General features: G+C 44.9%; 1 pseudogene; it reads right to left on the reverse strand.

The window, feature by feature from the left end:
* Window positions 1-11,181: 11,181 nt before the first annotated feature.
* On the reverse strand, window positions 11,182-60,385 carry LOC141051044 (uncharacterized; annotated as a pseudogene).
* Window positions 60,386-60,948: the final 563 nt, after the last annotated feature.

A 60,948-nucleotide genomic window follows, 5' to 3' on the forward strand; every position in this document is an offset into this window, starting at 1 on the left:
ATTGAGCGGATGACATTCATCCACTCAATGCCGACTTTTATTTCCCATTGACTTGCATTGGGGTCGGGTTTCGGACGAAACTCCGACTTTTTTTGCCCTAGTCGGACCAGTTTCATCTGAAACAAATTTTGTTTCATGAAACCCGATCCGACTAAAGTCGCTCAACTCTAGTGCTGACGCTACACACCGGTAAATGCTTTTCTCATTGGGCACTGCTCTATATTATAAATCATATCAAGAAAAATAGCACAGAAGAATCAATAATAAAAAATGAAAGCTTTATTGAATCAAACATATAAAAACGTATATGGGTACAAGTAGTAGGATGATGACAGTGGTAAGCCAAATAGTGGAACCACAACTTAAACAGGTAACAAACAGGCAGAGTAAACAGGTTATGACTGATGTTACCTGAGGGTTGCGGTGACGACGCTGGTGTTACTACATGTTTAGTTAGTCAGCAGGTGGAGACCACCCCCTCCTTCCTATAAAAGGTCTCCAGGTGCTGCAGCTCATTGTTGGTGATATTATTCCTCTTTGGAGACCAACCCAGCTGGAGTCAGGAGCAGGCTGTGTTGCAGTGGAGCTCCAGCTATTCCCCTTCTTCTGGTGCCTTACTCTGCTGCTCGGAGCATTAGCAGCAGATAAAGCTAAGTTTTGCTTTTCAGTTTATTTAACCCTCAGGTGTCTGTATTATCTTTCCATTGTTTTTTGTTGCAGTTCATTTAATTCCCTGTCTCACCTCCTGGGGAGGGGGTTGGGTGTTTAGCTCAGGGCTAAACAGGGGATAGGGACAGGTCGGGGACTTGTGCCTCACTACCATCAAGTGTACCCCCAAGTTAAGGAAAGTCAGGGCACCCTGTTGTGAGTTCATTCTCTGGTCCACCAGTAGTGCGTTCTCCTTCCAGACTCCCTCTGGTGGTAACAGGAGGTAGTGAGGCTGATTTAATACCACCTGATAATGAAGATGACGATTGGACCTCAGAAATCAGACTGGATTTAAGACAGCCGACGCCCTAAGTCAGTGCTGGTGATTGCTTCTGGCTTCTGAGGTCTTGGTTTTCAGCTGTTCCAGCCTTCTCAAAGCTAAGTGTTTTTGCTAATGTTCACACTTGATTTTGTTGGTCTATTCAGTTTTTTGTGTGTTCAGCCAGTCCCGGCTGGGGCTGTGCTGAATTTCCACTCTTATTTATCTGTATTTGCCAATTTGCTTTTTAGTCCCTTATTAGATTGGCCTCTTTTTTGCTCTGTCTCAGAATATTTCAGAGTGCTGATATAGTGGGAGAAGTCTAGTGACTTCAGGGTTAATTTTGTTATCAGAAGTGTTGGACATTATTTTTGTAGGGTTTTTGGCAGATTGCAGACAGTGTCTTTCCTTTCCTATCCTTTATAGTTAGTTTGGGCCCCATCGTTTGCTCAGCCTATTTTCCTGCCTGTGTTTGTGTTTTCATCTTGTTTCACCGTCAATACATGTGTGGGGGCTGTCTATTCCTTTGGGGTCTGCTCTGGGGCAGTTAGTTTTCCCCTTTTCTTGCTTTAGGCTTATGTAGTCCTCCGGCGGTAACGAGGCGTCTAGATCATCGTAGGAACGCTCCACTGCTACTGCTAGTTGTGTGGATAGGATCAGGGATCTGCAATCTGCATAGTTACCAACCTCTCTGGTTTTCTGGGACTTGGCTTTTTGTTGTCCTCCTCGGTGACCCATTCATCACAGAATCACCAGCCATACCGCAGATTCTAGGGTACTCAAAAGCAGGAGAAAATTGTTTAAAAAAAAAAAAAGAAAAAAGGAAAAGTGTCAGAATTTTTTTTTTTTATATATATATATTTTCCTCTTTTTTTTTCTGGGGCCGTAGGAGGATTTTTTTTCCAATGGAGATTAAGCAATTGTCTGATCGTGTGGAGCAACTTGCTGCTGAAGTGCAGGGAATTTCCACTTACCTCATTCAGTCACATGCTGCTGGACCTAAGATCCCCACTCCTGATGTGTTTTCTGGGGATCGGTCTAAATTTTTGAATTTTAAGAATAATTGTAAATTATTTCTTGCCTTGAAGCCTAATTCATTGGGGAGCTCTGTGCAGCAGGTTAAAATTGTCATCTCCTTGCTGCGCGGCGATCCCCAGGATTGGGCTTTTTCTCTGACACCTGAAAATCCTATTTTGACTAATGTGGATGCATTTTTTCAAGCCTTGGGGTTGTTGTATGATGAACCTAATGCTGTTGATCAAGCTGAGAGAACCCTGTTAGCATTAAACCAGGGTCAGGATTCTGCAGCGTTATACTGTCAAAAATTCCAAAAGTGGGCGGTCCTTACTACATGGAATGATAGTGCATTGGCAGCTCTATTTCGGAAGGGTTTGTCAGAGACCGTAAAGGATGTTATGGTGGGATTTCCTGTTCCCTCTGGTCTGGATAATTCTATGTCATTAGCCATTCAAGTTGATTGGCGTTTACATGAACATAAAACTACTCGGGAGGCGCTGCCACCTTTTGAACAAATGTCTGAACCTATGCAATATGATGGGGTTTTGTCTAGGGCGCAACGTCTGGAGTTTAGAAGGCGTAATAAGCTAGAGACCATCATCCTTGTGATGAATTTTAATATTCATCATGAAAGATGAAGACTATGAAACCACTTGATTATTAACAATATACTGTGGAAGTATTCTATCATTTGGACATTTAATTTTGGGTTTTTGTATGCCTACATCTATTATGAATGAGTTTGGCAGTAATGTTTGTTCCTTTTCAGATTTCACAATTTTTATACAATGTTTGAACAAGCATCTATCCTGGGAGACCTTTAAAAGAAAAGGTAATAGTGATCGGACGCCTTATTTAGGAAACTGCACCCATAAGAAATGGATAAGGGAATAAATATCAGACACCTGATGAAGGCTTTAGAGCAAAAATAATAATAATAATAATAATAATCTGCTGACTAGCTACATATTTTGGTTGATAGCCCTCTGACCTCCTTATTGGAATTCCTTTCTAAAAATGGAAGTGCCATCTGCATCTTCACCAAAATGTCTTTAATTCCGGGGTCACACTTACGAGTGAAATGTGAGAAACTCGCGCGAGTCTCTTGCCTCAATACCCGACACTGTCGCCATCACTCGGGACCAGAGTGGACGGCTGCATGTATTTCTATGCAGCTGAATGCTCTGCTCCAAACCACCACCGGCAGTGCCGGGTATTGAGGCGAGAGACTCTCGCGAGTTTCTCGCATTGCACTCGCAAGTGTGACCCTGGCCTAACGTCTTAGAGTCAAGTCAGTGAGTGGTTCATCAATCTTGGAAATATTTTTAATAAAGTTACGATATTTTACAAACCCAAGATAATGCTGTAAGGCTTTTATAGACTTATTTTCCACCCACTCCAGAGGATGCTGATTCCTTACAGTAATTGAGTTAAGTTTGCAATAGTCAATACAAGGTCTGAGACCACCATCTTTTTTATCAATAAAAAAGAAACCAGTGACTACTGGTGACATGGAAGGTCTGATGAACCCTTTTTGCAGACTGTCTACTAAACTTTCACTGCCTGACATTAGTTAAATATGTATCATGTTTATTGAACAATCATAATCCCTGCGTGGGAGTAGTTTTTCAGATTCAGGCACAGAAAATACATTAGCTAAATCTATGAATACATGAGGTAAACCATTGGGTATGGCTTTAGACAGATTCACAGAACAGGACATATATTTCTGCTGACACTCAGTGCTCGAGTGCACAATATCACCCTGGTGCCAGTTAATTACTGGCTTATTTTTACGTAACCAAGGCATGCTCAAGACCACAGCCGTGAAAAAGTTCTCAAGGACAAAAAAAATTACATAGATTCAAAATTTAAAGAATCAACAACAGGGACACCTCCTTAGTGACATACTTCACCCCACCCTGGGTCAGAGGTGTATCAATAGCAGTGATTTTCATAGTAACACCAAATTTTAGCAAGGGTAAATGAAGATCCTTTGCCAACTTGGCATCAGCAAAATTTGCTGCCGAACCGCAATCAATAAAGGCCTGAAGCCTCACAGATTTTTCTAATTAAGCAAACAGGTAACACTAATTTTGCAGAGTCATCAGGAAATACCTGTGCACCTAGGTGGGCATCCTCAGGCCCACCCAGATTCTGATTTTTTTGGGTGTCAGTTGTCTTGGGAAGGAAGACATCTGATGATCAGACTCTCCACAGTGGTTACTAAACACTGGCTTGTGAGTGACCCCAATCTGCATGAGTTCCTCAGTGAGGGTAATAAGTGAACAAGTCTTAGGACAAGGTACAGAGTCAGCATTGTGCTCCTGTCTGTGTTCACACAAATGCCTATCAAGACTGATGGCCAGGGACATGGCAGTATAGTCAGTAGAAAGAGATATAACCAACCTGTCCTTAACTTGGTCAGAGAGTCCAGAAAGAAACCAACCAGGAAGAGCCTGGTCATTTCACTGTGAGTCTGTGGCCCAACACCGAAACGCTGTACAATTGTCAAAGTTTCATCACTGACTGTGGCCTAGGGATGCTGTCAGTGACAGCTCAGCCACCCTATGGGATCTTTGATGAGCTGGACTGTTTGTTTTCAAATGACAATCCATGTTATCTAATTGATCCTGGGGCATGATTTGTTAGCATTTTGATTGACAGCCCCGCTGTTCAATCTGGTATAGCCTGCAGGCATTCCACAGGTGCCTCCCGTCCTCTAATGATTTGCAAGGTATTAAGCTGGCTTACTGTGAGCTTCAGATTGTCAGTTGTAACTTTGCTCAGCCCTAAGGCCTCAAAAAATAAGTCTACAGTGAATATTTCTAGGGTGTCAGGGGATAAAGAGAAGACCCAAACCTGGGGTTTTGCTACAGCAGGAATATGATGAGTTCCACAGTTGGTGGAGCCTGAAATACAAGCTATGGCTTGTCTTAGAAGAAAAAAAAAATTATAATCTCTGACAATGTGTCATGAACGTTTACAAGAAAATCAAGCAAGGTGCTGCAAGGGCTTGGGCTCGAGTGGATTGTATTTGCTGATTCTGTTTGGCAAGACCTTGGACACTGCCAGGTCTTGCATTTGATGCTCCAGCGTTATGATGAGTCACCGAAGGAGGAAAAAACAAAATACTAGCAAGTCCATAAAAACCAGAGAGGTTGGCAGCTATCGGATTGCAGACCCCTGAACCTATCCACAACAACTAGCAGTAGCTGTGGGGGGTTCCTACGGTGCCCTAGACCCCTCGATCACAGCCGGAGAACTACATAGCCTAAAGACAGAAAGGGGAAAAACTAAACTGCCCCAGAGCAGACCCCAAAGCAATAGGCAGCCCCCAACATATAATGACGGTGAAGCAAGATGAAAACACTAACACAGATAGAATGATAGGTTGAGCAAATGATGGGGCCCAAGCTAACTAAAATAGGACAGGATAGGAAAGCTGCTGTCTGCCATCCGCAAAAACCCTATCCAAAATGTGCCAACTGACTGATAGGAAAAACAGGCCCTGAAGTCGCTAGGCTTCAAAAGACTAAATCAGCACTCAGGTATATTCTGAAGACAGAGCAAAAGATCAACAGATCAGAGACAAAAATGGAATTCAGCTCACCCCCGGCCGGGGATGGCAGAACTCCCAAAAAAACAAGGCAAAACAAAAACAAAACTGAAGTGTACAAAGCAGAGCAGAAAAACTTAGCTTTGAGACGCAGGAATCAGACTGGTCTCCAAGAATCCAGCAGGATCACCAGCAAGGCAGAAGGGCATTGGCTGCCTTATATCCAGTCCTCAATTCCAGCCACCCAGTCATCATCTAGCTGCCCAGGTGTTTGGTAATCAGCCTCACTACCTTCCTTCACCAGAGGAGGGAGTCCATCAGACCTCAACAGTGAAGGGAAAAATGAACTCACAACAGTACCTCCCCCTTGAGGAGGGGTCACCGAACCCTCATCCATGCCACCAGGGCGATCCGGGTGAGCCCGATGAAAGGCACGCACCAATCTTTCGGCATGAATATCAGAGGCAGAGACCCAGGAATTATCCTCCTGACCATAACCCTTCCACTTAACCAAATACTGGAGTCTCCGTCTAGCCAGACGGGAATCCAGTATCTTCTCTACCTCATATTCCATGTTACCTTCAACCAATACAGGGTCAGGAGGTGCCACCAAAGGAACTACTGGTTCAACAAACCTCTTCAACAAGGACTTATGAAACATTATGAATTTTAAATGTGACAGGAAGAGCCAATCGAAAAGAGACCGTATTAATAATCTCCAAAATCTTGTAAGGTCCAATAAATCTAGGCTTAAACTTAGGAGAAGCCACCTTCATAGTGATATTTTTTGATGACAGCCAAACCATATCACCCACCTTAAACTGGGGACCAACGGTCCTACGCCGGTTGGAAAACCGCTGGGCCTTTTCCTGGGAGAAAGACAACTTATCCACTACTTGGTCCCAGATCTGGTGCATTCTCTCCACCACAGTGTCAACACCTGGGCAGGCAGAAGGCTCCACCTGCCCTGAAGAAAATCGAGGGTGAAACCCAAAGTTACAAAAAAAAGGTGACATCAAAGTGGCAGAACTAGCTCTATTATTTAAAGCAAATTCGGCCAAGGGCAAAAATGAAACCCAATCATCCTGATCGGCAGAAATAAAACATCTCAAATACGACTCCAAAGTCTGGTTTGTTCTCTCCGTCTGCCCATTGGTCTGAGGGTGAAACGCAGAGAAGGACAACTGAATTCCCAGCTTGGAACAGAAAGTCCTCCAAAATCTAGACACAAACTGAACTCCTCTGTCAGATACAATGTTCTCAGGAATCCCGTGCAAGCGAACCACCTGTTGTAAAAACAAGGGCACCAACTCAGAGGAAGATGGCAACTTAGGGAGTGGTACAAGATGGACCATCTTAGAGAATCTATCACAAATCACCCAAATAACAGTCATTCTCTGAGAGACAGGCATATCAGAGATAAAATCCATTGAAATATGGGTCCATGGCCTCCTGGGCACCGGCAAAGGCATCAACAAGCCACTAGAGCGAGAACAAGGTTTAGACCGGGAGCAAGTCCCACAGGACTGCACAAAAATCCTGACATCATGAGACAAGGCGGGCCACCAAAAACACCGACTCACCAGATCTCTAGTACCAAAAATACCTGGATGACAAGCCAATGCAGAGCAATGAACTTCAGACATCACTCTCTTCCTCCACTGGTCAGGAACATACAACTTTCCACTGGGAAACACGCTCAGGTTTGTCCTCCTGAAACTCTTCCAGAGCACGTCTCAAATCGGGCGAGATGGCAGAAAGAACTACCCCCTCGCCTAAGATGGTAGCAGGCTTAGTCACAACAGGAGAATCAGCAAGGAAACTCCTAGAGAGGGTGTCTGCCTTGACATTCTTAGTGCCCGGAAGAAAAGAGATCACAAAATCAAAACGTGTGAAAAACAAGGCCCACCTAGCCTGTCTAGGATTCAAGCGCTTGGCCGACTCCAGGTAAATCAAATTCTTGTGGTCAGTAAGGACCACGACTTGGTGTTTGGCTCCCTCCAACCAATGTCTCCACTCCTCAAATGCCCATTTCATGGCCAACAGTTCCCGATTCCCCACATCATAGTTACATTCAGATGGGGAGAACTTTCGGGAAAAGAAAGCACAAGGATTCATTTTAAATGTCACAGGATCTTTTTGGGACAACACCGCTCCTGCACCAATCTCAGTAGCGTCCACCTCCACCTGAAACGGGAGTGAGACATCAGGTTGCCGCAAAACCGGAGCAGAAGTGAATCTTCGCTTCAGCTCCTGAAAGGAAGAAACAGCCTCCGGAGACCAATTCAGCACATCAGCACCCTTCCTAGTCAAATCAGTCAATGGCTTGGCAATACCAGAAAAATTAGCTATAAATTTCCGATAAAAATTAGCAAAGCCCAAAAACTTCTGGAGGGCCTTCAAAGAAGTGGGCTGAACCCAATCATAAATGGCCTGTACCTTGGCCGGGTCCATTTCAATAGTTGACGGAGACAAATAAATCCCAAAAATGAAATACTCTGTAACCCAAAAAGGCATTTCGATCCCTTGACATACAGGGAATTCTCCCTCAAAATCCGGAACACAGTCCGAACATGTTCCACATGAGAGTCCCAATTCTTGGAGAAGATCAAAATATCATCCAGATAGATAATCAAAACTTTATCCACAAAGTCTCGGATTATATCGTTCATGAAGCACTGGAAGACAGAAGGGGCATTAGTGAGCCCAAAAGGCATCACCAGGTACTCAAAATGTCCCTCCGGAGTATTAAACGCCGTCTTCCATTCATCCCCATGCTTAATGCGAATAAGATTATACGCCCCCCTGAGGTCAAGCTTGGTAAACCAGCAAGCACCTTTAACTCTGGAGAATAGATCAGAAATCAGGGGTAACGGATACTGATATTTAACAGTAATTTTGTTGAGGGCACGATAGTCAATACAAGGCCTTAATGAACCATCCTTTTTAGCCACGAAAAAAAAAATCCAGCACCTAAGGGTGAAGAGGATGGTCTAATATGACCCTTCTCCAACGACTCCTTAATATAGGATCGCATAGCCTCGTGCTTGTGTACAGATAAATTGAAAAGCCGACCCTTGGGGAATTTACACCCCGGGTTCAGCTCAATTGCACAGGCATAACTCCTATGAGGAGACAAAGACGCAGACTCATTCTCACTAAATACATCATAAAAGTCAGCCAAATAGTCAGGAACATCATGCGACTGGGGAGAGGTGGAGAAAACAGGAGCATCACTAAGGGCACACCGACAACCCCAACTCACTACAGACAAAGATTTCCAATCCAGAACTGGATTATGGATTTGTAACCAGGGAAACCCCAGAACAATGGTATCATGCAAATTATGCAACACCAAAAATCTGCAATTTTCTTGATGGTCTGGGGTGACCCAGTTTACCACCTGGGTCCAAAAACTGAGGTTTATTCTTCGCCAAAGGAGTAGCATCAATACCCCTCAAAGGGATAGGCGTCCGCAGAGGTGTCATAGGAAATCCTTAACATTTAGCAAAATCCAAGTCCATCAGGTTCAGAGCTGCTCCCGAATCCACAAAAGCCTTGGCGGAAAATGTGGACAGGGAGCAGATCAGAGTAATTGCCAGAAGAAACTTAGGTTGAACACCACCCACAGAAAACGTGTGTGCACAACGTTTCTCTTGTTTAGGGCAGACAGAAATAATATGCGAGGCATCTCCACAAAAAAAAACACAGCTTATTACGCCTTCTGAACTCTTGACGTTGCGCCCTAGACAAAACTCTATCACATTGCATAGGTTCAGACATTTGTTCAACAGGTGGCAACATCTCTCGTGTAGTTTTGCGTTCACGTAAACGCCGATCCACCTGAATGGCTAATGACATAGAATCGTCAAGACCAGAGGGAACAGGAAATCCCACCATAGTATCCTTTACAGTTTCTGACAAACCCTTCCGAAAGAGGGCTGCCAAGGCACCATCATTCCAGGTAGTAAGGACCGCCCACTTTTGGAATTTTTGACAGTACAACTCTGCCGAATCCCGACCCTGGCTTAATGCCAACAGGGTCTTTTCAGCCTGATCAATAGCATTAGGTTCATCATACAACCCCAAGGCTTGAAAAAATGTGTTCACATTAGTCAGAATAGGATCATCAGGTTTCAAAGAAAACGCCCAATCCTGGGGATCGCCGCGCAGCAAAGAGATGACAATTTTAACCTGCTGCGCGGAGTTCCCCGACGAGTTAGGCTTCAAGGTAAAAAATAATTTACAATTATTCTTGAAATTCAAGAATTTAGACCGATCCTCAAAAAACACATCAGGAGTAGGAATCTTTGGTTCAGCAGCATGTGAATGAGCAAGATAGGCGGAAATTCCTCGCACTTCAGCAGCGAGCTGCTCCACACGATCAGACAATTGCTTCATCTCCATTGAGAGAAAAATTCCCCCTACGGCCTCAGAGATATAGAGGAAAAAATATGCACAAAAAAAAATTCTGACTTTTTTTTTTTTTTAACAATTCTCTCCTGCTATTGAGTACCCTAGGATCTGCGGTATGGCTGGTGATTCTGTTATGATGAGTCACCGAAGGAGGAAAAAACAAAATACTAGCCAAGTCCATAAAAACCAGAGAGGTTGGCAGCTATCGGATTGCAGATCCCTGAACCTATCCACAACAACTAGCAGTAGCCGTGGGGGGTTCCTACGGTGCCCTAGACCCCTCGATCACAGCCGGAGAACTACATAGCCTAAAGACAGAAAGGGGAAAAACTAAACTGCCCCAGAGCAGACCCCAAAGCAATAGGCAGCCCCCAACATATAATGACGGTGAAGCAAGATGAAAACACTAACACAGATAGAAAGATAGGTTGAGCAAATGATGGGGCCCAAGCTAACTAAAATAGGACAGGATAGGAAAGCTGCTGTCTGCCATCCGCAATAACCCTATCCAAAATGTGCCAACCGACTGATAGGAAAAACAGGCCCTGAAGTCGCTAGGCTTCAAAAGACTAAATCAGCACTCAGGTATATTCTGAAGACAGAGCAAAAGATCAACAGATCAGAGACAAAAATGGAATTCAGCTCACCCCCGGCCGGGGATGGCAGAACTCTCAAAAAAACAAGGCAAAACAAAAACAAAACTGAAGTGTACAAAGCAGAGCAGAAAAACTTAGCTTTGAGACGCAGGAATCAGACTGGTCTCCAAGAATCCAGCAGGATCACCAGCAAGGCAGAAGGGCATTGGCTGCCTTATATCCAGTCCTCAATTCCAGCCACCCAGTCATCATCTAGCTGCCCAGGTGTTTGGTAATCAGCCTCACTACCTTCCTTCACCAGAGGAGGGAGTTCATCAGACCTCAACGGTGAAGGAAAAAATGAACTCACAACACTCCAGCATTTGGAGTGGATCCATTATTTGTTTGGACCAGATATAATGAAACATCTGTCTAAGGCCACAGGCTCAAAAAGCTGACTCGGACATGTGGGGGAAGCCAGGGCCGTAGTCGTGGCTGACAATGGTTGTTCAATCACGACCTGGTCTTCTGCCACACACACAGTGTCCCCTTTGTAGCATACCTTTCTTTCACTTTCTGTCCCATCAGGGTCCTCTCTGATCTGCTGAGGATTTCCTTCTGGCGGTTTCATACAATGAGAGACAGAGTTCAGTTCAAACTTAAAATAAACAATTTTAGTTCCATTTTCAGTACGTCCAGCTCAGTCACAGAAGCAACATAGGGTTCATCACAGACTACATCCTTTTCTTTCCCTGTGCTTTACCTCACTTCTTCCAGAAAGTCCCAGGGTCGTACTGACTCGTCCGGTACCGCAGCATTCCTTCTGGTCAGTCTCACTAACTTCAGGAGTTCCCCTGTCCGTTTTGCCGCAGACATAAGGGCATCTGCCCACGTAGTTGGCAGCCACATATTGGAGCTGTCCTGCATTCCTTTACTGCTGTGACCTTCGGCCCACAGGCCCCGGACGACTGGGCTACTTGCTTAATGTCATGTTGCCAACCACCCTGTCCAAGCACTCCGACGCTATTAACTAAAAGGGGGGAAACTCTCTGAGTTACCCACAGTTGGCCTCCCCTATGTTAACCATTTCCTACCCTGTTCTATGTGTGCTTACATGTCCCCTATCTAGTGGGCTAACTTAAGTACTGCACTTTTCTTACAACATATATATTTATACATTACACTACACAGTAACAGCACTACAAAACATACATGACACTCCACATTATAACACAAACAAGGGGAGTGGGGCACCACTTAGACTTGGTACACTCCTAACAGACAGACTTGACATAAGCCACTGTCTGGAAAACTCCAGAGAAATCCCTATACCCTTTAACATCTATACTGGGATCTGATTTTACAACAGGACTCAGTGGAATGCTACCATGGATGGGCTACTATCCAGAGGTAGGATAGGTCACCAACCAGGGTCAGAGCAGAGACGTCATGACAAGAACAAAATCAGGATCTATAAGAATAGTGAGAAACTAGCCGGAGTCAATACAGGAATGCACTTAACAAAACAGGAGCAGATGCACACCTAGCCAGGGAAACACAAAGCTATCTTTAGCAGCTTCCAACAGCAAACTGGAAGGCTTAGTATGGTGTGGCACAATCTGAGTAGCTGGAGCAGGGAGCTGATAACTCCAGCAAAAAGCACACACACCCATGTTGCCAGACAGATGACACTACGGATCTCAGCCAAACTAACCATAGTGGCTAGAAAGGCCTCACTGTCCAGAGCTTCTGGTTCTGAAATTTATATCACCACCACCGCCAGCAGAGTGAATAAGGCAGCATCTGGCTACAGAAGCTGAAGTCTCAGAAGCAGGTCCTGATAGAGATGTCACAACCACTACTCAAATAAACTGAGAATGATGAGAGGGGCGCCTAACTGAATTCTTGTTCCGGGTGCCAGAAAACCTAGATACACCTTTGTCGGCCGTTTGCTTTCTAATAACAGATGTTTATTAGTAATTGATTACATTTATTAGTCATCATTTAGTGATTTAAATTGTTTTCCATTTCTCTTGTATGACATGTGAATTTACATTGACTGTCACTCATACAATTTGCCTAGTAAATTTAAAAGAAAATGTCTACCTGCCCGTGTGATTTCTCTGAGTAATAAAATAAACATGTAAGAAAATTTTCCCCACATTCTGAAAATGAAAATTACTTTTCCCCTGTGTGACTACTCCAATGTATAACTAGATTCATGTGTTTGTAAAACATTTCCCACATTCTAAACATGAAAATGGCTACTCCCCTGTGTGAATTTTCCGATGTTTAGTAAGATTAGATTTCGTTATAAAACATTTCCCACATTCTGAACATGAGAATGGCTTTTCCCCTGTGTGAATTTTCTGATGCTGAGCAAGAGAGGATTTGTTTGAAAAACTTTTTTCACATTCTGAGCATGAAAATGGTTTCTCCCCTGTGTGAATTCTTTGATGTTTAGTAAGATGAGATTTTGTTAAGCAACATTTCCCACATTCTGAGCATGAAAATGGCTTCTCCCCTGTGTGAATTCTTTGATGTCTAGTAAGATCAGATTTCATTATAAAACATTTCACACATTCTGAACATGAGAATGGCTTTTCCCCTGTGTGAATTTTCTGATGCTGAGCAAGAGAGGATTTCGATATGCAACATTTCCCACATTCTGAGCATGAAAATGGCTTTTCCCCTGTGTGAATTCTCTGATGTGTAGTAAGATCAGATTTCATTATAAAACATTTCACACATTCTGAACATGAGAATGGCTTTTCCCCTTTGTGAATTTTCCGATGCCGAGCAAGAGTGGATTTGTTTGAAAAACTTTTTTTACATTCTGAGCATGAAAATGGCTTCTTGCCTGTGTGACTATTCAGATGTGTAGCAAGATTTCTCTTCTGATTAAAAAATTTACCACATTCTGAGCATGAAAATGGCTTCTCCCCTGTGTGAATTTTCAGATGCTGAGCAAGAGAGGATTTGTCCGAAAAACTTTTTACACATTCTGAACATGAGAATGGCTTTTCCCCTGTGTGAATTTTCAGATGCTGAGCAAGAGAGGATTTGTCCGAAAAACTTTTTACACATTCTGAACATGAGAATGGCTTTTCCCCTGTGTGAATTTTCAGATGCTTAGCAAGAGAGGATCTGTATGAAAAACTTTTTACACATTCGGAACATGAGAATGGCTTTTCCCCTGTGTGAATTTTCTGATGCTGAGCAAGAGAGGATTTGCTTGAAAAACTTTTATCACATTCTGAGCATGAAAATGGCTTCTCACCTGTGTGAATTTTCAGATGTGCAGCAAGATTTGTCTTCTGATTAAAAAATTTACCACATTCTGAGCATGAAAATGGCTTCTCCCCTGTGTGAATTCTCTGATGGTTAGTAAGATCAGATTTTGATCTACAACTTTTCCCACATTCTGAACATGAAAATGGCTTCTTTCTTGTATGTGCTCTTGGATCTTCACCATCCCTTTTGTTATATTTATTTTTATTAAGAAGGACGAGAGGTATGTCTGGTGTAATGGGATGCTCTTCAAAAGTATCAGCTCTGATACCAGGATCACTTGCATTAAAATGTGAAAATATCTGGTAATTCTCTGAGATCACGGTCCAGTTAGCTGCAAAAAAAAATTAAATGTATATTTATTTTTCAACAGAAATGGAATGAATCAATGCTAAAAATTGATCTTGGGTTGCTCCTGAACTGCTTCTTGCCTCATCCAATGCTTATACATCCATTTGCCTCACTACTCTGCATGACCTGGATTATTTTTTAACTTCATAAACTGTAAAATGCCAATCAGCGACTAATTCCTGTTTCCTAGGGAGTCCCTGCATGCCTGTGTACCAGATATTCCTTGGATCCACTGTCTGTTTCGGCCATCATCGGCTTTCCAGTTTGCACAACCTTGCTGGTAAGCATGATCATGGAAAACAGCAAAAACGTGGAGATCTTTGACGCAGGTTGCAGGTTACGGGCTCACGTATTTTGGCCAACATATCAGCTAATACTCCACATTTTTTAATCTGTTTTTTTGCACTTTTTATTCAGGGTGCAGTTGGGCCCATTTGGTCTTGTAAACTGCGGTGTCTGTTCACATGGCATGCATTTTGATAGCGCTGGGCCAGCCCGCCTGAGCTAATAGAAGGGTACTACTAGGCTGGCCTGGATGCTGTGCATGGCCATAGTGTGAACAGCGCCGCATACAAGTGTTTTGTTGTGCATTAACATACCAGGCAACCGCCCCCTCCATTTATTGGTAGGCTGCGAGCGGTTGTTTCATCGGTATTCTTGCACCTGTGTTGCCATCTTAATATGTTAGCGCTATATAAAGATTATTATTATTATTATTATAGGGGTAATTGTACATTTCCATCTATACTTCCGGAGTGAGACACAGACACTCACAGGCTCAGTATGTATTACACCAGAATTAAAAAAGTAGAAAAAGGGAAAGGTATTCGAAGCGTACACCAGTATACAGTGTTGTGGTACTTTTAAATCTTTGTATATATTTCAATCTCAGTAAGCCAGTCCAGCCTCTCCGCTAGTGGAAACTACATGGCTACAAGTACAGACGGAAAGTCGAGTGTCAGCAGAAATTTGGGAATTACTCATCGCGGGAAAACCTCCTGGTAGATGTTGCAGAGGTGATGCAGACCCTCAATTACTGTGTCTGTGGAGACAGCGAAAACGGTTCTTTGTGAAGAAAGGATTGCTTTATCGCAGTAGCGTGGATCACATCACCGTTACTCGTCTCCATCAAATTGTGATTACAAGGAGAGATGTAGTCATGGTCCTCACTGCCTATCATGATGTGTCTGGTCATTTTGGAGTGCAAAAGACAGAAGCCACAGGCTGTAGGCGATTCTATTGGACTGGCAAGAGAGGAGACATTGAAAAATGGTGGAAGGAATGTCACACGTCTGTGACTGTCACAACTGTGAAAGGTGATCATAAAACACCACTGCATCCGCTTGTAAGTTGACGTCCATTACAAATGGTAGCCATTGATCATCTGAAGGTAGAGGCCAGCAGGACAGGCCATAGCTACATCTTGAGCATCATCGATTAATACACCAAATTTCTAGTGGTCGTCCCTGTGAAGGATTTAACTGCCCAGACTACACAGCGGTGGAGCAGGGAGAGGTAAGTATTGCAACTTGCAAGTGCTGTGGCCCTGACCAAGCAGGGGGGGCACACTCGTGGGCGACGGTACTGGCACAGGGCCCCTCATAGTACGCTGGTGTCTGACAGCGAGTGGGCCACCCCACCATCAGAGACACTGTATTGTACTATGAGGGGTCCTGTGCCAGTGCCGTCGGCCATCAGTGGGCCCATCCACCGGTTCAGAGCAACGGCACTTGCCCGGGTGCGCCAGGTGTTGACCCCAGTCCTTGGGGGGGGGCAGCCCAGTTAGGGAGGGTTAAAAAAGGCATATGTTGATGTGTAGGCTGGATATTCAGCAGCTGCAAATGGCAGAATTGGTTAAGTCCAAGGAAGAGGACAAAAGCGAGGCAGTTTACTGACAACCTATGTGTAATCAAGGGAAGGTGGGACAAAATCCTTTGAAACCCATGCATACAGTGGGGAAAAAAAGTATTTAGTCAGTCAGCAATAGTGCAAGTTCCACCACTTAAAAAGATGAGAGGCGTCTGTAATTTACATCATAGGTAGACCTCAACTATGGGAGACAAACTGAGAAAAAAAAATCCAGAAAATCACATTGTCTGTTTTTTTTTTCATTTTATTTGCATATTATGGTGGAAAATAAGTATTTGGTCAGAAACAAAATTTCATCTCAATACTTTGTGATATATCCTTTGTTGGCAATGACAGAGGTCAAACGTTTTCTGTAAGTCTTCACAAGGTTGCCACACACTGTTGTTGGTATGTTGGCCCATTCCTCCATGCAGATCTCCTCTAGAGCAGTGATGTTTTTGGCTTTTCGCTTGGCAACACGGACTTTCAACTCCCTCCAAAGGTTTTCTATAGGGTTGAGATCTGGAGACTGGCTAGGCCACTCCAGGACCTTGAAATGCTTCTTACGAAGCCACTCCTTCGTTGCCCTGGCGGTGTGCTTTGGATCATTGTCATGTTGAAAGACCCAGCCACGTTTCATCTTCAATGCCCTTGCTGATGGAAGGAGGTTTGCACTCAAAATCTCACGATACATGGCCCCATTCATTCTTTCATGTACCCGGATCAGTCGTCCTGGCCCCTTTGCAGAGAAACAGCCCCAAAGCATGATGTTTCCACCACCATGCTTTACAGTAGGTATGATGTTTGATGGATGCAACTCAGTATTCTTTTTCCTCCAAACACGACAAGTTGTGTTTCTACCAAACAGTTCCAGTTTGGTTTCATCAGACCATAGGACATTCTCCCAAAACTCCTCTGGATCATCCAAATGCTCTCTAGCAAACTTCAGAATGGCCCGGACATGTACAGGCTTAAGCAGTGGGACACGTCTGGCACTGCAGGATCTGAGTCCATGGTGGCGTAGTGTGTTACTTATGGTAGGCCTTGTTACATTGGTCCCAGCTCTCTGCAGTTCATTCACTAGGTCCCCCCGCGTGGTTCTGGGATTTTTGCTCACCGTATTTGTGATCATTCTGACCCCACGGGGTGGGATTTTGCGTGGAGCACCAGATCGAGGGAGATTATCAGTGGTCTTGTATGTCTTCCATTTTCTAATTATTGCTCCCACAGTTGATTTCTTCACTCCAAGCTGGTTGGCTATTGCAGATTCAGTCTTCCCAGCCTGGTGCAGGGCTACAATTTTGTTTCTGGTGTCCTTTGACAGCTCTTTGGTCTTCACCATAGTGGAGTTTGGAGTCAGACTGTTTGAGGGTGTGCACAGGTGTCTTTTTATACTGATAACAAGTTTAAACAGGTGCCATTACTACAGGTAATGAGTGGAGGAAAGAGGAGACTCTTAAAGAAGAAGTTACAGGTCTGTGAGAGCCAGAAATCTTGATTGCTTGTTTCTGACCAAATACTTATTTTCCACCATAATATGCAAATAAAATGAAAAAAAACCAGACAATGTGATTTTCTGGATTTTTTTTTCTCAGTTTGTCTCCCATAGTTGAGGTCTACCTATGATGTAAATTACAGACGCCTCTCATCTTTTTAAGTGGTGGAACTTGCACTATTGCTGACTGACTAAATACTTTTTTTCCCCACTGTAGTTCATTTTAACCCGTCATGTGACGTACTATCCCGTCCATGTGCCCTGGGACTTAATTCCCAGGGACGGGATAGTACGTCACAGCGATCAGCGGTGCCCACGTGGTGAGCGCCGCTGATCGCAGCCGGGTGTCAGCTGATTATCACAGCTGACACCCGGCATAATGTGTCGGGCGGTCACGGACCGCCCCGACATGTTAACCCCTTGCACACCGCGGTGTACCGGGGGTTAAAGGGAAGCATCGGCAGGGAGGGGGCTCCCTCCGTGCTTCCCTGAGCCCCCCCACAACAGCGCAATGTGCAGCGCTGCTGCGGGGGGCTCCATCCCTGCAGGTCCCCGAATCCAAGATGGCGACGGGGACCTTCGGGGGCCTGCAGGGAGCTGGCTTCCTCATGCCTGCAAAGCGCAGGCAAGGAGGAAGCCTTGTGCAGTGCCTGTGACAGATCGCTGATCTGTCATAGTGATCTGTGATGTGGCAATGTAATAAAGTTAAAAAAAAAAAAAAAAAAGTGTAAAAATAATTTTAAAAAATCGCTAAATTAAACAAAAAAAAAATTCCCTAAAATTCATTTTTTGGAAAAAAAACCAAACAATAAAAGTAAACATATTTGGTATCGCTGCGTCAGTAACGACCCGCCCTATAAAACTGTCCCATTAGTTAACCCCTTTAGCAAACCCCTTAAAAAATAAAAACCGAAGCAAAAAATAATGATTTATTATCATAGCGTCGAACAAAAAGTACAATAACGCACGATCAAAAAGAGGAATATAAATATGCATGGTACCACTGAAAACGTCATCTTGTCCCGCAAAAAACGAGCCGCCATACAGCGTCATGAGTGAAAAAATAAAAAAGTTATAGCTTGCAGAATAAAGCGATGCAAAAATATTTTTGATATAAAATTATTTTCATTGCATAAAAGCGCCAAAACATAAAAAAAGACCTAAATGAGGTATCGCTGTAACCGTACTGACCCGAAGAATAAAAGGGCTTTATCAATTTTACCGCACGCGGAACGATGTAAACGCACCCCCCAAAAGAAATTTATGAAACGCTGGTTTTTGTTCATTCTGCGTCCCAAAAATCGGAATAAAAAGCGATCAAAAAATGTCACGTGCCCAAACATGATACGAATAAAAGCGTCAACTCGTCCCGCAAAAAATAAGACCTCACATGACTCAGTGGGTCAAAATATGGAAAAATTATAGCTCTCAATATGTGGTGATGCAAAAACTATTTTTACAATAAAAAGCGTCTTTTAGCATGTGACAGCTGCCAAATACAAAAACCGCCATAAATAGTAAATCAAACCCCCCCGTTATCACCCCCTTATTTAGGGAAAAATAATAAAATTAAAAAAATGCATTTATTTCCATTTTCCCATTAGGGTTAGGGCTAGGGGTGTGTTGGGGTTAGGGTTGGAGTTATAATTGGGGGGTTTCCACTGTTTGGGCACATCAGGTGCTCTCCAAATGCAACATGGCGTCTGATCTCAATTCCAGCCAATTCTGCGTTGAAAAAGTCAAATGGTGCTCCTTCCCTTCCAAGCTCTGCCATGCGCCCAAACAGTGTTTTACCCCCACATATAGGGTATCAGTGTAATCAGGACAAATTGCAAAACAACTTTTGGGGTTCAATTTCTCCTGTTACCCTTAGGAAAATAAAAAATTGGGGGCAAAAATATAATTTTTGTGGAAAAAAATGATTTTTTTCCACAAAAATTATATTTTTGCCCCCAATTTTTTATTGCCCGGTCGTTATAAACTTCTGTGAAGCACTTGGGGGTTCAAAGTGCTCACCACACATCTAGATAAGTTCCATGGGGGGTCTAGTTTCCAAAATGGGGTCACTTGTGGGGAGTTTCAATAGTTTAGGTACATCAGAGGCTCTCCAAACGCACATGACACGCGCAGAACATTCCATAAAAGTCTGCATTCCAAAACGTCACTACTTCCCTTCCGAGCCCCGACGTGTGCCCATACAGTAGTTTTCTCCCACATATGAGGTATCAGCGTACTCAGGACAAATTGGACAACAACTTTTGGGGTCCAATTTCTCCTGTTACCCTTGGGAAAATAAAAAAATTGGGGACTAAATGATCATGTTTGTGGAAAAAATACGATTTTTTTATTTTCATGCCCGGGCATTATAAACTTCAGTGAAGCACTTGGGGGTTCAAAGTGCTCACCACACATCTAGATAAGTTCCTTGGGGGGTCTAGTTTCCAAAATGGTGTCATTTGTGGGGGGTTTCCACTGTTTTGGTACATGAGGGGTTTTCCAATCGCGACATGGTGTCCGATCTTAATTCCAGCCAAAAAAGTAAAATGGCGCTGCTTCCCTTCTGAGCTCTGCCATGCGCCCAAATAGTTGTTTACACCTACATATGGGGTATCAGCGTACTCAGGACAAATTGCACAATAACTTTTAGGGTCCTGTTACCCTTGGGAAAATAAAAATTGGGGGGTGAAAAGATCATTTTTTGTGGAAAAATGATTTTTTTAATTATACCGCTGTAGATTATAAACTTCTGTGAAGCCCTTGTTGGTTCAAAGTTCTCACCACATATCTAGATAAGTTCCTGGGGGGTCTAGTTTCCAAAATGGGGTCACTTGTGGGGGGTTTCCACTGCTTAGGCACATCAGGGGATCTCCAAACGTGACATGGCGTCCGATCTGAATTCTAGCCAATTTTGCATTGAAAAAGTCAAACAGCACTCCTTCCCTTCTGAGCTCTGCCATGCGCCGAAACAGTGGTTCCCCCCCACATATCAGGTAACAACGTACTCAGGACAAACTGCACAATAACTTTTGCAGTCCAACTTCTCCTGTTACCCTTGGTAAAATAAAAAAAATTTTTAACCTGAAGTATCTTTTTTGTGAAAAAAAGTTAAATGTTCATTTTTTTAAAATATTCAAAAATTCCCGTGAAGCACATGAAGGGTTAATAATAAACTTCTTGAATGTGGTTTTGAGCACCTTAAGGGGTGCAGTTTTTAGAATGATGTCACTTTTGGGTATTTTCTATCATATAGACCCCTCAAAGTGGCTTCAAATGTGATGTGGTCCGTAAAAAAAAAATGGTGTTGCAAAAATGAGAAATCGCTGGTCAACTTTTAACCCTTATAACTTCCTAAGAAAAAAAAATTTGGGTTCCAAAATTGTGCTGATGTTAAGTTTTTTGTGTGCCGTATCTCTGTGATTTAAGGGCATAAAAATTCAAAGTTGGAAAATTGCGAAATTTTCAAAATTTTCGCCAAATTTTCATTTTTTTCACAAATAAATGCAAGTTATATGAACGAAATTTTACCACTAGCATGAAGTACAATATGTCATGAGAAAACAATGTCAGAATCACCAGGATCCATGGAAGCGTTCCAGAGTTATTACCTCATAAAGGGACAGTGGTCAGAATTGTAAAAATTGGCCCGGTCATGAATGTGCAAACCACCCTTGGTGGTTAAGGGGTTAATGAAGGTTAGATCATCAATATTTTGGGTCGACAGACGAGTCCTTTTTCTGTCAGGATTGATCCAGCAGCACTGAAGACTCTTTCAGATAACACACTATAGCAGCAGGGCAAGCGAGCTCCTGTAAGGCATATTGTGCCAATTCAGGCCAGGTGTTCAGTTTAGACGCCCAAAAGTCAGGGGACTGACCTGTGAGGGAGAACATCGATATGGGAGAAGTTGTTTGTAACCATAGTTGACTACTGCTGTCTCCTGTCACTTTGAATCGATGCAGTATTAGCAGTCGTGTGAGCAGTACTTGAGAAATCAGTCCACAACATGGTCATGAAACCCCTGTCTCCAAAGCCACTTCAGCTGTGTGCACCACAAACACCTCTTCCATTGTGCCCACTACAGCTCGTGGGAGAACCAGCACCGCTGTTGTGTGCTGGGAAAGCCTTAACCAAATGGTTTACCAGAGTTGCTTGTTAGCCAATATTATCTCTAGGTTCTCCTGTGGGATGATGTTGTGCAATTTGCCTTTGTAGCGTGGATCGAGGATGCTGGCCATCCTTCATCATTTTGGCAATGCGGTGGTCCCTTTTTAGGATCCACAAGGCACAATCGCACATGTGGGCCAATGTTCCAGGTGTCAATAATGCACTGCCACTGCTGGGTGGAGCACTTTCTGGCAAATCCATGTCCCTACAGTCACGCACAAACCCTGTACCTGACATTGGAATGCCAACATTTTCTCTTGCCCCGAGAAGCATCCTCCTGCCCAAAATAATCATCTCCCTCATCCTCCTCTTCTTCCTCCACCTCGTCCAGGACGGTTCCCTGACCAGACAATGGCTGACTGTCAGCAAGGCTTCCCTCCTCCTCCGCTGCAGACGCCAGATCCTTAATGTGCCTCAAACTTTGCATGAGCAGACGCATAAGTGGGATGCTCATGCTTATGATGGCGTCGTCTGCACTTACCAGCCGTGTGCATTCCTCAAAACACTGAAGGACTTTACAGAGGTCTTTCAGCTTTGACCACTGCACCCCCAACAATTCCATGTCTTCCCTCAAACTCCCTGCCTGTGTATCCTCCCACAAATGCATTACAGCCTGCCTCTGCTCGCACACCCTCTCAACCATATGCAGGGTGGAGTTCCACCTTGTTGCAACGTCTATGATTAGGCGGTGCTTGGGGAGGTGGAGCAATCGCTGCAGCTTCTGCATGATTGGAGTGTACGGGCGAGCGACGGATGCACCTTATGGAGCAGGGATGTTAACTCCGGATAATTATTAAGGAAGCACTGCACCACTAGGTTCAAAGTCTGAGCCAGGCAAGGTATGTGTGTGAGTTTTGCAAGGGCTATGGCTGCCTGGCTCAAGATGTAGACTGCCCAGCCATGACTCAGTTTGTCACTGCAAGTAGTCGGCCAGTACCTCAGCGGTGTGTCTGTTGTCGCCCAAAGACATGATCTTTAACACAGCCTGCTGACGCTTACCACTAGCTGTTCGATAGTGGGACACCTCGTGTGCAACACTGCCAGCTGCGGATGGAGTGCTTGTGCGACTGCACTCTGTGGACGAGCTTTCGCTTATGGAGGAGGAGGGTCGAAAGCCTACAGCCAACTGTTTCCTATACCGTGGGCTAGGCAGCACTGTTCCACCGCCGCTGTCACCTGTGGAGCCTGCATCTACCACATTAACCCAGTGCGCAGTGATGGACAAGTAACGGCCCTGGCCATGATTACTGGTCCATGCATCTGTTGTGAGGTGCACCTTTCCACTCACTGATTGTTTTAGTGCATGGACAACGCGGTCTTTCACATGCCGGTGGAGGGCAGGGATGGCTTTTCGAGAAAAGAAGTGCCGACTGGGTAGGTCATAGCATGGGACAGCGTAGGCCATGAGCTCTCGGAGAGCTTCGCTTTCTACCAAACGGAAGGGCATCATCTCTAATGAGATAAGTTTGGCAATGTAGGCGTTCAAAGCCAGTGTACGCGGATGAGTACTTTCTTGTGCTACTCAGAGTGTCTGGTAGGGTGAGCTGGACTTGAGAGCTGCATATGGGGGCACGAGCATTGGACATGACAGACTGAGAAGGGGTTGGTGATGGTGAGGGTGTTGATGGCCTAGATTCAGTGTTTCTTCGCGAAAATATTGTGATTGCCTGACTGCTTTGGCCTAGCGACGACACCTCAACATTTCTTGATGGTGGTGTGCTTAGCGGTGGCCTTACAGTGGGGGAAGTAATGGAGCGTTGCCGGCTAACTTGAGTCGGAGCAGGTGCACATGTGCTACCTGAGGTTTTGTAGTCCGTCCACGTTTGCAAGTGCATGTTGGTTAAATGTCTAAGCATGCAACTGGTATTCAAATTTCTGAGTTGTTTACCTCGGCTAAAGGTTCTTCCGCACTTCTTACAGGTAACCTTTGCCTCATCAGTAGGATTTTGGATAAAGAAGTGCCACACTGCACTCTTCCTACTATGGTATACATTTTCTGGCCTTGCACGCTGTGCTCAGTTGACCATCTGGCCAAGCTGTCCTGCAAATCTTTTAGTTTTTGGTCCACGTTTTTGGACAGCTACGGGCCTGCCAGATAACTGCTGCTGCGATGTCAATGCCTGCTGCGGATCCTTCTCCTTATTTGAACTATTTCCAGCGCCACCCTCCTCCCCCAATGGATGCCAATCCGGGTCAAGAACTGGGTCATCCATCACCTCCTCTTCAAAGTCATCTGCACCTTCCTCTTTACCTTCCTCTGTATCACCGTGTAAGGTGGTTTAGTATGCGGGAAGGGGCACCTGAGTTTCATCAGGGTCAGATTCTGGCTCAGTAGACTGCGAGGGCAATGTAGTGCTCTGGGTCAATGTACCAGCAGAATCATCTAGCAGTGGCTGTGCATCAATGCACTCCATGTCAGATTCATCTTGGACTGGGGAATTCAGGATTAGACTGGATAACCCAGGCACGGTATGTGAAAAGAGCTCCATAGAGTAATCTGAAGTGTGGGCTGCCACATCCTTAACTTTTGGTGGGGGTGAAGGACACAAGAAAAGGTGTTTTTCCTGACCAGAACCCTGCACTGACGACTCCGTGCTTGCAGGTTTCGAACGTTCTGAAGAGGCAATAGAGCTGGTGGCTGTTTCGGCAATGTACGCCAAAACCTGTTCCTGATGCTCCAGCTTTAAAAGTGGTTTTCCTACTCCAAGAAAAGGGAACCTTACAGGCCTTCTTGGGCCAGACGATGATGCAGGCTCAACACCTCCTGCCTTAGCTGCTATTGTTCTTTTGGCAGAACCAGCCGATGCACCACCACCATCAGTACCAGACGCGCCCCTCTGCCCACGTCCGCAGCCTCTACCATTATAATAATAAATTTTATTTTTATAGCGCCGACATATTCCGCAGCACTTTACATTTCAGAAGGGATTTGTACAGACAATAGACATTACAGCATAACAATAATCACATACAGTAGATTATAACAAATACCAAGAGGAAAGAGGGCCCTGCTCGCAAGCTTACAGTCTATGAGGAAAGAGGTAGACACGAAAGGTGGGTGGTAACAATTGCCCTGATTGTATGGACCAGCCATAATGTTAAGTGTGCAACAGTACAGACACAGAGGGCTAATGGATGCATAAAGCATGTGGGAACATGATGCGGGAAATCTGGTTATGGTAAAACTTTTGGCTGTGCCACACAGGGATAGATTAGGTTAATGTGTTGAGGCGATAGGCCAGTCTGAATAAATGCGTTTTCAGGGCACGCTTAAAATTTTGGGGATTGGGGACTAATCGTATTGACCTGGGAAGTACATTCCAAAGAATTGGCGCGGCGCGTGTAAAGTCTTGGAGACGGGAGTGGGAGGTTCTGACTATTGAGGATGCTAACCTCAGGTCATCAGCAGAACGGAGGGCGCGGGTAGGGTGGTATACTGAAACAAGGGAGGAGATGTAGGGTGGTGCTGAGCCATGGAGGGCTTTGTGGGTGAGGGTAATAAGTTTATACTGAATTATAGTTCCTCATGTTTGGGAAAATGTACCAAAAATACCAGCAGAAAGATGGTACTGTATGAGCGTCCAGCTGTTTAAGGTGTATTAAAAAAATTAAATCTACGTATATATTTTGTTAGTCACAGACTCTCTCCCAGTATGTATTTGACCGTAATCCAACAAGCAGATATACGGTACTGTATCAGAAGTGTACAGCTGTATACGTTTTTTGTGTAACTAACAATCTCCGTATATGTATTTATGGAGTGTCACACACACACGCTGACTCTGTATAGATGTGACTGTAAAAGACCCTATTGTCTACTCCAGAGAAGCTATACTGCTTCTTAGGGACACAGCAAGGCAGCATGCTGCTAATAGACCAGAGGACATTCTACCAGAAATAAGGAGGACTAAGAGAAGAGGTTGCAGAGCGGAGCCCTCAGGAAAGCTAGAAGGCGGCGCTATAGACCTGCTCTTCCCTCCGTCATTATGGGCAATGTGAGGTCACTCGGGAATAAGATGGACGAACTGTCGGCGCTGACCAGACATCATCGGGAATTAAGGGAGTGCAGTATGTTGCTGTTTAGAGACCTGGCTCACCGAAGGTACTCCGGACACTGTTGTCTCGTTGGATGGCTTTAAACTCATTCGCGCAGACAGGACAAGGGAGAGCGGTAAGAGGAAAGGCGGAGGGCTGGCGATATTTGTGAATGATAGATGGTGTGACTCTAGGCATATCGTGGTCAAAGAGCAAACATGCTGTAAGGACATTGAGCTATTAGCTGTGGGCATGAGACCTTTTTATTTACCGAGGGAACTATCGCATGTAATCATGATAGCTGCATATGTACCCCCTTCTGCGAAAGCTGATGCCGCCACTGAGGTCCTACAATCCACAGTGAGCATGATGCAGTCCCTTCACCCCCAAGCACTCCTTCTGGTTTTGGGAGACTTCAATCATGTGTTTCCAGCAACCATACTACCCGGTTGCACACAGTATGTTACCTGCCTCACTAGAGACAACAAAATATTGGACTTGTTCTTTGCCAATGTGAGAGGGGCATATGCCTCGTCAGCCCTACCGCCCCTTGGGAGATCGGATCACAACCTAGTGCACCTCCAACCCGTGTACAAGCCACTTGTACAGAGAGAACCTGCTGTCACTCGCACAGTGAGGATATGGACTGAGGAGAGTGATGATGCTCTGAGAGACTGCTTTGAAACAACCACTTGGGATGTGCTGCAAGATTCCTATGGTGATGACATGGATGGTCTCACACACTGTATAACGGACTACATTAATTTCTGTGTAGACAACACGGTACCCACAAAAGTAGTGAGGTGCTTCTCTAACAATAAACCATGGATCAGCCCCGGAATAAAGGCTCAACTCAAAGAGAAGTTGGCCTTCAGATCAGGTGACAAGGGCAGACAGAGAGGTGCAGAAAGATCTGAAGAATCTAATCAGGCAGGGAAAGGCTAATTATAAGAAAGATTGAACTGAAATTGTCACAGAAAAGGATTCATGAAGTCTGGGAGGGTCTAAAGTCTATATCTGGGCATAGACAGACTGTCTCCAGGATGGTTGTAGATAAAGAGGGGCTTAATGAACTTAATCTATTCTTTAACAGATTTAATCACACATTGGCTGCTCCTGCCCCTGCATACCATTCACACCTCTCTGCTACAATAACCTCACCCCCTGCTGCAACTTGTCAACTGAGCCAGGGTCTGTTCTTCACAAGTACCCAGGTTGCAAAAGAACTGGATAAGATCACAGTTTTGAAGGCTGCAGGTCCTGACGGCATCAGTGCAAGGCTAATCAGAACCTGCCGGCACCAGCTGAGTGAGATCATTACATATCTGTTCAATATGAGCCTGAGAATAGGTATAGTACCACAACTGTGGAAATTATCGTGTGTGGTACCAGTTCCGAAGAAACCTTATCCGAAAGACCTTAATGACTATAGACCTGTAGCATTGACATCACACCTGATGAAGGTACTAGAGAGATTGGTTCTCACACGTCTCCGTCCTCTAGTGAGCTCGGATATGAACCCTCTCCAGTTTGCCTACAGGCCGGGCATTGGTGTGGATGATGCCATTATCCACCTTCTTGATAGGACTCTCTCTCACCTGGAGAAACCTGGGAACACTGAGAATAATGTTCTTCGATTTCTCTAGTGCTTTTAATACCATACAGCCAGGTCTACTGAGAGACAAGCTGGGCCTTGTTGGCGTGGACCTCCAACTCTCCACCTGGATCCTTAACTACCTCACGAACTGACCTCAGTTTGTAAAGGTTCGGGACAGTGTGTAAGACATGGTGATCTGCAATACAGGGGCACCTCAAGGTACAGTTTTTGCCCCTTTTCTCTTCACACTGTACACTGTGGATTTTAAGTGCAACTCATCTAGCTGCTACTTGCAGAAGTATTCTGATGACTCTGCAATAGTAGGCCTCATCACAGGAGGAGATGAAAGAGAGTACAGAGATACTAACCAAGCTTTTGTGGAGTGGTGTCAGAGGAACCACCTTAGGATTAATTCCGGGAAGACCAAGGAATTGGTGGTGGACTTTCGCAAGGGAAAAAATCCACCAGTAGTAGTGAACATTCAGGGAAATGACATTGAGATAGTCGACACCTATAAGTACCTTGGTGTGATCCTCAATAATAAGCTTGACTGGGCCCATCACTTGGATGCAGTGTACAGGAAGGGCCACAGTAGGCTTTATCTGCTCAGAAGGCTGAGAGCCTTCGGAGTTAGGGGGGCACTCCTTGCATCCTTCTTCAACTCTGTTGTGGCATCAGTCATCTTCTTTGGTGTGGCGTGCTGGGGTAGTGGCATATCAACCAGGGACAGGAATAGGCTGGACAAACTGATTAGAAGGGCCAGCTCTGTCCTGGGATGCCCCCTTGATCCAGTTCAGGAAGTAGGCGACAGGAGGATACTGGCCAAGGTGAGCTATGATGGTGCAGAATGATTCCCATCCCATGCATGAGATCGTGACAAAGATGTGCAGTACTGTCAGTGACCGGCTACTTCATCCTAAATGTGAGAGGGAGCGCTATCGAAAGTCCTTCCTTCCTGCTGCAGTTAGGCTGTATAACCAGCACTGTCCAAAACAGAGAATGACCCAAACAGTGAACTGATATAACCGGACTATCACAACTTTGGATCTATCTTTTTTTTTCGTATATGTACCTACCTTCTGGCAATGTAATGCCTTTATGCATCTGTACTTGTTCCTGCCTTGCTGCAGTAATGCTCTGAATTTCCCCATGGTGGGACGATTAAAGGATTATCTTATCTTAATGCGAACAGCAGATATACAATACTGTTTGAGAATCGGACAGCTCAATACAGTGTATGGAGAAATGGAAATGTCCATATATGTATTTACGGAGTGTCACACACACACACACACACACTGACTCTGTATAGATGTGACCGTAATGCGAACAGCAGATATACAATACTGTTTGAGAATCGGACAGCTCTATACGGTGTCTGTATGGAAAATTTTAAATCTCCGTCTATTTTTATACAGAGTGACACACGCTGTCTCTGTATAGTTTTGACCGTGATCAAACAGCAGATATACAAAACTGTTTGAAAAGCAGACAGCTCTATACGGTGTAGGTCTGGAAAAATGGAAAATCTCCTCGATTTGTTTTTCCAGAGTCACACACAGCTTGTATTTGTCCGTGATACCAGCCGGTACACGGTAGTGTGTGAGGAGCGTACACCGCTATACGATGTCTGTATGGAAAATTTTAAATCACCGTCTATTTTTATACAGAGTGACACACGCTATCTCTTTATAGTTTGGACAATAATCAAACAGCAGATATACGAAACTGTTTGAAAAGCAGACAGCTCTATACGGTGTAGGTATGGAAAAATGGAAAATCTCCTCGGTTTGTTTTTCCAGAGTCACACACAGATAGCTTGTATTTGTTCGTGATACCAGCCAGTACACGGTAGTGTGTGAGGAGCGTACACCGCTATACGGTGTCTGTATGGAAAATTTTAAATCTCCGTCTATTTTTATACAGAGTGACACACGCTGTCTCCGTATAGTTTGGACCTTTATCAAACAGCAGATAAACGAAACTGTTTGAAAAGTGGACAACGCTAAACAATGTAGGTCTGGAAAAATGGAAAATCTCCTCGGTTTGTTTTTCCAGAGTCACACACAGATAGCTTGTATTTGTCCGTGACACCAGCCAGTACACGGTAGCGTGTGAGGAGCGTACACCGCTATACGGTGTGAAAAAATGAAAACTCGGTAACTGACCAGAACAAAATAATAAAAGTTGGAGTGCTTTGAAAAAAGCAGTTTGAACAGCAGTGTGCACACAGCAATGCAGCTATCAGGCAGCCTTAGGCTGGTTTCACATTAGCGCTTTTTAAGCGCACGCACGGCCGGGGGTAGCTCCGCCCCCGAGCCGGCTCTCTGCCCGGCGTGCCCGCCCCTTGCTTGTAGCGCCGCCTCCTATCGCACAGCGGCGCCTGCGATCGGCGCACCCTATCTTTAGCATAGGGTGCGCAGATCGTGCGCAGGCCGTGCGCTAGTTGCGCTTTGACCTGCGCTGCGCACTTTTGACGGTGCGCCGTGCGCGCCAAAATCCGAAAAGTTCGATTTTGGCGCGCACGGCGCACCGTCAAAAGTGCGCAGCGCAGGTCAAAGCGCAACTAGCGCACGGCCTGCGCACGATCTGCGCACCCTATGCTAAAGATAGGGTGCGCCGATCGCAGGCGCCGCTGTCCGCTAGGAGGCGGCGCTACAAGCAAGGGGCGGGCACGCCGGGCAGAGAGCCGGCTCGGGGGCGGAGCTACCCCCGGCCGTGCGTGCGCTTAAAAAGCGCAAATGTGAAACCGGCCTTAATAGGCAGCCTAATCACCACCAGCGCTGCTGCACACAACAAAAATCCTCCCCTTTCACTGCACACTAACTGTACAGAGAAAAGCGCTATCAGCAGAAGCTATTTTTTTTTTCTTCTTCCCTGCCTAACGCTCTCCCTATTCACAATCAGCAGCAGCACCTCTCCCTATTCTAAGATCGGCAGAAGTAAGATGGCGGTCGGCGGTCACGGCCTTTTATAGCCACTGTGACGCCACACAAAGCCAGCCAATCACTTCAATGCCCTTCTCTAAGATGGTGGTGGCCGCTGCCCATGTGACCGCGTTGCCCACAGTGTGCGTCCTCCATCATTGGCTGAGAAAAGGCGCTGGAACAATTATTTGAAACGCGACTTTGGCGCGCAGGTCGGCGACCTCATGCTATGGTCGGGTTTCGATCGGTGAAACCCGAATTTAGCTAAAGTCGGCGACTTTTGAATTTGACTGACCCGTTTCGCTCAACTCTAGTTGTTGCCTTTCAAATAAAATATGTCCATTGCTGCATTTGGCTTTAAAAAATACTATCTGTGGTGGACTAACAAATATGCCAGACTTACCACACTCCTCAATATTGAAATTGTAGCACCCAGAAAGAAAAGTTGTGAAGTTATGGAAATCACAGGATCGAAATACATGTTCGTAATTTGGAAATGATAAAAAATGGAAACAAACTTTTCAAAACATCTCTATCTTTTCTGTATTGAGTATTAGTGGCTTGTATAAAAATGCGGTTACATGCTATGGTTGATATCAATGAGGTTATTAATGGTCGTATGAGGAATGTTCTGCTGCACTGAATGCACATGGGCCAGAAAATCCTCAAGATCTGCTGCTGGCAGCTCAATTTGCAATTGCCAAGCAATGATGTCTCAGAAATGCTCAATGGCAGAGAAGTCAGGAGACGCTGCAGAACATGAGAGCATGTTTAGACCACGCAGGCAGCTCACAGTACCACAAGCAATATGCAGTCTGGTGTTGTGTGGGTAGAAATACATCTCCTGAAATATTTTGGAGAACTGGCCAGATCACTGCAATGCCGAGCTATTAGTGTACTTGCAATAAAGATTATAGGGGTCCGAATACCGTACATTATGTCACCCCACAGTATAATCATGGGAGTAGGACCAGTGTGACATTCCTCGTTAAGGCTTCCTCACTGCATGGTCATGGCTATCGTTGGAATCATCGCTGAAGAGGACAGACATCTATTCCTGCCTCCATTGCCATCTTGTTCTGCACCTTGATAAGCCGGTGGCTTAGTCGCTTATAAAAATTCAATACTTTGCAAAGAAAAAAGTGGTTGTATGAATCTATGCTATGATGGGAATAACAAATATGCTAACTTTTAAAATTGCGTTATTTTTAAGAATAGGTGAGTGATTTGGAGTGGGTTTCTTATGCTCTTAAGAACCCTTTTTAACCCCTTCATGACCTTGTGATTTTCCATTTTTTTGCGATTGCATTTTTTCTTCCTTTCTTCCCAGAGACATATATTAGTTTTTCTGTCAATATAACCGTTTGTGAGCTTGTTTTTTGCAGGACGAATTGTAGTTTTGAATAAAACACAATTTTTTAAATATATCGTACTGGAAAACAGGCAAAAAAATTCCAAATGTGGTAAAATTGCAAAAAAGCCGGATTACTTACCGGTAATGCTCTTTTAATGAGTCCACGACAGCACCCACTGGAGGTAGCGGGATCCGCCCCACAGGAACAGGAAACCTACAGAAAGATAAAAGGGGGCGGTCCGCCTCTCCTCCTCAGTTGTATTTCAGAGTACCAGGACCGCCAAGAGTTAGGCAAAGTTCTTGCATCTTAAATTTAACGTGTTTACTTTAGGAGATACACTTTAATATTTGGTGTATTTATAGCTATTGTTATCTTTATAGGGTGGGAAGTGAGCGGGTGCTGTCGTGGACTCATTAAAAGAGCATTACCGGTAAGTAATCCGGCTTTTTACCCTTCGCCACGACAGCACCCACTGGAGAGATTCCAAAGACCATCACCTGGGTGGGACCACCGCCGTGCCAAGGACAGTCCTGCCAAAGCTTAGGTCAGAAGTTGATGAAAGGTCAAATCTATAGTGATTATAGAAGGTAGAAGGGGTTGACCAAATTGCCGCTTTACATGTGGCTTTGATTGGAATGTTTCCCCTCTCAACCCCAGTGGATATCATCACTCTGGTAGAATGCGCTCTGATGCTCTCCGGAGGATCTTTACTTTCCACGGAGTATGGTAGTCGGATGGCATCCCTGATCCATCGGGATGAGGTGCTCTTCGTGACTCCGTACCCCTTATATGAACAGAGCCCTACACTGCCTCCAGCTCCTGGATCTTTCAATGTATTTTAAGACAGTTCTGCTAACGTCCAAGATGTGAAATTTCTGTTCTTCAGGAGTGGAGGGGTCCCTGAAGAAAGTCGGGAGAACTATCTCTTGTGATCTATGGAATTTTGCTGATACCTTAGGAAGGTATGAGGGGTTTGGTTTCAAAATCAACCTATCCTGATATGTCTGAAAAAAGGGTGGATCTATGGATAGGGCTTAAATGTTGCTAACTCTCCTAGCAGTCGTTAGTGCTACTAGGAGAGCCGTCTTGAGTGACAAGTATCTTGGAGATAGTGTCTATTGGTTCAAAAGGGGCTTCCGTTAGGGCGTCTAGGACCAAGTTTAAGTCCCAAGGAGGGATTCTAGGTATGTGAACAGGAGCCGTTCGTTCGCAAGCTGTAGTAAATCGGGACACCCACTTATTCCCTGCTATATTATGGCCGTAAAGTGCCCCTAATGCAGACACTTGGACTTTTAATGTATTTACTGCCAGCCCCAGATCTTCTTTCCTCTTTGTAGAAATTCCAGAATAGGAACTATCGGGATTTCTGTGTAATGAGAGGCTGTATGGAACTGCAGAAATTTCTTCCATATTCTCATGTAAATCTGAGTAGTGGACTGCTTCCTGCTCTGTAGGAGCGTAGCAATTAGTGTTTCGGAAAAACCTCTTGATTTTAGTAGCTGCTCCTCAAATTCCACGCCGTCAAGTGTAAGCTGTCCACTTGGGGGTGGAAAAAAGGGCCTTGGGAGAGTAGGTTGGGGATCGAAGGGAGGACCCAAGGATCTGATATCGACATGGTTCGTAGCCATGAGAACCATGGTCTCTTGGGCCAGAACAGTGCTATTAGAATTACCCTCACCTTATTCCCTCTGGTCTTCCGAATGACCTGTGGTAGGATTATTGGAGGGAAGGCATATACTAGGTCGAATTTCCATGGGGCCTGGAGGGCGTCTATTATGTCTGGATGATCCGACAAGGACAGTGAGGCAAATGTTTTTTTTACTTGCCTGTTCTCTTTCGTGGCAAGGAGGTCCACTTTAGGTTGCCCCATAGAGCTATTATGTCATTGAAGATGCGGTGGTTGAGGCGCCACTCCCCTTGCCGAAGTGCCTCTGCGCCACAGGCACTCTTACCGCTCCTACTGCGGCGGCTGTCCCGGCGCTCCATGTGGCACACCCATTGTGCTCCTGAGTGAGACCGGGCGGCCCTCCCCGGCTCCGGTCATCACTCCAGTCCATCCACCAGACGAGGGGGGAGCCGTCTAATGGAAACTCCCCCGACTCTGCTTCTGGACCGCAGCCCCTGCCGTTCTCACGGATACTGCACAGGCGGCGTGCATTGGCCCAGGTATGTCTTTCTGAAGAATTCTTCCTGAGGTTCCCCTGGGAACAGGAAACCAAAACTGAGGAGGAGAGGCGGACCGCCCCCTTTTATCTTTCTGTAGGTTTCCTGTTCCTGTGGGGCGGATCCCACTACCTCCAGTGGGTGCTGTCGTGGCGAAGGGTAAAAAAAAGTGCAATTCCACATTTTTGTTTTGTGTTTTCTATTTACCATGTTGACTAAATGCTAAAACTGACCTGGCAATAAGATTACTTAGGTCAGTCTGAGTACGTAAATACCAAATATGTAGGGGTTCTATTTTATTTACCGTATTTTTCGCTTTATAAGACGCCCCTGATTATAAGACGCACCTCCAAATTTGGTGAAGAAAAAGAGAATTTTTTTTTTTTTGTGTTAAATGGATGTGTGTCTTACAATGCCAGTGTCCGTCTTTCAAATCATATATATGTCCCTCATCCTAGTATCTATATAACCCCCATCCTGGTACATGGCCCCCTTGTGCTGGCACATAGCCCCTCCATCAAATCCTGGATATGTCCCCCCAGTCACTATATGCACCCTTGCTGATGCTGACACGCACATGACCCCCCCATCCCTATATTCCACTCTGCTGGCATGCACACAGCCCCCCCCGTCCCTATATTCCACTCTGCTGGCATGCACACGGCCCCCCGTCCCTATATTCCCGCCTGCTGGCATGGACACGGCTCCCCCCGTCCCTATATTCCCCCCTGCTGGCATGGACACGGCTCCCCCCATCCCTATATTCCCCCCTGCTGGCAAGCACATGATAAAATAACAAACAGTTAACTCACCTTCAGATGATGGCTCCATGCTCCCAGCTCCCCCACAGCTCTTCCTGTGTCTGTGCTGACATCCAGGAGCTACTCATACAGGCACTTCATTGTAGCTGCAGGACCTTCCATCACACGACCGCAGTGCTGCACACTGGGAGTCAGTTGACCGCAGGTCCTATTGGCACAGACACAGGAAGAGGCAGAGGGGAGCTGGGAGCACGGAGCCATCATCAGGAGACTATAGTCATGTGGTGACGGGGCAGTGGGGAGAGAGTGCAGGCACATGCAATATGCGCTGCTCCCCTGTCCACCAACTCGGTGCCGCTTCAGCACCAAGGTGATGGACTGCAGGTGCAGTGCATATTACATGAGCCTAATGAGCGGGAGCACTGACCACCCGCTGTCTCTGTAGCCCGCAGCCAGCCCACCCCTGACACCATGACAAAGCCGCCCCCCTACTCTATAGCACACATTCAGATTATAAGATGCACCCCCCACTTTCCCCCAAAATTTTGGGGAACAAAAGTGCGTCTTATAATCCGAAAAATACGGTAAGTGGTGAAAATTTTTTTAGCTTAAGTGACCATTTTCTGAGACCCATACCGTTTCCATTTTTTTTTTTAATTTCGTGCTTGTGTGAGGGCTTATTTTCTGCTCCCTGAGTTGACGTTTTTATTGATACCATTTTGGGGTAGATACAGTGTTTTTATTGCCTGTTACTGCAATTTTGCAGTGGCCAAAAAAACGCAATTCATGCATTTCAATTTTTTTCTCGTTAGGCCATTTACCGATTGGATTCATTTACTTTATACACTCCTCAAAAAAATAAAGGTAACACTTAATCAACAGAATATAACTCCAAGTAAATCAAACTTCTGTGAAATCAAACTGTCCACTTAGGATGCAACACTGATTGGCAATCAATTTCTCATGCTGTTGTGCAAATGGAATAGACAACAGATGGAAATTATTGGCAATTATCAAGACACCCTCAATAAAGGAGTGGTTCTGCAGGTGGGGACCACAGACCACATCTCAGTACCAATGCTTTCTGGCCAATGTTTTGGTCACTTCTGAATGTTGGTTGTGCTTTCACACTCGTGGTAGCACGAGACGGACTCTACAACCCACACAAGTTGCTCAGGTAGTGCAGCTCTTCCAGGATGGCACATCTATGCGAGCTGTGGGAAGAAGGTTTGCTGTGTCTGTCAGTATAGTGTCCAGAGGCTCTACCTGCAGACGGGCCATTAGACCAGGAGACGTGGAGGGGGCCGTAGGAGGACAACCCAGCTGCAGAACCGCTACCTCCGCCTTTGTGCAAGGAGGAACAGGATGAGCAGTGCCAGAGCTCTGCAAAATGACCTTCAGCAGGCCACAAATGTGCATGCGTCTGCACAAACGGTTAGAAACCGACTCCATGAGGATGGTTTGAGGGCCCAACATCTACAGATGGGGGTTGTGCTCACAGTCCAACACCGTGCAGGACTCTTGCCATTTGCCACAGAACACCAGGATTGGCAAATTTGCCACTGGCGCCCTGTGCTCTTCATAGATGAAAGCAGCATCACACTGAGCACATGTGACAGACGTGACAGACTCTGGAGACGCTGTGGAGAGCGATCTGCTGCCTGTAACACCCTTCAGCATGACCGGTTTGGCAGTGGGTCAGTAATGGTGTGGGGTGGCACTTCTTTGGAGGGCCGCACAGCCCTCCATGTGCTCGCCAGAGGTAGCCTGACTGCCATTAGGTACCGAGATGAGATCCTCAGACCCCTTGTGAGACCATATGCTGGTGCGGTTGGCCCTGGGTTCCTCCTAATTCAGGACAATGCCAGACCTTGTGTGGCTGGAGTGTCAGCAGTTCCTGTAAGATGAAGGCATTGAAGCTATGGACTGGCCCACCCGTTTCCCAGACCTGAATCCGATTGAGCACATCTGGGACATCATGTCTCGCTCCATCCACCAACGTCACGTTGCACCAGACTGTCCAGGAGATAGCGGATGCTTTAGTCCAGGTGTGGGAGGAGATCCCTCAGGAGACCATTCGCCGCCTCATCAGGAGCATGCCCAGGTGTTGTAGGGAGGGCATAAAGGCACGTGGAGGCCACACGCAATACTGAGCCTCATTTTGACTTGTTTTAAGGACATTACATTCAATTTTAATTTTGTGTGTGACTCCAAATCCAGGCCTCCATTGGTTAATGAATTTGATTTCTAGTGATGATTTTTGTGTGATTTTGTCGTCAGCACATTCAACTTTGTGCAGAACAAAGTATTCAATGAGAATATTTCAGTCATTCAGATCTAGGATGTGTTATTTAAGTGTTCCCTTTATTTTTTTGAGCCGCTACTCTTCCATTCAGCTCCGCCTACGTCGGCATGACATTTTGACGCTACGCCAAACTGCGTCGAACACATGTTGCATTTTGTTGCGGTCAGCGCAGCGTCAAAATGACGCATACATTCTCATGGCCTACATACTCAATGTTAAAGATAAGTACGCAGGACGCATGCTGACGTAGGCGGAGCTGAATGGAAGAGGTGCGGCAGTGGGAGGTGCTTAACGGAGGAAGTACTCAGCCCTCCGCAGCTCTGCCCAACGCAAGTGTGAAATCATTGGAACAACACAACAAAATAGAGAAAAAAAGGCAAAATGGACATTACTTCACTTACAACCACAAAAATGGGCCGGACAAAATTGTTTGTCCACAGGTGTTCAATGGGATTTCCATCCAGACTCATTGCTTGCCAGTTCAGAACTCTCCATCGATTAGTTTCCATCCATTCCTGGATGCTTCTTGCAGTATGTTCGGGGTCATTGTCCTGCTAGAAGACTAATGACCTAGAACGCAAACCCAGCTTTCTGACACCGGGCACCACACTGCAACCCAAAATCCTCTGGTAATCTTCAGATTTCATGATGCCTTGCACACAGTCAGGGCACCCAGTGCCAGAGACAGTAAAACAACCCCAAAATCCACAATTTTGGAACGGTGCCAACCATTTTGTCAGGCTCATTTTTGGGTTATTGTGTGAAAATGATGTCCAGTTTGCCTTTTTTTCCTTGTTTTTTTGTGTTTTTCTAATATACACAAAGGAAATAAACATGTGTATAACAAAACATGAAAGATTGTGATAATTTTATGGGATAAATACGTCATTTTATGGAGCAATTCCAAGGGTGCCAACACTTTTGACCATGACTGTATAGCTGACTGCAATTATTTATTTCACCTAGGGATCCATTAGTGCCTATACTGCTACACTGGTCTGTATTTGATTCTAATGCTTCAATCCTGAGCGATCTAATAGTGATTATTATTCTATATATGCATGATTGTGATAAATCATATTAATGCATATTGATCCATATAGAAGTGCTTCTCACAAAATTAGAATATCATCAAAAAGTTAATTTATTTCAGTTCTTCAATACAGAAAGTGAAACTCATTATATAGAGTCATTACACAGAGTGATCTATGTCACGTGTTTATTTCTGTTAGTGTTGAGGATTATGGCTTACAGCCAATGAAAACCCAAAAGTCATTATCTCAGTAAATTAGAATACTTTATAACACCAGCTTGAAAAATTATTTTAAACTCTGAAATGTTGGCCTACTGAAACCAAACAAAAAGGTTCCAGCAACAGACATCCAAATAGATTGTAGAATAAACGCTAAAACTTCATGTTTATTGCAATGCCTTAAAAACATGCGGTTAAAATGGTAATTCCTGAGGATTACGTGTTTTGAACAAAAGTGTCCTTAATCATAACCATGTCTGTGGTCAGTACAAAAGCAGAGTTACACAGAAAAGGAGGAAAGGAAATGAAGTGAGCGATTAATCCTGTCAATGAGACAATTCTACTAATGACACAAAACATTCAAGAGAAATACATACACATAATATCATGGATGTAAAAAGATTAATTCAATAGGAATACATCATATCCGTTCTCATACTCAATCCAGAAGGGACTCTGCAATTAAACTTGAAAATAACTTGCGCTTCCTTGAAATGCAATGCTTTGTCTCTATCACCGCCTCGATCGCTGGTGAGAACTTCCTCTAATGCAGGAACATGGAAAAGTCTAAGCAACCTTTATGGACAGACAAGAAATGGTGAGAAGCTCCTGACCACCTTCTTGTTGTAACATTTGTGGCATCATATATATGCTCTGCAATTCTCGTCCTGAGAGATCGCGTAGTGCGCCCGACATATTGAAGATCGCACCGTGTGCATGTGATAACATAAACCACAACATAACATTGTTCCCAACATGCCTGGGATGACCGCTGTGGGCAATATGGAGTTCCCAGCAGGAGGGTTACGGAATAAGGAACAATCAATTTTACCAGCTATAATTAACCCATTGAGGTTGATGTCCAAATACAAAATCGACTTTTTTTCATGTTGTAAAGTGAAAAAAATATTAAATGGATTATTATTGATGTATTGGACAAAATCGTAAACGCACTCATCAGAACCCGACCATATTATTAAGCCATCTTCTATATGTCTCATATAACAATATAGAGAAGATGATTATGGATTTAGTTCTGTGTAGATAGAATTGTCCTCCCACCAATTCATGAAAATAATCGCAATAGACGGGGAACATTTCGCTCCCATTGCAGAGCCTTGTTGTTACAGGAAAAACCAGTCTGAAAATTTAAAGTAATTATTTTTCAACAAGAACCAAGTGGCATCCAATATAAAATCATGCAAGATCGTACTGTATATGGAATATTTCTCCATATAAAGGTGTATCGCATAAAGAGCTAAAGGGTGAGGAATCGCAGAATATAAAGCATCTACATCGCATGTAAGCCAGTGGTTGGCCATTCCAAAGCATTCATGATATTTAACACGTTTAGAATCCTGGACAAACCTTGATATGGAAGGTCTCCAACCTGATGAGCAAATTTGTTTGTTTTTTTTTGTTTTTTGTTTTTTAAATCAGATAAAGTTTATTTAACCAAATTTAAGGTACAAAGAAATAGAACAAAAATCACAATGAGAACAACATTAACAATGGTCATTAGTTTCAGAAATTCCCTCCCTCCCCCTCCCCCATTACATACAGGAGCAGCAAACACTGCATGGTGTCACCTAAATTCAGGGTCATCTTCTCTCCACCCAAGGTGTCCACAGGGTCTCAAATGTTCTTATGCTTTTTCTCTTAACGTAACAGTTTTTTCCATATTCACAATATAGTCAGACTGTCTGAAAAATTCCCTCAATGTCGGCAGATCTTCATTTATCCAGTGTCTGGCGATCAGTTTTCACGCAAAATATAATAATCTATCTATTGCCACCTTATATTTATTATGTAACTGAACCTCCTCCACATAGCCCAGTATACACAACACAGGATCCCTCTCAATCCTACAACCATTCACTCCTCCTATGGCATTAAGCACCGCCGTCCAATATGGGTTTAGGTCCATACACTGCCATAACATATGGAGAATTCCAGCCTCCTCCATTCAGCACCGAGGACACTCAGAAGTCTGTCTCAGACCCGCTCTCTACAGCCGTTCAGGAGTCCTATATACTCTATGGAGTACATATATCTGTGAGTCTGCCCGGTTCACTCAGCGATAATTGGGGTATATATTCCATAATCACTTCCCATGTATCTTCCTCTATCCTACTCAACTTCTCCTCCCATTTCCCCTGTGCTCTAATAGGATAATTATTTAAAAAAGTATGCATTAGATTCTTATAGATGCCCGACACTACCCCTTTTGTTCCCCCCTCTGCACAGACATAATCAGTCAATATATCCTTGTGAATGTCCATATTCATCATCCTACTCTGCGTACCATAAGCATGCCTAAACTGCCCATATTGAAATCTGCAGACCTTCGGTAGCCCATAATCTTCCTGCAACTTTCCAAAGGGCACCAGTCCCTGCGCGTCCAGCACCTGAACTATGTATTGTATTCCCAGTCTCACCAAATTTTTAAATTCTCCCATTTTAACAAATTCCGGTAGAGTCTCGTTTTGCCATATCGGGGAAAAACTTGTCAAGTGTTCCAAACCCCTAATCTTCTTAATTGCCTCCCAGACTTTATGTATCAGTGCTAAAGTAGGATACATCAAACCCATCCTCCTAAAACTTCCTGTCTCCAACCCATGAACCAAAGGATCCCTCCCCATCACCTGGACCAAGACCCTATGTATTGAACCAGCCCCAGACACATCCCTCCACCCCCTCATATGTTGGCCCTGAGCAGCTAAGTAATAAATCCAAGGGTTCGGAAGCACCAGTCCCCCTCCATCCTTGGGCCTCTGCAATATCTCAAGTCTAATACTTGGATGCATTTTTCCCCCACACAAGATCCTAAATATAGAGTCAGTAGTACGAAACCACCTCTTAGGGAACCAGACAGGGGCAATGTGCAAGATGTACAGCAGTTGGGGCATCAAAATCATCTTAAGCAGATTAATTCTTCCCACTACAGATACAGTTTACACCACACCCCTACTTTACTCCTAAACTTAGTCAGCAGTGGAATCAGATTCAAATCTGCATAACACGAAATCGAAGTGCCACCTGAATGCCCAGGTATTTAAACTGTCGCACCACTGCCAACCTACTACACTCCTCCAACACTGGCAAGTCAACAACACAATCATCTACAGCCATGACAGTGGATATTTCCCAGTTAATTTCTAATCCCGACATAGACCCAAATGTTATAATATCCATTGCTTTCAACAATGACTCTCTGGAATCCTCCAGAAAAAGCAACATATCATCTGCATAGAGTGATATTTTTTCTTCTACCAAGCCATATCTGAACCCTTTAACCAAAGCCGACCTCCTAATTGTCTGCAACAAGGGCCCCACTGCCAAGGGAACAAGAAAACATTATGAAAATCAGTGAAACAGAAATATACACAAAATGATTTCCACATAGCCTATCACACCATCACAACACTTTTGTTCGAAACGCGCAATCCTCAGGAATTACCATTTTAACAGCATGTTTTTAAAGGCATTGCAATAAACATGAAGTTTTAACGTTTATTCCACAATCTATTTGGATGTCTGTTGCTGGAACTTTTTTTGATTACCACAGACGCTTTTTCCGAGCACCATCCTGGAGTCCACACCCAAAGCCACAGGAATTCATCTAATGGTGAGTTACACAACCTTTTTTTGGCCTCCTGAAATGTATGTTCAGTAAATGCACTCAATACTTGGTCCGGGCTCCTTTTGCATCAATTACTGCATCACTGCGGCGTGGCATGGAGTCGATCAGCCTGTGGCACTGTTGATGTGTTATGGAAGCCCAGGTTGCTTTGATGGCAGCCTTCAGCTCGTCTGCATTGTGGGGTCTGGTGTCTCTCATCTTCCCCTTGACAAGGTTAAGGTCAGGGAAGTTTGCTGGCCAATCAAACACAGTTGTACTGTTGTTTTAAACCAGGTATTGGTACTTTTGGCAGTGTGGACAGGTGCCAAGTCCTGCTGGAGAATGAGGTTTCCATTTTCAAAAAGCTTGTTGGCAGAGGGAAGCATGAAGTGCTCAAAAATTTCCTGGTAGACGGATATGCTGACTTTGGTCTTGATAAAACACAGTGGACCTACACCAGCAGATGAAATGGCTCCCCAAACCATCACTGATAGTGGAAACTTCACACTAGATTTCAAGCAGCTTGGATTCTGTGCCTCTCCACTCTTCCTCCAGACTCTGGGACCTTGATTTCCAAATGAAATGCAAAATTTACTTCCATCTGAAAAAAACACCTTGGACCACTCTGAAATAGTCCAGTTCTTTTTCTCCTTGGCCCAGGTAAGACGCTTCTGGTGTTGTCTATTGGTCATGAGTGGCTTGACACAAGGAATGCGGCACTTGTAGCCCATGTCCTGGATACCTGTGTGTGTGGTGGCTCTTGAAGCAAAGACTCCAGCAGCAGTCCACTCATTGTGAATCTCCTCCAAATTTTTGAATGGCCTTTTCTTAACAATCCTTGCAAGGCTGCGGTTATCCCGGTTGCTTGTGCACCTTTTTCTACCACACGTTTTCCTTCCACTCAACTTTCCATTAATATGCTTGGATACAGCACTCTGTGAACAGCCAGCTTCTTTAGCAATGACCTTTTGTGGCTTACCCTCCTTGTGGAGTGTGTCAGTGACTGCCTTCTGGACATCTGTCAAGTCAGCAGTCTTCCCCATGATTGTGGAACCTACTGAAATAGACTACGGGACCTTTTAAAATGCTTAGGAAGCCTTTGCAGGTGTTTTGTGTTAGTTAATCTAATTTACTGAGATAACTTTTGGTTTTTCATTGGCTGTAAGCCATAATCATCAACACTAACAGCAGAAATAAACACTTGAAATATATCACTCTGTGTGTAATGACTATGTAATATACAGTTTGAGATTCATTTTTTGTATTGAAGACCTGAAATAAATTAACTTTTTGATGATATACTAATTTTGTGAGAAGCACTTGTATGTCTATAGGGAGGCTTTCATTTTAATAGGTTTTTTTTTTTTTGTATGTGAAACCACAACGATTTTCATTTTAATAGTTTTTAATCTTGGAGCTATATGGTGTTTAATAAAATGTAATTGCTTTTGTACTCTTAGGTGTGCACCTTTTTCTGTATGGCTTTTTTCTCTTGATAGTATTGAAAGGGTTAACAAGACCACACGATGACGAAAATTGAAAAGAATCCTTCTAAGACAGGAGACAAAATGAATACTAGATCTTGAAGCTCGAAGAGAAGGATCTCATGTAAAAATGTCAACATCTTATAATAATAATAAAAAGAGAAAAATATATTGTATATATCTCTTTTCTATGTTGCTGAGGTCTATTTTCTACTGTTGGATTAAGTGATTATTCCTGTACCATGTAATCACCAGTGTTTAATACTCGGATAATGAGTACTGTTTCCTAAGCTATGAACAACCATGAAACGCGTCGGCGGAGATGTCGCCATAAGTGTATGTGTTTTTTGTTAGCACATACCTGCACAGAAGGAATAGTTTTAACCAAGGGAATAAAAGTGATGCTTTAACCTTTATATGTGTTGCTGGATTATCGCTGTACAAGTCCTGCTTCTACATATTCTCTGAATCCTTAACTTGAGGTCATAGACGTCTATCGTATAAGGGGGTTACTTACCTCTTCTGTACAGTCACCACATCAAGTCCATGGTGGGACTAACACACAACACATGCCCTATACACGCTGATGCCAAGTCCATGGCCCTCAAGGGATTATCTCTCATGAGATATAATTATTACTAATAATCCCCTTCCCCTGATGGCCAGGTGCCCCGCCAGTCTCCATGCCTCCTCTTTAGGATGAACTAGTGACCGATTTATCCAATCACTATCCGCAGCGGAGACTAATCCTTTCCTGCTGTGGATGAATTTGGTCATGTGATTACTCCAGCCTTACGGTCAGAGCAGATAATACAGAGATCGGCCCTATATTCTTTTTTGTGGGGAAACTGTATTAATTTAGTTTTGGCCTATGAAATGTTGTAGCTAAAATGCTTTAATAGGTGTTTAAGAGGGTGTTCTTCTGTTTAAGCACTAAATCCTTCGGTCAGTAAAAATGCACATCAAAAAGTTTTGAGAGAACAAGCCCTAAAAATTAAAACTAGAATTCTGCAGGAAGGATAATCTGTGATTTCTCTGCATTTAGTGGTTACTGCTCACCTGGGCGGTTATCTGTAGGAATATCCTCTTTACACCGCTCATCACCCCTCACATATGTCTCTGTAGTATTAATATGGGTCAGATCTTCACCCTGAAACAAATAATATAAAAGTCACAGACAGATGGAGAAGTCACCTCTATGATCAGCTCTAATCCTGCCATCTCCACCGTTCTCATTACACAAGTATAAAACATATAATACTGGTGGATAAAACAGGACTGAGCACAAGATCTTCACAGTTATCTACACATCATAGGAGAGATCTCATGACACCTTCTCTCCATCTACCTGATGATCCTGAGGAACATTGGGATTTTCTTCTTTACAGTCCTGTGGAAGAAGAGGACGGGGACATCTCTCTGGTGTTGTCCTCTTACTGGATACAACTGGAGGAAACACATACAGGGACTGAATTCATTCTTTACATACAGATAATTATAGGCCGTGTGTATTTAGTCCTGTCTATTACCTGATGATGTGAGGGGTTGGGGAACCTCCATCATGACGTTCTGGTACAGATCTTTGTGTCCTTCTAAATACTCCCACTCCTCCATGGAGAAATAGACGGCGACATCCTGATACCTTATAGGAACCTGACACATACAGTGATACAGTCATCCCCCGATCCCTCCATAGCGTTACTGTATAATGTCCCAGCATTCCCAGCAGTGTCACCTCTCCAGTCAGCAGCTCAATCATCTTGTAGACGATGTCCAAGATCTTCTGGTCATTGATGTCCTCATGTATCAGGGGGAGGGGTGGAAGCCCCGTGAACTGACTCAGGGGTCTTTCTCGTCCCTCAGACACAGGGTCCTGAAAGCGCTCACTAGAGGTCTTCTTCACTACTGTGTAATTCTGGTTATAGAGAGACACATTAATAAATCTCACTACAGACATTTCCAGAGTCCTCACCTCTCCAGTTCTGTCCATCTGTTATTCCCATAGATAAAAATGATGTAATGTGACGTCATCAGAATCTCTCACCTCTCCAGTAAGCCGGAAGAGGATCTCTAGGGTGAGAAGTAATATCTTCTCCACCATCTTTTTCCTGTCCTTATCCATCCTTGATGGGTCCATCAGGAAATGTATCTTGTATAAAATATCTCCACTGAGAGGATCCAATATTGTAGGGAACTGAAAGGAAAAAAAAGATATAACATCATAAAGATTCTATTCCATATGTTATGAATAAATGTTTTCCACGTTACATCCTCACGGTGGCCGCATATAGGACACATGCTGTCAGTAAACTATCATGCAACAGAACAGTTACATCTCAGACATACCAGCATCCAGTATTGTCATTGCAGCGATGTAAACAGACTGAAGGAAACAATGGACGCCTGAGTGATGGAGTGGAAATCTAATATATAAACCTTAATGTGTGTGTGTGTGTGTGTGTGTGTGTGTGTGTGTGTGTGTGTGTGTGTGTGTGTGTGTGTGTGTGTGTGTGTGTGTGTGTGTGTGTGTGTGTGTGTGTATGTATGTCTGGGATTGGCATCTGCACCGTTGTAGCTACAGCCACAATATTTTGCAGTCACACGTCTGGACCCCGAGAGCGTCATAGGCTATGTTGTGAGGCGAAATTTTAACCCCGCGCGTTCCAATTCACTAAACAATTTTGCCCCTATGTACATAATGGGGGGAAAAGTGAAAGGAAAAGTGTTGGAGGCAAATTGACAGCTGCCAGATGTGAACAAGGGGGACTTAAAGAATGAGAGCGATGGCGCCAAACAGTATATACCGTACAGTTGCTAAGGTGGGGCCCTGACATGGGATACTCACCACACACGGGGATATGAACACACACAGAATGCGCCACACACTACCACGTGCTTCAACACATATACCACCCTCAGCACACATTTCACCACACATACAACAACCTCGCCACATAAAAATCGAAACACAAAAGTCGCCACTCAAAACTCGCCACGCTGTCCCAGAGCTGTTTAAAAGATGAAAAATGAGCTGTGATTGGTTGCTATCAGCAACAGTTTTCTTTGTAGACAGTTGTGGTAACTGAGGCCTATTATTCTTATCATTTCTATGGTGTTATCGTCCTTCTGTAAAGCTGGAAATAACACAATTTATTACCGTGCCAACACAGACCACCCTCTGACACAGACTGCAGGGGGAGCCCAGTATCATACAGGATAGGATTAGATACACAACTCAGTAGTCAGTATCGCACAGGAGAGGATTAGATACACAGCTCAGCAGTCAGTATCACACAGGAGAGGATTAGATACACAGCTCAGCAGACAGTATCACACAGGAGAGGATTAGATACACAGCTCAGCAGACAGTATCACACAGGAGAGGATTAGATACACAGCTCAGCAGTCAGTATCACACAGGAGAGGATTAGATACACAGCTCAGCAGACAGTATCACACAGGAGAGGATTAGACACATGGTTCAGCAGTCAGTATCACACAGGATAGGATTAGACACATGGCTCAGCAGTCAGTATCACACAGGATAGGATTAGACACATGGCTCAGCAGTCAGTATCACACAGGATAGGATTAGATACACGGCTCAGCAGTCAGTATCACACAGGAGAGGATTAAATACACAGCTCAGCAGTCAGTATCACACAGGATAGGGATAGATACACGGCTCAGCAGTCAGTATCACAGGATAGGATTAGATACACGGCTCAGCAGTCAGTATCACACAGGATAGGATTAGATACACAGCTCAGCAGTCAGTATCACACAGGATAGGATTAGATACACGGCTCAGCAGTCAACTACACGTCCTGATGCGTCTCTTATCATGATGGAGAATCTTATGATTTTTTTAAATTTTGGAATAAAGGAATAAAAAATTTTTTAATCTAATTACTGATCTGGATGCTGGAATTTTTTTTCCATATTACGCTTTGCTGCAGAGGGATCCTGTTTCCACGTTCCGTGCACCGATCGGACTTATAGCTGTCTTCTTTGGGGTGAGCTGAAAAATTTTTCTTTTTTTACCTTACGGCTCAGCAGTCAGTATCACAGGATTGGATTAGATACACGGCTCAGCAGTCAGTATCACACAGAATAGGATTAGATACACGGCTCAGCAGACAGTATCACACAGAATAGGATTAGATACACGGCTCAGCAGACAGTATCACACAGAATAGGATTAGATACACGGCTCAGCAGTCAGTATCACACAGAATAGGATTAGATACACAGCTCAGCAGTCAGTATCACACAGGATAGGATTAGATGCACGGTTTTTATGTGCAATATAATCATTATAATTTGTTATAACTAACCACAGTTGGTTACTATGCCCAGGCAACGCCGGGCTCTTCAGCTAGTCTAATATATAAAGCTGAATGTGTGTGTGTATGTATGTGTGTATGTCCGGGATTGGCATCTGCACCGTCGCAGCTACAGCCACAAAATTTTGCACAGTCACACGTCTGGACCCCGAGAGCGTCACAGGCTATGTTGTGAGGCGAAATTTTAACCCCGCGCGTTCCAATTCACCAAACAATTTGGTCTGTTATTCTTATAATTTCTATGGTGTCCTCACTAAAGTCTCTAATGATCTACTAACAGCTAAATCTAATGGTCATTACTCCATGCTAATTCTCTTGGATCTCTCTGCAGCATTCGACTGTGGATCATCAGCTCCTCCTCACTATGCTCCGTTCCATTGGCCTCAAGGACACCGTTCTCTCCTGGTTCTCCTCCTATCTCTCTGACCGCTCCTTTACTGTATCTTTGCCGATTCTTCCTCCTCTCACCTTCCCCTTACTGTTGGAGTCCCCCAAGGATCGGTTCTAGGCCCCCTCCTCTTCTCCTTGTACACTGCCCCTATTGGTCAAACAATCAGTATATTTGGTTTCCAGTACCATCTCTATGCTGATGACTCCCAATTATGCGCTTCTTCTCCTGACATCACGCCAGCCTTTCTAGAAAACACCGGCGATTGACTAAACGCTGTGTCTAACATCATGTCCTCACTATATCTGAAATTGAACCTGTCAAAGACTGAACTCCTTGTGTTTCCTCCCTCTACTAATGTACCTATACCAGACATTGCTATTTCTGTATGTGGCTCCACTATTACTCCCCAGCAACATGGCCGCTGTCTTGGGGTCATACTTGATTCCGAGCTTTCCTTTGCCCCCCACACTCGATCACTGGCTCGCTCTTGTCATCTGCACCTCAAAAACATTTCTAGAATTCGACCTTTTCTTACTTTTGACTCCGCAAAAACTCTTACTGTTTCTCTTATTCATCCTCGTCTCGACTATTGTAACTCTCTTCTAATCGGTCTCCCTCTTACCAAACTCTCCCCCCTCCAATCTGTCTTGAATGCTGCAGCCAGGATCATATTCCTCACCAATCGTTACACCGATGCCTCTACCTTGTGCAAGTCATTGCACTGGCTACCCATCCACTCCAGAATCCAGTATAAACTTATTACCCTCACTCACAAAGCCCTCCATGGCTCAGCACCACCCTACATCTCCTCCCTTGTTTCAGTATACCACCCTACCCGCGCCCTCCGTTCTGCTGATGACCTGAGGTTAGCATCCTCATTAATCAGAACTTCCCACTCTCGTCTCCAAGACATTACACGTGCTGCGCCAATTCTTTGGAATGCACTTCCCAGGTCAATACGATTAGTCCCCAATTCCCACAATTTTAAGCGTGCCCTGAAAACGCATTTATTCAGACTGGCCTATCGCCTCAACATATTAACCTAATCTATCCCTGTGTGGCACAGCCAAAAGTTTTACCATAACAGGTTCCCTGCACCATGTTCCCACATGCTTTATGCATCCATTAGCCCTCTGTGTCTGTACTGTTACACACTTAACATTATGGCTGGTCCATACAATCAGGGCAACTGTTACCACCCACCTTTCGTGTCTACCTCTTTCCTCATAGACTGTAAGCTTGCGAGCAGGGCCCTCTTTCCTCTTGGTATTTGTTATAATCTATGTGATTATTCTTATGCTGTAATGTCTACTGTCTGTACAAATCCCCTCTGAAATGTAAAGTGCTGCGGAATATGTCGGCGCAATAGAAATAAAATTTATATTATATTATTATGGTGTCATCGTCCTTCTGTAAAGCTGGAAATAACACAATTTATTACCGTGCCAGCACAGACCACCCTCTGACACAGACTGCAGGGGGAGCCCAGTATCACAGGATAGGATTAGATACACGGCTCAGCAGTATCACACAGGATATGATTAGATACACTGCTCAGCAGTCAGTATCACATAGGAGAGGATTAGACACATGGCTCAGCACACAATATCACACAGAATAGTATTAGATACACGCTCAGCAGTCAGTATCACACAGGATAGGATTAGATACACGGCTCAGCAGTCAGTATCACACAGGATAGGATTTGATACACGACTGAGCAGTCAGTATCAGACAGGATAGGATTAGATACACGGCTGAGCAGAAAATAACACACAGGAGAGGATTAGGTACACAGCTCAGCAGACATTATCACACAGGATAGGGTTAGATACACAGCTCAGAAACAGGATGTGCCAAAGGAGAGGACATTTTCATTCCAAGAATTCCACTCATTCCATCTGATGTTTTTTTATTTTAAACACCTCCAGTTTCCATTTCAACTGCTATTTGCAATGTCCATTAACAATGCTCAGGGACAGTCCTTGAAAGTAGTAGGGATAGATTTGCAATCTCCATGCTTTTCTCATGGTCAACTTTATTTGGTCTGTTCAAGAGTTGGAACTGCCAAAATCTATTCATCTTTGCAACGAAAGGAAAAAACAAAAATCTTGCATGAGGTTAAAATAAAATACTATCAATACTTGGTTAATTGTTTAGTTAATTTGTGTTGCAAATCTGTAGTGTTGAATATATGATGTGAAATGTTTTTATGTGCAATATAATCATTATAATTTGTTATAACTAACCACAGTTGGTTACTATGCCCAGGCAACGCCGGGCTCTTCAGCTAGTATGTCATAAAGATTGAGTGCAGCCTGAACTCCATGAGCTTTGTGTCCTTTCCCCAGAAACTGCCATCTACACGGATAATGGTGCAGATTATTAATACAGGATATGTTCTGGTCACAGGGACTCAGGAAATCCAAAGTGCAATGACACTGGGAGGGTCCCGGGGAGCGGCCATGAGGAGGATTTACAGGAGTCATTCATTGTAACTACCACACTTATAAATGTGGCTGAAGAAACCGCAATAGAAACAAGTCCGTTATATAGAACCGCAGAGAGGCTTCTACAGGGGACGTAGGCGCTTGTCTCTATTCATTGTCTATGGGACGGAGGAGAAACGAGCGCGGCTCTAACTGGTGACAATGCAGGAAGACGGTGAGAGAATTGCTGACGTTTTCTACCCTCATCGTGACAGGTTCCCTTATATCAGGGGTTGGGAACCTATGGCTCGCGAGCCAGATGTGGCTCTTTCGATGGCTGCATCTGGCTCTTAGACAAATCTTTAATAGAGATGGACAAACTACTGTTTGGGTTCGGCTGCCTGAACACCGGGTTTTTAGTCATGCTGTCATGTGCAAACACCGCTTCTGATCAGCGGTGAAATCTTCCCCGCCAGTCAGAAAGCCGCGGTTGCCATGCTATCAAAAGACATCATGAAAGCTCAGCTGTGATCGGAGGTATAAAGTTTACCTCCGGTCACTGGTGTCAGCTGATGGGACTACTGATCCCATCATCCGATACCAGCTGCCACTAATTACAGTGAGAGCAGGAGCGGCGGATGGAAGTATTCATCAGCCGCTCCAGCGCTGTAAATAAATAATAAAAAAAAACGGCTTGGGTTCCCCTGTATTTTTGCTAACGAGCCAGGCAAAACTCACAGCTGGAAAACACTGGATGTTCGGGCCCCCCATTCAAGTGAATAGGCTCCGAGTTCGGGTACTGTTCTGGTACCCGAACCCAAACTTTTTTTTTTTTTTACTGTTCTGCCGAACCCGAACATCCAGGTGTGCGCCCATCTCTAATCTTTAACAAAAAAAAATAATGAAGGAAACCACTGATTTCTGAAACATGTAGGATAAGTTTGGTCCTTATGGCGCCTCGTATCTGTGACAGTCACATGGGCTACATGTGACCACTGATGTCATGCAGGTCCTGCAATCTCCGGTCACCATCCTACCACAGGACTCGACCGCAGCACCTGAACATCCATGCCTGCCCGGTAGAGCCGCATGGAGCGCCTGTTACAGGCCGGGACAGCACTCTGCTCCTCTCCTTGCCTCATCTACTCCACAGCAATTTCAGTGGGGCCACCTACAGACTGACCAAGAGTCTCCCAACACTCATACCTGCACTTGGTCCCTCTCCACCCGCCTCACTGGACACTCTGCTGGTTGTGACTCTTTCCTCCCTGAAGCATACACTTGCTGGAATGTCATTTTACAATACAACTCTAACTATCAACCCTCTGCGTTGTGCTTACTGATAGTAACATATAAACATTCTAAATACAAGTAAATGTGTGCATTTTACGTAAGACTTACCTAGAATGCACAAATTTATTTGTATTTAGTTTTAAACATATTGTATGGCTCACATGGAATTACATTTTAAAATATGTGGCGTTCATGGCTCTCTCAGCCAAAAAGGTTCCTGACCCTTGCCTTATATGAACCCCAGAATGACAAATACAAACGTTATACAAAAAAATGGGGAAAGATTCCGGCACAACCATCCAGGGATAAAATGCATTCTTTATTTAAACGTAGTTAAAACATTAAAAGGCCTCGTACCTTTCCTGTACAGTGTAGGCTTAACCATGGTAGTAATGCTGTCACCTATAAAGCATGATGTCTAAAAAGGGAGTACTGGTGGCTAATGGAGTACAAGAAAATCTGATGTTACAGGAATTGGAATTGAGGTATGATGTGAATTCAGAATAAGTGGAGGCATCACCTTTCCAGACTAGAAGGATGTCATCCACATATCTGGCATTCCATACCAGATGTGGAATGAAAGGGTTGTTATTGGTAAAGATATACCGTATATACTCGTGTGTAAGCCGACTCGAGTATAAGCCGACACCCCCTAGTTTTGCCACAAAAAAAACTGGGAAAACTTATTGACTCGCGTATAAGCCTATGGTGGAAAATGCAGCAGCTACTGGTAAATTTCAAAGAAAAAACACAAAATCTGAGCTTGGATTGAGTTGATACACATGCAGCATATTAATGCATGTTGACACTGGCCATAAAACATAAAACCTGCAAAAGACAAAATGAGCAAAAACCCAAAAGTAGCATGAAAGCCACTTCAAAAATAAAAAGATACCAATGAAAGTAAAATTAATTGAGACATCAGTAGGTTAAATGTTTTTGAAAATCCATATTGAATCAGGAGCCCCATATAATGCTCCATACAGTTCATGATGGGCCCCATAAGATGCTCCATACAAAATACACCCCATATAATGCTGCACAAAGGTGTCAAGCTCCTGTCAGCGCCGACGAACTGCCAAGGCTGAACAGGGTGACTTACCCACACCGCGGGGAAGCCCAGGGTCAGATGCTGCTGGGAAAGCTCAGACAGACGGGACCTGAGCAGTGCAGTGAAAGAGGATGCTGAGGGAAGCAGAGAGCAGAAGGACCTACGATCATGTGACCACAGGGGGCGGGGCTTAGCATCCTGCTGCTGGAGATGCCTGCAAGTTGCTACAGGGACCCTGGAGCAGGGGAAAGGTGGCCACAGGACACCAGGGAAAGGACGGGGAATCAGAGGGAGACAAAATCCAAGCCGAGGTCAGTAAACAAGAGAGCTAATGCGGTACACAAGGAGCAGGCAGAGGGTAGTCAGAACGTAGCTTAGGGTCATACACAGAGATGGCAGCGAAATACAGGAGAGACGGGCAGCATTCGTAACAGGGACAGAACCAGATCAAATCCAAACAAGTATAGAGTAGCACAGGCACAAAGCACACAGCACAGATACACCAGGGTCACACACACTCGGCTGAGGGTCAAAGTATAAGCGACGAGGAATGACCCCATACTGAGGCTATAAGAGGCCTCCCAGAATGAGGCTGTCCAGATTAACCTCTGAACTACCTCATCCCATAAACTAAGCAGGTCATAACAAAAGGTTAAAAATGGCCCCATAAGATGATCCATAGAATAATATACCCTATATGCTGCTCCATAAAGATTATGGTCCCATAAGATGCTCCATACATTATGCCCCCATAAGATGTTCCATAGATTATGCCCCATAAGATGTTCCATAGATTATGCCCCATAAGATGCTCCATAGATTATGCCCCCATAAGATGCTCCATAGATTATGCTCCCATAAGATGCTCCATAGATTATGCCCCATAGATTATGCCCCCATAAGATGCTCCATAGATTATGCTCCCATATTCTGCCCCATATAATATGCCCCCATATGCTGCTGCAAAAAAAAAAAAAAAAATGACATACTCACCTCTCCTTGCTGGGGGGCCAGGTGTCAGGTCCTGAGCAGGCTGAGACACTGGCGCGCTATGAGGGACAAGTGTCGGTGCCGCCGCTTGCTCAGGACCAGACACCTGAGATATTCAGCTGTCCAAGGTCCATCGCTGCTTGCTGCTGTCTGCTGCATCCTCTGTCAGTGACTGTTTAGGCAGCAGAGGATGCGACACGCACTAACCACGTCATCGCATCTTCTGCTGCCTAAATGTCAGTGATACAGGATGCAGCAGACAGCAGCAATGGACAGGTGAATATTGGATATACTTACCCCCTCCTGGCACGGTCTCTGCAGCCCCCCCCGCTTCTCCCACTGTCTCCCTTCCTTTAGTGGTCACGTGGTACCGCTCATTAAACTCATGAATATGCGCATATTCATGAGTTTAATGAGCGGTACCACATAACCGCTGAAGGAAGAGAGACTGTGGGAGAAGCGGGGGGGGGGGGGGTCAGTATAATCTCCGACACCCCCGCCGACCACCAGGTATATGACTCGTGTATAAGCCGAGAGGGGGACTTTCAGGCCAAAAATATGGGCTGAAAATCTTGACTTATACACAAGTATATACGATAAATTTCCTCCCACCGGGCTATATAGAGTATTGCCAAAGAAGGAGAAAATTTAGATCCCATCGTGGCTCCAAGTGTCTGTAGAAATTTTTTTTGATTGGAACATAAAATAGTTGTGTTTCAAAAGGTAATGAAGTGACAGTAGGATAAACTGTTTCCAAGGTGAAGGTTATGCACTGTATTTATCCAAATGAAATTGTGTTGCTGTCATAGCTGTGGCATGAGGAATAGAGGAGTATAAGTTTACAACATCGCATGTTGCATAAAAATATCCATCCTGCCATTTAAGTGTTTGAAAAACCTTTAGGACAATGGAAGAGTCCTTCAGAAAAGCAGGAGTCCTGAAAGGAGGCAGCACGGTGGCTCAGTGGTTAGCACTGTAGCCTTGCAGCGCTGTAATCCTGGGGCCGAATCCCACCAAGGACAACATCTGCAAGGAGTTTGTATGTTCTCCCCGTGTTTGCGTGGGTTTCCTCCGGGTACTCCGGTTTCCTCCCACATTCTAAAGACATACTGATAGGGAATTTAGATTGTGAGCCCCATCGGGGACAGTGATGATAATGTGTGTAAAGCGCTGTGGAATATGTTAGCGCTATATAAAAATAAAGATTACTATTATTTATTATTATTAAAGGAGGGGTTGAAGATATCCATCAAGCTATTATGGGTCTTAAGGGCAGTGGAGAATGATTCTTATGAACTTTGGGCAAACCATGGAACACAGGAATGACCAGAAAATCTGGATTGAGCCACTTAAGTAGTTTGGAATTTAATACCCCCAATCTCATCCCCTCATTAAGGCAATGTGTAAGAGCGGATCTGAAAGCGGTGGTAGGATCTGACCTTACAGGAAAATAAGTGTTGGTGTCACTGAGAATAGAACAAACCATAGAACAGTATAGGTCGGTATCTGGAGCCACCACAGATCCCCCCTTATCTGACCGGCGAATGGGGAAATGAGGGCAAGTTTGCATGTCCTTCACAGCAGGGCTGTGGAGTCGGTAAGCCAAACCTGCGACTCCGACTCCCACATATATTGCTTATATTTAAGTGAAAATTTTATTGTAGTACAATGTGAACATCAGACATTTAATCATTTCTATGATCCAATAATCAAGATATTTAGATAGAACATAATATCTATTTATCGGAATACAACTTTAGAACACAAAAAACTGTAATAAATTGTAAATATGTAATACACTGTATAATATCGATTACATACACACGGTACAGACCAAAGTTTGGACACACCTCTTTCAAAGAGTTTTCTTTATTGTCATGACTATGAAAATTGTAGATTCATTCTGAAGGCATCAAAACTATGAATTAACACACGTGGAATTATATAATTAACAAAAAAGTGTGGAACAACTGAAAATATGTCTTATATTCTAGGTTCTTCAAAGTAGCCACCTTTTGCTTTGATTACTGCTTTGCACACTCTTGGCATTCTCTTGATGAGCTTTAAGAGGTAGTCACTGGAAATGGTCTTCCAACAGTCTTGAAGGAGTTCCCAGAGATGCTTAGCACTTGTTGGCCCTTTTGCCTTCACTCTGCGGTCCAGCTCACCCCAAACCATCTCGATTGGGTTCAGGTCTGGTGACTGTGAAGGCCAGGTCAACTGGCGTAGCATCCCATCACTCTCCTTCTTGGTCAATTAGCCCTTACATAGCCTGGAGGTGTGTTTGGGGTCATTGTCCTGTTGAAAAATAAATGATGGTCCAACTAAACACAAACCGGATGGAATAGCATGCCGCTGCAAGATGCTGTGGTAGCCATGCTGGTTCAGTATGCCTTCAATTTTGAATAAATCCCCAACAGTGTCACCAGCAAAGCACCCTCACACTTCCTCCGCCATGCTTCGCGGTGGGAACCAGGCATGTAGAGTCCATCCGTTCACCTTTTCTGCGTCGCACAAAGACACGGTGGTTGGAACCAAAGATCTCAAATTTGGACTCATCAGACCAAAGCACAGATTTCCACTGGTCTAATGTCCATTCCTTGTGTTCTTTAGCCCAAACAAGTCTCTTCTGCTTGTTACCTGTCCTTAGCAGTGGTTCCTAGCAGCTATTTTACCATGAAGGCCTGCTGCACAAAGTCTCCTCTTAGCAGTTGTTGTAGAGATGTGTCTGCTGCTAGAACTCTGTGTGGCATTGACCTGGTCTATAATCTGAGCTGCTATTAACCTGCGATTTCTGAGGCTGGTGACTCGGATGAACTTATCCTCCGCAGCAGAGGTGACTCTTGGTCTTCCTTTCCTGGGGCGGTCCTCATGTGAGCCAGTTTCTTTGTAGCGCTTTATGGTTTTTGCCAATGCACTTGGGGACACTTTCAAAGTTTTCCCAATTTTTCGGACTGACTGACCTTCATTTCTTGAAGTTTTTCTTTACTCAGCCGCTTTTTTCTTGCCATAATACAAATTCTAACAGTCTATTCAGTAGGACTAGCACCTGTGTATCCACCAGACTACTGCACAACACAACTGATGGTCTCAACCTCATTTATAAGGCAAGAAATCCCACTTATTAAACCTGACAGGGCACACCTGTGAAGTGAAAACCATTTCCGGTGACTACCTCTTGAAGCTCATCAAGAGAATGCCAAGAGTGTGCAAAGCAGAAATCAAAGCAAAAGGTGGCTACTTTGAAGAACCTAGAATATAAGACATACAGTATTTTCAGTTGTTTCACACTTTTTTGTTAATTATATAATTCCACATGTGTTAACTCATAGTTTTGATGCCTTCAGAGTGAATCTACAATTTTCATAGTCATGAAAATAAAGAAAACGCTTTGATTGAGAAGGTGTGTCCAAACTTTTGGTCTATACTGTGTGTTTATATATATATATATATATATATATATATATATATATATATATATATACACACACACACACACACACACACACACACACACACACACACACACTATGACTTATCTCAGGTAAGATAAAGCCTAGATTCTCAGGCTACATTCACACTATGGGCGTAGCCAGGATCAAACCGGGGGGGGGGGGGACAGAATCTCATACTGTTCCGCAGAATTTCATACTGCACACCTCAGCTGCTGCAGAACCTCATACGTCACACCGCTACACTTGAGAATAAAGCCTGCACCTTAAGAAGATGTGGTGGTGAATGCAGTCTATTTATTCCAACTATCAGTTGATGTTGATGTTACTGAAGACGAGCAATGCCTGTCCTGGGCGTCCTTTTGGGCAGCTATGAGGTGTACCTGACTGGTGCTAAAGAAAAGGAGTGTTAAGGTACTGTCACACTTAGAGATGCACCAGCGATATGACGCGGTCAGGATCGCTGGTACATCGCTAAGTGGTCGCTAGTGAGCTGCCACACAGGCAGATCTCACCAGCGACATCGCTGGGGTCGGGGGTCGCTACTTACCTGTCAGATGAGGCGATCCTGACGTCCTCCCGCCCGCGTCCACGCGTCGCTCGTCTCTCCACAGGAAGCGCCGCAGGAAGCTGACGACGAGAAACGGTCCAGGACGTTCTCGCGCGATCAGCGATAACCAGCGGGGGGAGCGGGTCGTAGGTAAGTATCAGACACAGCGATGTCGCTAGCAATATCGCTATAACGTCACAAGTTATAGCGATATTGCTAGCGATATCGCTTAGTGTGACAGGCTCTTTAGTCTGTGTGCTATCCGGCTTTCATTCTTTTTGGTACAGATAAGATATGGATAGACAGATATGGATAAATGGATAGATAGAGCAGATTTCTAATCTGCTTTTGCTATTGAAAACATTATCTATGAGCTCAAAAACCTTTCAGGTGATGCGGTTTTTTCAAAAGCTGATCTGCTTTTGCAACTGAAAAACATATCCTCAAAAAACGCAGGAAAAACGCTGTGTGTGAATGTAGCCTTAGATCAGGACTAGAAGTCATTTATAGGACATTTCATAACTTTCCCAAATTCCTATGAAAAAATATTCAGCACATTCTGCATTGAATTACTGTCCCCAATTTATTATATATTTTAGGAGTCGGAGTCGGTCCATTTTATACCGACTCCACCAAAATGAGCACCGACTCCGATTCCACAGCCCTGCTTCTCAGCATCACACCGCTGTTTGTCACAATGATCATTCTCCCCACTGCTCCCTACAGGAGAGTGGAGCTGTCTTACATCCTTCTCTACCAAAGCTCCAGCGCCGGCCCTCTGTATGGGGAGCAGGCAGGGTTAGAAGGTGGCAGGAATCTCCAGGGCTCGTGGCTTGCCAGTCTCCATTCCCATGTCTTGTACTCCATTCGCCACCAGTACTCCCTTTCTAGACACCGCGCTTATAGGTGACAGCATTACTACAATGGCTGACACTACACTGTACAGGAAAGGGACGAGGCCTTGTAAGGTTTACCTACGGTTATATAAAGGATCCATATTACCCCTGGATGGTTGTGCCGGAATCTTCCCCCATTTTTTGTCTCCCTCCCTGTGATCACCAGGAGGAACTCCGGCCCAAATTTCCAGCTCCACATTCTCAGCGTGGTAAGCTCCTTCATCCCTCTTCCTGCATCCTACAAATGTCCTAGCGCCCCCTGTGCCCAGTAATGGGGAATCTCCAGCACCTACCTCCACCTGCAGGGGGCGCCATCTCCGGGAATGGAGGGGTTACTGCCCCCTGTGCAGCCCAGTAATGGGGAATCTCCAGCACCTACCTCCACCTGCAGGGGGCGCTATCTCCAGGAATGGAGGGGTTACTGCCCCCTGTGCCCAGTAATGGGGAATTTCCAGCACCTACCTCCACCTGCAGGGGGCGCTATCTCCGGGAATGGAGGGGTTACTGCCCCCTGCGCCCAGTAATGGGGAATCTCCAGCACCTACCTCCACCTGCAGGGGGCGCTATCTCCGGGAATGGAGGGGTTACTGCCCCCTGTGCAGCCCAGTAATGGGGAATCTCCAGCACCTACCTCCACCTGCAGGGGGCGCTATCTCCGGGAATGGAGGGGTTACTGCCCCCTGTGCAGCCCAGTAATGGGGAATCTCCAGCACCTACCTCCACCTGCAGGGGGCGCTATCTCCGGGAATGGAGGGGTTACTGCCCCCTGTGCAGCCCAGTAATGGGGAATCTCCAGCACCTACCTCCACCTGCAGGGGGCGCTATCTCCGGGAATGGAGGGGTTACTGCCCCCTGCGCCCAGTAATGGGGAATCTCCAGCACCTACCTCCACCTGCAGGGGGCGCTATCTCCGGGAATGGAGGGGTTACTGCCCCCTGTGCAGCCCAGTAATGGGGAATCTCCAGCACCTACCTCCACCTGCAGGGGGTGCTATCTCCGGGAATGGAGGGGTTACTGCCCCCTGTGCAGCCCAGTAATGGGGAATCTCCAGCACCTACCTCCACCTGCAGAGGGCGCTATCTCCGGGAATGGAGGGGTTACTGCCCCCTGTGCAGCCCAGTAATGGGGAATCTCCAGCACCTACCTCCACCTGCAGGGGGTGCTATCTCCAGGAATGGAGGGGTTACTGCCCCCTGTGCAGCCCAGTAATGGGGAATCTCCAGCACCTACCTCCACCTGCAGGGGGCGCTATCTCCGGGAATGGAGGGGTTACTGCCCCCTGTGCAGCCCAGTAATGGGGAATCTCCAGCACCTACCTCCACCTGCAGGGGGCGCTATCTCCGGGAATGGAGGGGTTACTGCCCCCTGTGCAGCCCAGTAATGGGGAATCTCCAGCACCTACCTCCACCTGCAGGGGGCGCCATCTCCGGGAATGGAGGGGTTACTGCCCCCTGTGCAGCCCAGTAATGGGGAATCTCCAGCACCTACCTCCACCTGCAGGGGGCGCTATCTCCGGGAATGGAGGGGTTACTGCCCCCTGTGCAGCCCAGTAATGGGGAATCTCCAGCACCTACCTCCACCTGCAGGGGGCGCCATCTCCGGGAATGGAGGGGTTACTGCCCCCTGTGCAGCCCAGTAATGGGGAATCTCCAGCACCTACCTCCACCTGCAGGGGGCGCTATCTCCGGGAATGGAGGGGTTACTGTCCCCTGTGCAGCCCAGTAATGGGGAATCTCCAGCACCTACCTCCACCTGCAGAGCCGCACACCACATATATGGCTGCTCTGTGCGCACAGGACCTGGGATGAGGTCACAGGAGGGGAGGAGTCAGGGGTCACATGATCAGGGGCCTCAGTATATACAGGACTGTGCTGGCTGTCCTGGTGCTGGAGGAGCGGAGTCCAGGCAGCGCACATAGGGGCCTCCAGGGGGCGCGTTCCCGTAGAGCGACCACTTGCTCAGGAGACTTCAGAGCATTTACAGAGAGATGTACCAGCTCCATAATAAATAATAATAATAATGTACAGACGCTCAGTATTAGGAAGCGCTTTGAATGCACCACATGTCCGCTCTGTCCATAGCACTGCCGGCTATTGAACGCAGGTGATTCCTCATGTGTGCTCTGAACCGTGCGGATTCACCACATCAAATACATTGTACAGGTGAAATTTATCTTGCGGAGACTCGCGTCACCACAGGATAAATAGACATGTTGAGATCTGGAGAGACGCACCCCCATAGTAGTATAATGCATCGCCATAATAATATAATGCAACCCTATAATAGTATTTTGCACCACAAAATAGTATAATGAACCCCCATAGTAGTATAATGCACCCACCTAGTAGTGTAATACACCCCTATAA

Source organism: Dendrobates tinctorius, unplaced genomic scaffold, assembly GCF_039654945.1.
Source record: "Dendrobates tinctorius isolate UK_male_01 unplaced genomic scaffold, ASM3965494v1 ptg000155l, whole genome shotgun sequence".
Taxonomy (NCBI): domain Eukaryota; kingdom Metazoa; phylum Chordata; class Amphibia; order Anura; family Dendrobatidae; genus Dendrobates; species Dendrobates tinctorius.